The sequence below is a fragment of the Amphibalanus amphitrite genome, unplaced genomic scaffold, assembly GCF_019059575.1.
Source record: "Amphibalanus amphitrite isolate SeventyFive unplaced genomic scaffold, NRLGWU_Aamphi_draft 000314F_arrow, whole genome shotgun sequence".
Taxonomy (NCBI): Eukaryota; Metazoa; Arthropoda; class Thecostraca; order Balanomorpha; family Balanidae; genus Amphibalanus; species Amphibalanus amphitrite.
In genome coordinates, this window is record NW_024881809.1 from 4,621 (window position 1) to 76,709 (window position 72,089).

A 72,089-nucleotide genomic window follows, 5' to 3' on the forward strand; every position below is an offset into this window, starting at 1 on the left:
TTCCAGTGTTGCAAAAGTTGCCGCTGATTGGTGTCTCCAGACACCAAAGATTTTTGTACTCAGTACTCATCATAGAAAAAAATATAATTTTGTACTCACTTTTCAGGGAAACTGAAATCAATGGGTAAACCCCATAACGATAGCATGCCAGTCAAAAGTTAAGTGTCCACTGAGTTAGAAATAAATGTAATGTAACAAAAACAAGCATTACCCAGCCACAGCCCACAACAATCACAAAGTTTAATTCGCCGAAAGTAAAGTCTTTCAATCACTGGAAGAAATTACCCAATCTACAACCACAACCTACAACCTAAAACCTACAATCTACAGCATCACATATGGTAGCTCGTGCTATGTCTGCCCTACCAATGCCAAATTTATAAGCATATAGGGAGTGACCATGTGCTAATTTAGTAAAGGAGAAAATGTAAGCAATTAATTTGTGCAGTAGCATAAGTCACAACTAAGAAATTGGCCAAACATGTCAAAATAGCAATAACAGCAGTGTCCAAGAGCTAAGTGGATTTCTTAAAGGCAATTCCGAGCATTCCGAGCCATTGCTAGATTTTCATTTATCTTCTTTGATGGGGTAAGAAAATACAAATGACATTTTGTAAGCATGATTTCAGAACCTATCCATACAACTTAATGTAAATAATAAAATGATTACAGGCAGTAAAAACAAAATTGTTTAAGTTTTTTAACCATGCAGGTTATCTACGAAGGTAGTCGTAAAGCAGGCGTCACACTTCTTTTTGCAACCAAGGAAAGGCGCTCTACCCAAAGTTGCTTTCTTATCGAACCAAACCAAACCAAACTGAACCTAACCTTACCTACAACCTACAACCTAGAATCTACCACCTAAACCACCTAAAATCTACAACCTAACCTAGTACCTACAGCGCCTCTCCTTGGTTGCGAAAAGAAGTGTGACGCCTGCTCTACTACTACCCCTACGAAGCCCCGAAACATCAATACCCAATAGGTACCCATATCATGCAGATATTATTATCATGTAAAACATTGGACCCAGCCCAATACCATCAAAGGTAAAGTCATTCAATTGTTAACTAGCATACCTACTTAGTTTGAATTAAAATATTAAATTCAGTTGGTTTCTATGGAGCATTTAATCAGTAGGTATTTGATTGCATCTGGTTGCTTAGTTTGGTGGGTAAATTTGCAAAGGATGGCTGTCTGCATGGGGATATTGCATAAATTTATTAATATTTTCCGAAGTTGAATTGCGATTGAATCAACATTCAACAATGAAAACCCTAAAACTTACCTGCAACATCAACATAACCTCCACACTGACACCAACTCCACGTCCACACCCTCCGAAGTAATCGAAGTAACTTCACTTCAAAATGGGTGCAAAATGGCACAGTGTATATAAATACAAAATGGCAGATGCATGCTGCATTGCATAACAGGTTGTGCGCCACTTTGGCCTAAGCTGAAAGAGGCCATATAGGGAAATGCCCTGCGCAAATGTTCAAATAAACAGGATATTCAAATCGTGATTTTCAAATATGGTAGCTCTTCATATCAGAACAGCGACGTCTTTCCACTTTGTTCAAAATCTGTGCAAGTCGCGTGAGGTAATAACCCGATTTATTACAACGTTCTCAGATGTCGCTGTAAATTTTTTTCCCGACCTTTCACGTTAAATCCTGACATTTCAATTTATTGCATCATAAGATGATGTAATAACCTGAATGTTTTGAAATTCCGGTTTATCGCAACAAAATGATACAATAAATCGGGTTTTACAATGCATACAGTTATCGCGTAAACCTGTACCTCTAGTCTATATTATAAATCCTAAAAAATCCGCCCACGCCGTCGGGGTTACTCCCAAAAAGGCTTATTGCGGCGCCGTCGATTCATGCAGGAGGGTGAAATTTTCACGACTCGTGGGTCACGTCATTCAACAGGTCGTATTAAATTTTGGGCACGATGCGGCCGGGGGTGCGCCCGTGGCGCGTGCTCATGTGCGCCATAGGGTTAGCATTATAATCGGCATAAACACTTATTAAACAGGCTATTGCTCGGAAACGGTGAGGGCTACGGGGATGAAATTTTCACGCCAAGTCGAGCGCGTGCACTCATTTGTCGTATTAAATTTTCGAGGGTGTGGGTTCAGCGGTGTGCACATGGTGGGGCCGCGACCGGTGCCGAGCAGAGGGCACGTGCTTTAGGCTCAGTTGTTCGCTTGGAAAAACTGAGTGAAAAGCATCAGAGCCGGGAGGTCATTGACCTTTGACAACGAAGGCCGACACAAGGCACCGCTCGCCAAGGGGATTCGCCAGTAAATACAATTAATTTGTTTTTGCAATATCTCAGCCGTTTCTGGCCCGATTTAGCTGAAACTTGGACTGTCGGTGGTAGTGTAGTGTAGGGTAGGGTAGGGTAGGGTAGGGTAGGGTAGGGGTAGGGTAGGGTAGGGTAGGGTATGGTAGGGTAGGGGTAGGGTATGATAGGGTAGGGTAGGTTAGGGTAGTGTAGGGGTAGGGTAGGGTAGGGTAGGGTAGGGTAGGGTCGTGTAGGGTAGGGAAGGGTAGGGTAGGGTCGTGTAGGGTAGGGTAGGGTAGGGTAGGGTAGGGTAGGGGTAGGGTAGGGTAGGGTAGTGTAAGGGTAGGGGTAGGGGTAGGGTAGGGTAGTGTAGGGTAGGGTAGTGTAGGGGTAGGGTAGGGTAGGGTAGGGTAGGGTAAGGTAGGGTAGGGTAGGGTAGGGCAGGGTAGAGTAGGCTAGGTAGGGTAGTGAAAGGGTAGGGTAGGGTAGGGTAGTGTAAGGGTAGGGTAGGGTAGGGTAGGGTAGGGTAGGGTAGGGGTAGGGTAGGGTAGAGTAGAGTAGAGTAGGGTAGGGTAGAGTAGGGTAGGGTAGTAGGGTAGGGTAGGGTAGGGTAGGGTAGGGTAGGGCATGGTAGGGTAGTAGGGTAGGGTAGGGTAGGGGTAGGGTAGGATAGTGTAGGGTAGGGGTAGGGTAGGTGTAGGGTAGGGGTAGGGTTGAGTTCAAAAAGGGCCCAACATACAAAACACTTGAACACCCCGCAACTATCACCATCCCTTACAGTTCAAAACAGCTACCCAAATCTACCCAAATAATACAGCTAAAGTACAAGTCAATCACCAAAACTAATGCACCCGTAACATAACATAAATCAAAACATACAGTTATCGCGTAAACCTGTACCTCTAGTTTGTATAAAATAGGTTCCTGAATTTTTAATAAACCTCTACAAAGAAAAATATAGGATTATTCATGGCTCATTCGTTCAAGATCGGATATCTTTTCCTCGCGTGTTCCAGAAAAAACTCGCTCCTCGTCGCTCGGTTTTTCAGTAACCCTCTTGGAAAAGATATCCTTATCTTCCACTCGGAGCCATGAAGAATCTTCTATATCTCGTCATCTCCTTTGGAAATGTGTGTTTTTTTTTACATGATAGCACATGCCACCGTACCGACTGCTTTTTAAGTATATAAATATCAACGTAACTAACGTCCACATACAGATGAAAATGAAATGAAAGTACGACTAATTTTATTATCCAAGTGACATTAAAAACCCCCTCACCTTGCTTATACATGATCAAAATGAATGTGCTTTTGCCTGGCTACTACAACGATTATAATCCATCCATTTCATCGCTCCTACAAATTGAAGTTGACCGTTCAGGCAACACAAATGCTAACGTTAGAAGTGATGAGTATTGTCGTACCATTGTACATTGACCTCATTGGTTACAATTTTACCTGCGTGTTACTCATAGTGAAGGAATCGTTTATCTTCGGGAGTTCTGATGCGTTGATAAGTTAGGGACTCATAAACAGCATCTGAAAACAGCGTCACAGCCCCTTACTGTGGCCTCTGATAAACAAGATGAAGTTCTTATCCCACCATAACAACTTCATTCGGCCGTTTTTCAGTTTATAAATTTGTTATCGGCGCTTAAAGTTGTAACGGAGATAGGGCTGTCCACTTAAAAACGATTTATTTGGTCAGCTTTGATTCATGGTTCACGAGCACCAAATATACTGCCCTTTGTATAAGACTGATAGCCATTCCTGGGTCCTTTCATCGGCTATTTTTACGTAGCACTGCGAATTATGTTATGATTTTTCTATGATATTTTTAAAGGGGATCCATACCCAGCGCTATTTCTTGTAAAACCATTTATGCCGCCATTTATTGTACAACTTCCCTTACCACCGGCTGATAAAAGGTTAGTTCAATCAACATTCAGCAATGCTGGTGAGATATATCCCTAATCATGAAAACAATGATACCGACTTAACATACAGAAGCCCAAATTCTCTACACCATGTCCAGTGTCCACGTACTTATTGATCTCTGTTGATCATTGTAAAGTCGGTGGATTGATGTGCCCAATTCCATATTCAGCCATAGCAGCAGACTGGCGAATCGAGTTGCATGCCCCATAATAGACTCTAAGCTGATTCCGGGGCTGATCTGCCCAACCCAGTCTGGCCCACGAACTAAAACCGGACGCGTGTTCACCTCTGATCACCGCCCCGTGCCAAAATGGGCCGCTCAACGCACTTTGCCGCCGATGTGACCCGCAAGCGTGCCGATGTGGTGGATTCTGGGAAAGATCGGGCGACTCGGATAGGTGTGTGTGGGGGGGGGGGAGTGAGGGGGAACCTGCGGAAGGGGATGTATTATTGGTGCTTAGTGATCAGTGGACGCCTAACTCAGCTGCTGGGAGTGCGCTATGTGTGTGGGAACTGATTGTTGCCGAAGATAATAAGGCTTCTTTCAAAGAAAAAAAAAAAACAACAACAATAAATTAACGTACTTCTTAGGTGGATGATGGTATTTCACACTATTCAATTGACCTTTGTCAATGATCTAATGATCTTATATAAGTTACATACCAATATGTTGCCAGAACGTACGTCCGCACCAGCAGTTGACTATAAAGCCGTCGGAATGATTAATACCGAACAAGTGTCCTTATCATATCGTTCAACTGCAGCACATCGTTATCTTCATAACCTTCATTAAATATTTACCAGTGCCTATTATCGCGGCCGTAGTGGCAAGGAGGGTGTTGCATTGACGTAGGTACTGACGCTTTGAAGATGTTCTTTTCTTCTTTTATTTCGCTGCAATGTTTTCAGCTACAGTGGCCATTTTGGTCAAACGGTACATAAAACATCGGTGTTGGTGTGCTTCAATCAATACCACTCAGATATCTATTGTAAGCAGAACGTCTAACTGCTTCTAAAAGGATGTCATGACGTCGTTAGGCTAAATTAGGACATCGGGCTCTGTTAGGCGGTTTGGAATGGTATGTGCTGAAGGTGGAATAAGAAAATAATTTCATCTGTTTCAAGCTTGTACCAGCAGCTACGTATGAGTGCAATCGTAATAAACTGGGTTCAAAGCACGAGGGAAGCTTTTGCAAGTCTATGCATGTCAACTTTAATGTGCTCAAAACATACCATCACTGCGAAAGCTTCTACTAGGTGCAAAATTCAAAATGTATGCATTTGGTTGGATAGTTGTTGTGCATAAGTTGATAAAGCTACAAGTTAAATGAAATGCAGTGAAAATGTCACATCAAAGTGATTCTTTCAGATTATGAAATCACACGAGAGATAGTAAATTTTGATTTTTGACACATCCAATATGTAGGTACTTCATGAACTTTTAATGCTCCATTTTTGGTTTCTAATAATATGCTTTGCCGAAATTGAGCACGATGCTTTAGGTACTAGTCGGTTAGCAATGACCTCTCCGACTTGTGTATCATTTTTCTGCCAGCTGTTATTGAGATATAAGCACCTCAGTCCCACGCACAAGGGGGAAAAGCTCAAAAAATTGAGCGCTTAAAAAATTGAGCGGGCCCCATTATGAAGGAATAGGCGAAACGATGGTATTTCATAATGCCTTTAGTGTCACACTACGGCAAATATCGTATCCAAATAAGGTATCAATGGCAAGAGAGAGCAACAAGGTTTCTTCTCGAACACTCGCCGTGATAATTTATATCGGTGTTTTTGGAAAGAAAATGCCCTAAAGACGCTCAACTTATTGAGCGCCACTTGTCGTTCGGGACCGCGATACTCAATAAATTGAGCGCCACGACAGACGACAGTCAGCTGGCGCTCAAAAAATTGAGTGCCGGCCAGCATCTACACTCAATTTTTTGAGCGTTCTCCGTGACAGGTGAAGCCGGTATTGGCTGCCATTTTTGATGTTATGTTCGTTGAAATACGTTAAACTGAGTTGAAACAGAAATGCAGGAAGTTGAATGCTACGTGGTACCTAAACTTTTCACAAACCCATGGCATCATGTCACATTTTCCGCTAGTAGTTTTATCGGTCTTTCGGATTCGGCACACCTCAAATAATTATACAAGGCTTGAATAATCCGTATGAATACTGTAATTGATATTCTCTGACTGTACTGGGAGAAGGGAATACGTGAATGCAGAGATATCCACCCACGCTTGAATATTGGAGAATTATAGCAGGAAAAACTGTATTGCCACGGTTACAACTTACAAGGCCATCGGCCGCAAACAAACAAAAATACTATACAATGTGGGTTAGATTCACAAACATCATCAAGTGTGGAACACAGAGACGAGCAAAACAACATCACATTATCGCATGCCAGCCCGACCACATTGGAACCGGGTCCGGGTGACCTGCGACCGGAACCTGCGTCTTGCCAGCATACATCACAAAAGCAGGAGGCAGTGTCGTACTGCTTTGATCCAAAATATGCCATATAACAAATGATATAAACGACCTAAGCTCGGACTAAGCTTATCATTATCAAATCCTTAACATGTAAAAGACGAATGGAAACATCGAGTCTCAGACCAGCAGTAGCAACGATCACAGTAGCAACATCACAAAGAACACGCGGCATTATCAGACAGCCGTTTTGTTATCGGGCTACAGGCGGCGACGGCGTGGTTGCAGACCAGCTGCGAGGTAGCGGCGTGCGGGCAAAAGGCGCGGGCACACCTCCATGCAGGGGCGGATCCAGAAAATCTCCAAGGGAGGGGCCATTAGAAACCAGGAGGCCCCCCCCCCATAATCCCACCTGTTGGAGGCCCCATCTTCCCACTTGTTGGGCCCCCCCCCAAAAAAAAACTGCGTCTATTGAGCTTATCTAGCTGTTCAGGCAACATCTCAACATCTGTCCAGGCTTGGAGGCCCTCTGTGCAGGTTAGGAGGCCCTGTAAAAGTGGTCATCTCTGTGAGTATAAGAGACCTCCAAGTTATGAAAAGCTTTACCAATCTTCTAACAAAGAAGTCTTCTCAGCTAGTCTTCTAAGAAATAACTAAGTGGGTAGGTTAAAAAAAAACTCATCGGATTTCGGCCACTTTATTTTCAGGAGGCCCCCTTTTCAGCTTTTTAACTTTTTAACTTTTTATTTTATTTTTGAAAAAAAATCGGCCAAGGGGGGGGGGGGCCATGGCCCCCATGGCCCCCTCTTGTATCCGCGCCTGCCTCCATGTGGCCGTGCGGACAGTGCGCGGTCGGCGTCGCATAGTGGGCGGCATCGGGCTGTCCCGGGCCGTCGAAGCCGCACAGGTTGTCGGCGCATGTGGGCGCGCGCGGTCACCACGGCCAGCTGCTCACCACCAGCACAGACTGCGCAGCGTCGCCGCTCCGCCGGCCAGAACACGCAGACAACCCTTCTTGCAGTCGCACAACACGTCGCCAAACTCATTCACCTGCTCCACCATGTTGTTGATGTCACCGAGTCGTTCGAGTTGTGTCTCGTGCCGTCGAGCATGACCTGCCCGATCGGACACGGGTCAGCTGCTTCTGCTCCAGCGAAGTCTTCATCTTAGTGACGTCTTGCTGATCTCCACAAAGGCTGAGCAGATGACCTTACCCACAGAGACGGCCGACGTCCTCGCCAGCGACCGCTTGGTTGTGCAGACCTGCCAGAAAAAGAAAAGCTGTTTGGTGATCTCAAACGATTTTTTTCTTTATGCGGTGGAACAAAACGGAAAATATGTCATACAACAGGAACTAAAAAAAAAAAATGCAGCCTAGGTCGTCTAAGAAATGGGTGCAACATTGATAAAATTCTTCATTGAATGAATTCTGCAAATGCTTTTGATAAAATGTGTGGTGATTATAAGGAGATCACTTTACTATAAAATTGCTCAGGATTCCCTATCTGGACCTGTCAAAAAATCCTGACTGCACACCAACAATGAGCATTAAATCCAAAACCTCTACCAGGTACCTAGGGATAATTAAATTCTGATTCAGGAAAATATTTCACATCATACAAATAAAAACCTTTACTATATTGAAACTGAAAATGTGATGCTGATCCAGTGACCTAAGGGTCTCAAAGTATAATAATGAATTAACTGATTATAAATTTGGTGGGTGACTGCCGACTGGCGTCTGGCGGCCTAGACCTTGAGGCTTGAAAGTGGCCTTCCTTTTCCGTTGACTCCGATCCTCCAGATGGAAATGATATAAAGGATCATTTTTATCTTATTTCATATGAGCGAGCCAGTTAGCAAAGTGGCTATCCTGTTTCAGCATTCACCCACACAATAGTTGACTGTCAGTCTGTCATGCTGTCAGTGTTGTGAAGTAATGAAGGAGTTGAGTTTTGTTGATTATAAATTGTGATGTTATGTGATGTTATGTAAAGGACTGGAAAATGAATGTGAAAACTATGGAAACATATTGGCAGAGTATTGTCACTTACTATCAGGACATATGGATAGAGAATACATTCAAATTAATAAGAAATGCCAAATATCAAGGTACTCAATCACTGATAGCAGTGGACTATCATATGTTTTAATGTCATTTATATGAAAGTTAAGACTGAAACTACCTTTTACCTCATCATAACTAATGAAAAATTGTGTGAAGAAAACATTCACAGCCTCTTTGAAGCACTTAGACCACTAAAAAACAAAAATTTTCACGTAAATATGTTGTGTCTCCTTCCTTCAAAACATCATGTCGGATGGCGCCACTTTCGTCGACAGTTACTTATCTGCACGCAAATCGAGGAAAACGTGAATTGATTGACGTTTACGTGTTTCCAAATTTAAAATCACAGCATATTCAAACTTTTCAGTGTACCTTTTAACATCTAAGTACAACTAAAACGATAAAAACTTACCCTCAACACAAGGACGACGACAACCACGCGACCGGAGACGTCGCGACGAAATAAACAAACGGCGCCGCCAAATGAAAAATATTCTCCGATATGGGTAATGTGAAATTGAATCGCAATCATTTTGGGTAGTATGAAAATTGCTCTTTCCAACAGAACCCTAGTAAAAAACGTGAATGGACAAAAAATAACTTTTATTTCGACATAGATATTGGCCTGTTTTTAAGTCATCCTGGTATGCCGTAAGATTTCGACCTATAAATTGGTGTTCCCCCAATCATTGAAGCTTGAGCAGTGAAAAATATGAAAGCCTAATCTGTTTTGCATCATTAGTGATTCTCCTAGGGTGTTGCCATTTCTCCCTAGGTGTTGCGAGTTGCTTTTGCAAAACGTGTTCCTGAAACGGCTCAATTTTTTTAGCCCTCAGCATTACGCCTATGGGAGCCTCTGACGTCACACGCTCAATATTTTGAGCGCTCAATAATTTGAGCTTTTCCCCCTTGTGCGTGGGACTGACCTAGATAGAAGAAAAGACACGAATAAAAGTTTGTGTTATCAAATGCCGGGTTTTTTAGTTCAGTGGAGACGGTCAATTCGGAGTTTTAGCCCTAGAACGCCTAGGGGGGGGGGGGCGTTGTATCACCCCCCTCCTGAGGTTTTTTCGAAGTGCACGCTAAACGGCTTGTCGTAGCGAGCTGAAATTTTCAATACCCTCTGGGGCAACCTTTGCGCATCTTTTGCCGAAAAAATTGATCGGGTCATGTCAGGTCACGGAGTTATGACGTCATAAGAGGTACAGCCTCCGGCCGACAGTTACCAAACGTGTGCGCCGAATCCCTAGGTTTTCTGCCGGTGATACCCACATTGTTTGATGGATCATGATGAAACTTCCCATGCATGTTGGGGCAAGCATTGGCTATCGTGTGGTGCAAGAAAATTGACCGGGTCAGGTCAGGTCACGGAGCTATGACGTCACAAGAGGAACAGCGTCCGGTACTATTTTTGAAAAGCGCCCGAACCACTATTTTGCTAATTCTTGTCACCTCAATGGGAATATGCAGCAATATTAGCTTCTATAGGGAGCAAATAGACCTCCCAAATCCAAAAATACAATCAGATTTCAAAAATTTAAATTTTGATTTTTCGAATTTCTGCCGCCGACTGTGACCTTGCCGACTTCCGGCGCTCCCAACGCGCCATTTTTAGAGCTAGGGAAACGAAATACATACCAAACGATAGAGAATTAATCAAGGAACACGATAGTGAATGTTTCAAGTCGATATCTCCCACCGTTTTGCCGCAATCGCCGCGGAAAGTTGAAAAAGGTCTATTTTTCCGAAAATTTGACCTTTGACCGGTTAAAAGTAGGTCAAATGTTGACCTAGGACCAAAAAATATACCACCAATCGCGAGATCTCGTTGAGAGCAATCCGTTGGTTTTTTCCGCTAAGCTCTACGACCTTCCGTTTCGAAACGCCAGGGGGGGGGTCGTAACAACTCCCCCCCCCCTGGTCGTTCGTGTTATGAGAAATGGCCTGGTCGTGCGAGGGGCGCAATGCGCATACACCTGACGACCCGCTTCCACACGTGGGAAGATTAATTTTAAGCATTTTGCTTTATGTGGTCAGTAAATTCCTACTAAATTTGAAGGCCACTCGGTATATCTGTCACGGTGCCTTGCTGTGTGGCTTTGAAGACCAGCCGTAACCAATATCTCACTGTGCCTGCTTCCCTTTTACATAAACCGTGTCCCATCCGTATCCCATTCGTATCCGATCCTATGCCATCCGTATCCGATCCGTATCCAGCCCATAGTAACTGGAACACTGCCACATCATCTTTCTGCCGCCTCCCCCCATATATCCTGACACCACAGAGGCGGTCGCACGTTCCGCCGTCTCTGCCCTCACCTCTGGTGTCTGCGGAACTCCCCGAGCAATAACCGACCTTGCCCAGGCACAGGCCCCGCGGGCATCACTAGGGCTCTTCCCAGTACAGTGTTTTACAATGACCTCAAGATGAATTGGCGCTACTGACAGCCCGGTGGACACAATAATTTGGTGTCCGGTGCAGGGTTGTATACGACTCAATCAATAGCAATCAATTCAATCACGACAAATTTGGGAAACCAATCAAATCAATCAAGTCAGAGCAGTTTTCGGGAATTGATTCAATCGACTCAAACGCGACAATGAAAGGAATCAATCAACTCAATCAAACGACTCAAACCAAGATATACATTAGGTTTTTTGCCCCACCAACTTGGAAAAGTGTCCATAGCAGTCTGGTGTACCTACCTACCTACCTACCTACAGAAGAAACAAAAATATTGTCATTTAAAATTATAAATTGCCATGCCATTCAAAGTTTCTATGTAATAAGGAAGGATACCTAGTGATGGACAGGTGGATCATGATATTGAGGTTCAATTGGTAGAATTGGAGCAGAAGTTTCATTTAATGGGTGCAAAATAACCCAGCAGTTGACTTCAACAAAGGCCCCTTAACCCAAATCACCACCTTTCACCTAAAAGTTGTCAATTTAATTTTGGCCATATTCCAGCTAAGTCATCAGGCCATCTACCCCATGTAAAGCCCCCGTCTGTCTCTTATGTGAGTTATGCGGAGCTCTTCTGAATTGAACCCTGAACATAATGAACCTAGCTAGGTTACATGCCACACTGACACCATATTGATATGAAAGTGTTGAAAATGTGCTACAAATTTGACAACTTCATTAGGTATGCTTTATGAAGACAGCAGGAAAGTAGGTAGGTACCTACTTACCTGCCTAGATGTGTCACTGGCTACCAACAGTACCAACGAAGGTAGATAGGTTATATGTGAAGAATTCAAAACATTTAATTGCAATACAATTTGAAACTGTTAGGACTGGGGGATAGGGATGAGCATTAAAAATATATTTAAAAGGAAATGGAAAGGACAGGGACTCTGGAACCACAGGATAAGTTAAGGACAAAGGAAGAAGAACAAGGAAAATTAAATGCCGTTGGTGCGACTGCGAAAAAACAAAGAAAACGTTTTGCCAAGAAGTATGCTAAGCTTTTATAAATCCTTATTCTACGTCTTTTGATTTTTTGGTAAGATGACGTCATTGATTATCATGTAGTATGGTAGATCATCATAAAATAAATCGGTTATACAACACCAATTTCGTTTTAATTATTATTTCATTTGAAATAAAACCACTTAATAATATTCGGTAAAATATTTTAAGGAAAATGAAATATATTAAATATGTTATGCCTAGGCTCTCAGGAGAAAAGGATCAACAAACGTTCTGCTGCAAATTAACCCGCGCGGGGCTGGGGGGGGTAAATTTTACCCCCCCTCGCGAATTTTTGCGATATCTCAAAAACGGCGGCGCGCAGCGCCGCCAAACTCTCAGTACCTTTTCTTACATCAATTTCACACGTTCCCTGAAAATTTGAGCGAAATCCGTCGGAAAATTTTTGAGAAATTGACGTTTTAGTGACGTCATGTTCGCCATTTTCGCCTCAAAAACGGCAAAAGTTCAAACGCCGCTAACATCTTCATTTTTAAAGGAATCAAGACGTAACAAAAAAGGTTATACGTCATTTTACTTTGTCTATCAAATGGCTATCTCGGTTTTTGAAAATTTTGGATTTTGGCCTAAATTTTTTCAAAAAACTGACTTTTTTGGAAAAATCATTATAAAATCCAAAATTTTGAGTCTATCGAAAAAACCGGAATATATGTCAGAGAAGTGGTCTATGTGCACCTACATACCAAATTTTAGAAGAATCGGTTCAAAAATGTGGGAGTTATTCAAAATTTTATGACGTCACGACACACAAAATTTTTGAAAAATGACTTTTTTGGAAGTTCTAGACCTCGTACGGAAACAAAAATAGCACCATTCGATTCGCCGTGAAAAACTGCATCAGATAGACACCTTTTTAGGCCTTAACAACCAACTTCAAAATTTGACCTCACTTGACCTGACCTTGACCTGACCTCGACCTGAAATTCATCCAGAGGTGGTCCATATCACTTATTGAGTGTGCCTATTGAATTCTATGAGTAAAATGACCCATAAAACATGTGTCGCACATGCCCTTTTCTATATTTTGTTTTTTGGTGACCTGACCTGACCTGACCTGACCTTGACCTTGACCCCTGAATGATATTGTATGCAACGAATATTGTCTTGGTAGCCTAAGAACACGTTTTGGGCGATCAGTCTCAGTCCATGACTCCATTCTTCGGCAACTACGGTGCAAGGCCGATACTGTAGAAACTTGCAATTTGTACCCTTGACCTGACCTTGACCTTGACCTCAAACTTTAAATTAAGTACATGTTTTTAGTAGTTCGTGATGAGAGCTTTCGATTGGCGTTTGAATTTTCCAAATCGGACCATTAGTTCGGGAGATAACAGGGGGGGTAAAATTTACCCCCCCCCCCCAGCCCCGCGCGTTCGGCTGGAGACCCCAGCCCCGCGCGGGTTAAACAATGCAGCAAATTAGCTATTAATGTAAACGTAATTAGCGAGACGAAAACGGCGCTTTTGTTTCAGTTATTTTTGTAGGGGTTTTTATAGAGTTCAGTGGGTTGTTTCTGAGGAAATGTGGAGATGTGAATTAGTAATTAATCACACTTTATTAGTATATAGGGCCTTGCACTTAATCATCTGGATTAAAAAAAAAAGTTTCCTGCTGAGTGCAGAAAGGTAGGTAGGTGCATCGCCAGGTTCTATCACAGGATTGGAGCAGTTATTGCAGTTGAAAGTCAAAGTTGGCTGTTCATGTTTAGGCCCTGTTCTTTATTTGGCCATCTACCCCATATTGCAGTTGTGATGACAAGCAGTTTTCAGTGTAGTTTTGTGATCTTTGATGTCATCAATTAGTGTCATTATTTTTCGTCAACTAAAACTTATTTCAACTTTCCATTCAATCGACTCAATCATACGAGTCACTCTAATTTTCGGGAATCAAATCAGTCAACCAGTCGCTTAAGTCAAACGAGTCAGTCAACCAGTCATCTCGAAAAGTCAATCGACTCAATCCAATCAACTCAAAATACGCGTTGAATCAAATCAATCAATTCAATCGACTTGATTGGTATACAACCCTGGTCCGGTGGTGGATTAAACCTGCACCAACGTGGTACACGAAACGGTTAAGTTTAGCGTTCAACACGGACTTTCTATAATCTTCATGACATTTTGCAGACTGCAGTTCTGAGTCAATTTATATGATGCGATCTTAGCTACAGTCACATATTTCCAAGGGTGAGGCAAACCAGCTGTCAATTTTATTGGTGTATCGCAATGATCCAATCATCGTGACGTTACAAATAGATTCAGCTGATTCAATCACAGCTGATTGGTTTGTAACAATTTTAGATCTTGAGCCATTCAATTCGACCAGCCCACTCGTTGACCTTCCATCAACGATATGCCACCGCAGCCAGACGAAAGAGTCGCGGAGAGAGCACCTAGTTCCAGACGAGAGCAGAGCCACGACACGGTGAGATAACACCACCAGCCGACGAAAGGGAGCTCCTTTGGCAGACGAATAGCCCTCTTCTGTTCCACAAGCTCGCCATGCAGAAAGATAATGATCCCGCAGCGCAATGAACCTGAACTAGAAGAGCAACGAAATCCGCCTTTGGTGTGTCTTAGACCCAGAAACTGTTACCCAAGATTGTGGTCAGATTTCCCACTTCCGATCATTTTATTAGGCAGATGCACCTACCTGTCATTCACGATATACATACACAACACACATGGATGTTTTTTTTTCAAATTTCAGTCGAGCCCGTTACTTTATTTTTCATTGCTTCTCTGAGGCGTGTGAGGACTCAATGTCGCTGAGTAGTGAATCCATACATAGGTTCTCTCAAGCTTGTGTTTCGACGCTATGCAAAATATCTGCCGCTCCTGGAGCTGAGGTAGGAATGTCGGAGCATCGCGCCGTCGCCGGACCGACGACCTGTCGCCGTCGACACGCTCGTCGGCCGGGTCGGTTGCGTGCGTCGGCCGGACCGGGCGGAAGTGACTTACCGTGTCGGCGTCAGTCGGCGACCCATCAGCTGTTTGTCTGGTGTGAGCCGTCACAACATTGACTGACTCTGATGTTTGTGGGTGTGGGGGTGATGGGTGAATGGTTCCCAAGGAGCGTGATTAGATCGCCGGGAGTGTGGCATGCCCAAAGGTCTCACGCGCGTGTGAGAGCGATGGTGTGGGTTTGATGTGTGCCGGCGAAAAGATGCCAGTACCTTCACTGCGCCTAAATGAGTATGTCTCGCGTGCCAAAACAATAATGATCCTAACAAAAATCTGGTTCTTTTAGCTGTTTTAGATGTTATGAATGCCTATCTTCACCACATTACAGAATGGGTGGTGAGGATTGAATTGGCTGGGTACTGGCACTCTAGTCAACCTAGCTAAACGTAGACTCATGCGAAATTCAATGCATGGTCAATGGGATTCTGGACTCAAGAAACGCATGCAATAACCACAGACTTCTCTATATAGAGAAGTCTGTGAATTAACTATTCCAGCAATATCACTTACCAGCTGTTCGTGCTTTCTTGTTACTCCGGAGGACCAACACCAGAGATAGACTGAGGTGTATTTGCGACGTGGAAATATGGAGGTAAGACGAGAAGAATCGCTGCAAGGTGAGCGGCGGCCGCTGACGGGTCGGTGCGGCCGCTGTCGGTGCCCGCCTTGCAGGAGCGTTCGAACAACACTGCCGGCCCTGTCACTGGGCCGGGATTAAAAACACTGGGTCGACGTGAGCAAAAACGCATGGCTGGCGGCGGGCCGCCGCCTTTCACGTGACGCCACGCCGAGTGGGCGGTGGCCGACCGCAACAGCCGTCGTATAGAAAACAAGTTGACAGCGAAAGCACACGGAAAGAGAAGGGAGGTGAAAAACCCGATTTGATCGCTAACATAGCCGGCCCGATTTATACATTAGGTAGAAAGTACTGATAGAATAAATCAATCGCAGCGATCAAACGGCACTACATGATCAAGTGCACTACTGTGACAGGACACGAATCACTTGCCCTCCAATGGGCATAGGCGAACTACAGGGCGCGTGTATACGCCCGTTGCAGTTTTCACTTCTGCCACGCGCACCTTGCCGTCACGGCCGGGAAACGTTTGCATGACACGGGCCAGTGGCCAGCGTCCGCGCGGCAGATTGTCGTCGGTGACGAGCACCAGGTCTCCGATCTGAAGATTTTCCTGGCTTTCGGACCATCGGTTTCGGGTGCTGAGGGACGGCAGGTACTCCTTTTTCCAGCGCTGCCAGAAGTGGTCGACCAGTCGCTGTGCGTGTCGCCAGCGCCGGCGGCTGCTGAGGTCCCCGTCGGTGAATATTCCGGGAGGGAGCTGTGGGCAGGCCCGACCGATGAGGAAGTGATTTGGTGTCAGTGCTTCCAAATCGGCTGGATCGGTGCTGACGTGTGTGAGAGGACGGCCGTTCATGATGGCCTCCACCTCGGTGAGCACGGTCAGCAGCATCTCATCATCGACGGACCGATGTCCCAGGATGACCGCTAGCGTTCTTTTGCTTGAGCGGATGAGTCGTTCCCATGCCCCACCGAAGTGAGGTGAGCCGGGTGGGTTGAACGACCACTCGATGTCTTCCTGTGACAGGTCGTCAGCGATTTTCGCTTGGTTCCACTGCCGCAGGCATTGTTTCAGCTCTCGTTCGCCGCTTCGAAGATTTGTACCGTTATCTGAGTACATGTGCTTCGGTCGGCCTCGTCTCGCAATCATGCGTCGAACTGCCATGATAAATGAGTCGGTGTCGAGCGAATACGACACTTCAAAATGCACGGCGCGAGTAACCATGCAGGTGAAGATGCAGCCATATCGCTTTTCGGTTTTTCGGTGCTTTCGCACTGTGATCGGTCCGAAGTAATCTACTCCAACGTGCGAGAAGCAGGGAGTAGAAGCGTCTAGTCTGGCCTGAGGCAGATCTGCCATGAGCTGCGGTCTGGCTGCAGCGGCTCGCCTTCTGCAGACCATGCACGGGTGAGTGTAGCGTTTTACTGCAGCTCGACCTCGCAGGATCCAGTACCTCTGTCGAAGGTGGGCGAGAACGTGCTCAGGTCCTGCATGCGCTAGTCTTCTGTGCTTGTCGGTGACGATGAGACGAGTGACGTCGTGTTTGGCTGGCAGGATGAGCTGATGTTTTGCGGCGTACATCAGTTCAGAGCGGTCCAGGCGGCCCCCGACACGCAGCAGCCCGTTGCCATCGACGAACGGTGTCAGTGGCAACAGACGGCTACTTTTGGAGAGCTTCGAGCCTCGCTGTAGAGCTTCAATCTCCGCGCTGAACTCCTCTCTTTGAGCCTTCTTGATGATCACACGCTCAGCTTCTTGGAGCTCGGCCGCTGACAGCGGTCCACGACGTCTGGTGCCTGCGTCTTGCCGGCAGTTTGCGCCAAATCGTCGAATCCATGCGGTGATTCGCAGAGCTCGCAGCCATGCGGATTGTCTTTCGAGATAGTCGAGGTCGCTGTTGTCGTTCTCGACAGCACAGACCATCTGCTGGCTGTCTTCTTTGTCTTCTTCCGTGATTCTGGTCTGCGTTGATGCGTCCGCTGGCCATACATCTGGTGGCTGCAGGAGGAAGCTGGGTCCTTTGAGCCAGGCACCTTGACTCAGCTCCTTCATGTGGCAACCCCGACTGCAGATATCTGCAGGGTTCATTGGTCCAGGAACGTGTCGCCACTGCTCTGCATCCGAAGCGTCTTGGATTTCAGCGACTCTGTTGGCCACAAACGTGTGGTATCGCCTACTCTCACTTCGGAGCCACTGGAGAACTGTTGTCGAATCAGACCAGAGCACGGTTGAATCGATCTTGATATCGTGTTCTCGCTTGATTGTTTCGGCTATTCGCACGCCCATGACGGCGGCTTGTAGCTCGAGTCGAGGGATGCTCAGTTGTCGGAGAGGAGCTACTCTGGTTTTCGCGAACACGAATGAACAGCTGAAGCGGCCGTCCTTCGTCTCGATGCGAAAGTAAGCACAGGCTCCGTACGCCAGCTCGGAGGCATCGCAGAAGATGTGTAGCTGGCAGTCTACCACTTCTTCGGCGGCTGGACGGTAGCATCTCTTCAGTGTGAAGGTTGCGAGCTCTTTGAGCTTATCCAGCCAGGTCTCCCACGACTGCAGCACGTCTGAGTCCGTGATCAGCTCGTCCCACTCATAGCCGATGCTCCAGATCCTTTGCAGGATACATTTGGCGCGCACGGTGAAAGGCGCGAGCATGCCCAGCGGGTCGAAAATAGTTGAGGCGGTACTGAGGATGGCTCGTTTGGTGCGTTGACCATCCATGACAGAGGATTTGAAGCGGAATTCGTCAGCGTTGACGTCCCAGAACACTCCAAGTGCCTTGCTCCAGTCTGACTTGTCGAGATCGAGATCGCGTGACGTCTCACTGATGTCTTCTGGCGGGATCTTTCGAAGCACGTCACTTGACGAGCTGCTCCACTTCGTGAGTTTGAAGCCCCCGTCTCTCAATAGCGCTGTTAGCGACGTTCGCATGCTATCAGCTTCTTCTTCTGTCTCCAGCGAGTCGAGGTAATCGTCGACGTAGAAGCGAGTCTTCACTGCCATCGCCGCCTCGGGGTGCTTGACTTCGCCATCGGTTGCGCACCTTCTCAGCACGTACGTAGCCGCGCAAGGTGATGACCTTGCACCGAACACCAGCACCTGCATTTGATACGTGGTGGGTGGCTGAGTGAGGTCCATATCTTTCCAGAGAAATCGCAGGGCTGGCTGATCTTCTGCTCTCACTCGGATCTGATGAAACATCATCTTGACATCGGCTGCGATAGGAATGGGCCGCTGTCTGAATCGCATGATGATTCCCACCAGAGAGTTGAGGTTGTCAGGACCAACTAGCAGATTGTCGTTCAGCGATGTGCCGAACGAGGCAGCTGCTGCATCGAAGACCACACGGATCTTATCGGGTTTTCTTGGGTTTATCACAGCATGGTGTGGTAAGTACCACTCCCTGTCATGCGTTACCCGTAGCTCGTCGTCGCTGAGTTTTCGAGCGTGACCTTCTTCGACGTATTCGTTGATTGTTCTTCGGTAGGCTTGACAAAGCTTTGGATCTTTGCTGAGTTTGCTTTCCGTAGATCGTAGCCGGTTCTGAGCGGTTGTACGGCTATCTGGAAGCTGGATGTTATCGCTTTTCCATAGCAGTCCCGTTTCATATCGCTCGCCGGCCCGTTTCGTAGTTTTGCTCAGCAAGGAGAGAGCTCGTTCGTCGGCCTTCGATTTTCTTGGGGTCTCGGTGTATTTTGCGCCAAAAGACTCCGTCGACCATAGCTGCTTCACCTGGTCGTGCAAGTGACTGTCGGACGGGCTGATGATAACATTTACACCGAGCCCCTTAGCATCGTGGATTGAGCGCGGGACGTGGCTGGTTGCAGTCCAGCCGAGATTGGTGCGCACAGCGCAGGGCGTACCGGCTGGACCTTCCCTAATCTCTCGTGGGACAATCAGCGGGAACACATCAGCTCCCAGCAGAATGTCCACACGTTCGTTTGTCGCCGCTGTCAGCGGCAGATCGGCGAGATGGGGCCATGTCAGCTTCTCCGTTGGCCAGTTGATTTTATGGCCGCTGACATTTAGCGAGGGCGTCGTACGAGCTCCGGAGACGGCGTGCTTACTGTCTGATGTTGTCGACTGTAGTTGGAAGTCAACACGTCGCGACTGCACATTCTTCGTTCCGCTCACGGTGCTCACACACAGACTCTCGGCTGGGCCTGATAATCCGACGCTTTTCGCGATCTGTTCGGTGACAAGCGATACCTGGCTGCCGAGATCTAGCAGCGCATGGGTCCGCTTGCTGCCCGCCGGCCCGTGGACGATCACCGGTAAAACCTGTAGCAGCACACTGGTCTTTTGCTTGGCAGTAGCTGTCCCGATGTGTGCGCCACCGTCTCGTCCGGCTGATGGTTCCTCGGTGGGCCGTCGGTAGAAGATACGACCGGCGTTGTGCAGAAGAGTGTGGTGTTTCCTTTTGCAGTTGTTCGAAGAACATTGTCCCGGTAACTCACACTCTCTACTTCGGTGATTCGGAGTTAGACAGTTGAAACAAAGACCGTGTCTAACTGCTAGCTTCGCTCGTTCTTGTACCGGAAGATCTGTAAATTTCGAGCAGAGGGACACACTATGGGGCTGCTCACAGAACACACAGGTAGTGGAGTTTGAAGTCGACTCACTACACCTTTGTCCGGCAGTCAGTACGCTGTGTCGCGTTCTTCGAGGTGGTTTCTGCTCTGTTGGTCGAATCGCTTCTGCTGTCGCAAGCAGATCGGTGGTGTGCTGACAGGCTCGCCCAGCGTCGACGTAGTCACGTAGCCACGAATCTAGGTCGGGAAGTGTCGGCACGGTTGGTCTCATTCGCACTGTGTGTTCACCCCACCGCCAGGCTACAGATTTTGGCAGCTTTGCAACAACGTTGGACAAGTTGCTGCTTGCCGCCAGGTCTGCGGTGTAATCGGAGCAGTGAAGCACGCTCACAGCACAGTGTAGAGCACCTGACAATTTGGCTAAGCCATTTATGTCGTTTTCCCTGACGGCTGGGGTGTTAAACACAGCCGCCAGAGTCGCCTGCGTGACGTGACGAGGGTCTCCAAACAGCCTCTCCAGCTCGCGGATCGCTTCACCGTACAGCCGTCCGTCACAGAGCATGCCACGCAGAGCCTGCTTGGCTGCGCCGGTCAGACTCGACTGCAGGTGGGCGAGACGTTCGACGTCAGTTAGGTCAGGTCGGTCGTGAATGAGCGCTTTGAACAGCGCTATCCATCGTGGCCACTCAGTCGGTGAGCCATCGTACCTGTCGAGCCGAAGTTTCGGAGGAGAGCTGAGCGGCCGGTGCTGAGGAGCACTGATGTCGTAATCGTGAGGCTGGCACACCGGAAGCGAAGCAATCCAGTTCCGTGTTCTGTCACTGGCACGGGACGGGGCCGCCTGGGCTGGCGGTGCGGTCGGCGTCGGTCGATTCTGATGATTGAACTCTGACCTCTTTGCGTGCTCAGATTCCTTTCTGTTCTGTGTGCTTTTCTGTGTGCTCAGTTCTTCCTCTTTCTCCAGCTCCTCCAGCTCCGCTTCTAGCTCCAGAAGCTCTTCCTCGTCCACCGCGGCTTGGAGTTCGAGCTCAGCTTGCTGGATAGCGAGCTGAGCTTGGGCTTCTGCAGCTCTCTTTGCCTGAGCTGCACGGAGCTTAGCAAGCTCCGTCTTCTTTCGGGCTTCGCTCAGTTTTGTCACGCCTGAGCTTGCCGCCGCCTCACTCCTCGTGACGAGAGAGTTGTGGCGGCCACGCTGATCGTCTTCTCTCTTGTCCGCCATATTGCCACTGTTAGTCACTGACGTCACTTTTAGGGCTTCCACCAGTTTCTTCATATCCGGCCCGGAGGACCAGTTTGTTCGTGCTTTCTTGTTACTCCGGAGGACCAACACCAGAGATAGACTGAGGTGTATTTGCGACGTGGAAATATGGAGGTAAGACGAGAAGAATCGCTGCAAGGTGAGCGGCGGCCGCTGACGGGTCGGTGCGGCCGCTGTCGGTGCCCGCCTTGCAGGAGCGTTCGAACAACACTGCCGGCCCTGTCACTGGGCCGGGATTAAAAACACTGGGTCGACGTGAGCAAAAACGCATGGCTGGCGGCGGGCCGCCGCCTTTCACGTGACGCCACGCCGAGTGGGCGGTGGCCGACCGCAACAGCCGTCGTATAGAAAACAAGTTGACAGCGAAAGCACACGGAAAGAGAAGGGAGGTGAAAAACCCGATTTGATCGCTAACACCAGCACTTCAATTTGCTGCTACAAATCCCAACTGAGTTTCAGAAAGTTATTTCATGACATAGTGTCGAAGTCGTTGTGGACGTCAAAAGTGTTAAATTATGGCTGCCTGTTACCAACTCCATCGTGATCAATGGATGTTGCACATTTGTCCGCCCAGCACTTCCCGAAAACCACCTGCTACCTAGGTCGAATAGAGGCCATTCAGCTCTCTAACCCCATACTTAGTTGATGCGCTGCGCTGCCGTCGTCGGACTTGTAATGCTCCGTCCGGCTTCCAAGGGTCTGATTAAATTGCTGAAAAGCATGACGTTCGGTGGGCCCAATTAGGCCGGAGCCGGGCCGGTATCATAGTGCGAGACGTTAGCGCCCATCGGGCCCGAATGAGTGCCATTCTCTGGAGTGAACGTGTCTCTGACGGGCTCGCCAGCCGCCACATGCCTCCGGCACCTGACAGCGAACATTCTATATCGGGGCCCGACCACTTACTACATACAAGAGAGGAGCATATGTGTGGTTGAACCTGGTTTCATTTCACTTGTGTTTGCTGGTAGCGTTTTACTGGATCGTATTTTTACGAATACGGAAACATGTTCATTTTATTTCCCTGCTTGATTTTATACAGTCGGACTCAGTTGAGTAAATACCCTTGCAAGATTAATTTAATAGCCAAATATAACTGGGCGGAATGCTAATATCTTATATAGCACCCAAGAAGAAAGCAACAGCCCAGAAATAGACCTTAATACAACGGTTTTAGGAAAACGGCTGTACATAGACTGCAGAAATGCTTCCTCCAGAGTTTTGTTCTAGTTCCAGATGATCTAATTTTGAACGCATTTGTCAAAGGTATTGCTGTAAATGGAGAGCAGGTACACGACTTGAACTAGCAATTAACAATATTGATACGGGGAACCTTGCAGCAGAGGCAAATATAACTTCGCCTCAAAATAGATGAAGCTCATCTTCCTCAAGTTCCTTGCTCTGGTCACTAGGCTAAGTGAGCTAAGGTCGTATACCCTAGGCCACTTTTATACAGCTTCGGGGTAATTATAGAAAATGGTCATGGGTGAAACTAATCGCTGCTTTACAAATATCGACACTATTATTGCGCAACACATAATATCCATGCATATCGCACAACCACCAATCCTCCCTCAAAACTATAATCGGGAGAATCTCCAAACCCCAACGTGAGTGAAAGAACAAACCTCACATCCACGTGCGCTCTCCTGGGAGAGCAGCATCGACAACACCCACGCCCCTCCTCGACCACACTATATCCACCAGTCGCCCTGCTACGTCAGGTCACACGAGCCTCGCGAGATCGCGTGCCGGCGGGAGGGTCATTTTCTGCGCTGATGCACTGGCAGCCCACCTTTATTGGCCCCGCGGCGGCGGCCGCTGGCTGCCGTCGCTGGCCGCGGCGGTCCGACCTCCGTCCGTCGCCGCCGACGGGAACGGCGGTCCGAAGGTCGGGGTCACGCCGGCGGCTTGGCGGGGCTCGACCAAGACAATGCAGGGAGCGATGTCGGGCCTAATTAATTGCGCTCGTGTCGATGGGACTTCACTGTTGGGCTGTCATCAGCCCGGCTAATTTGGAGGTCGGCTTGGCAGGATTGAAGGATTTCGTTGGACCGTGCTGGAGCCTGGAGTCCAATGTATTGTACCATATCGGCAACAAAGATCGCCAAGAAAAATGCGCTCGATATGTTCTGTTGTCACGCACGCCAGACAGTTTCCGAAATATACCTATTCCTATTCACAAGGCATAGATAACATGAATCTATGTCACATGAAAATATGATGTTTGTCAATTCTCTATTCCAGTCACATCAACATTTCTTTGCACAGGTTCAATAAGCTCTAATGGATAACAGCATCAAGATAGCTGAAAAGATCCGACGCATGTTTAGTAGACTTGTATGTTTGATGAAGCCATCTGCAGTTCTGTGAAAACACAAACGATAGAAGCACTGACATCTCTATAGGCTACTGCAATCTGTTCTGTTTTTTTTTTCTCTCGAGGGGAAAAATCATCGCAAAACAGAGGCATCCATCACTCGCTTATCAGAGTGTCTACAAAAGCCGGCCGGCTAGTCATCCAGAGATCCTCAGAGTGCCCCGCCCAGCCAATCCACTCTGGATCAAAGGCTGCCCAACAGCGCCGAGTATGGCCTCTCAGCTATTCGCCGTCCCTTTCAGCCCTCAAACAGCTCTGCAACATTATATGTACTCACTTTTTAGTAATTCCTTTTATCAAGCCTTCAAGCAGTTTCGAAATATTACACGTTCCATCATTTCCTAGCATCGTACCTCCCAGCAGCTGCACACTACCGTGCTTCCAGAATTCTGTAACAACACGTTTTCCAGCACCTTTAAAGCATGACGCCTTCGAGCAATTCATCTGGTCCTGTAGCAGTTCTGGTATTTCGTTCTCGCACCTCTCGCGGCCTCCAAAGAATCATTTTCACAGCGCTATAAACTTCTAACGCTACCTCCAGTCGTGTATGGTGGGTTTCATCCCATCACTTGCAGGCCCCTCTCGCAGTGTCGCACAGTGCTTTCGTGGAAGCGACCGGCTACTACCAAGTGATGCAAATATCGCCATAATTCACCAGCTTAGACGCACTTTGGTCCAGCCGATATGAATCTGAACTGAACTCAACACTTGACAGAACTAGTACGATATGAACGCGAACGAATTGAAAGTGACACGAATGCATCCGGGACGAGCTACGATGCCATTGGAATGTTGGAGAACCTTATTGGTTTGATAATACAAAATGTGTCAACAGTCGTATTGGCTCGATACTATTTTTGTGGAAAATTTCATGACTCTGTCATTCAGTTTTGATTATGTCTACCGGTATACCTACGATGAAAAATGGACTGCACTTAGAAAACCTCTATCAATCAAACTGCCTCTGAATCATAGTTTGCCACTGATGAGCGTGAGCGTTCGAGCGCGGAAGACAAATGCCTCCTGGCATTGAAGTGCACACGAGTTTTATGACCAGTCGCGTGATTTACTTCGCAATCGAGCCCTCATCAGTCTCACACTTCGTCTCTCGCTGTCCAAACCTGTCAATCGCCTGGCGCTACAACCCAGTGTTCCTCTGTCAACGCCGCCACATTTATCACCATCCACGTCTGCCAGACCGTGGTTATCACATGGGTGCTGTATTTTTGATGACCTCTGCATTTCTGACACTGTTCTGTCGTTTCAGACCGTGTCATAGCCGAGGTGGGGTCGCCGTCTGAACTGAGGCCCGAGTTCCTCTCTCAGCCCGGTGTGTTCAGTGTGAGGGAAGGAGATGCTGTGGTGTTACCCTGCAGCGTTCGGCACGTAGGTGAGTGACGATACGGAGGGGGGGGGGGGGGGAGTGTGGTGGCACCAGCCAGTCGGTGATACGACGTGATGGAAGAGGCGATTTCGGAATCAGTTCTCGTGGTGCAATGCTTTGCGAGATTTCGATATGTTCGAACAGAAAACAAGACATACTAGTCATAGCAGTCATGCATAACAATGCAAAAGTAACCGAAGGAGCTATGCCACAATACTATTATTACTGAAGACTTTTCCTCTCTCCTAAGCATTTTGAAGCCTTTGAAGCCTCTTTAACCTTTACTTATCCCCAGAGCAACTTCTCGCTAGCCTGGACTACTGTGTATTCTCAGCACAGTGATGACGATATCAATGTGTGCGAGCCGTCGCAGCTCCGGCGTCAAACGAGGAGGCTCTCTCATCACGGGCCTCCCGCAGGGCCGATCTAGCTTCGCTCACAATGATTATCCCGACGTTCAACGACGCATTTTTTTGTTGTTTCTCGTCCCAACTACTGTTTCCCAGGAGAAGCATCGATACTGTCGCGGCATGTCGTTATTTATGATTGGCTTTGTTAGCGTGACATAGAAGTATCAGGGAAAATTATGCGAATTAGCTTAGTAAGACAGCCAAAGTGATACACAAGTCTGCTGGGTTTTCAGATGCGATTTACTCGGTTAATTATTCTTTTTCGACTTCATCGGAACTGCTAAGTTATTATCTTATCCCGGCAGGCGGTGGGCCTCGCGGCCACCTTCCGCGCGGTGGGTGGGGGGGGGGGGGATTTTTTATTGCCCCTCCCCCCGTATATTCGAAACTACTGGACGGATCCGGAAAATTCAAACGGCGTTCAATAGCTCTGTCAAATTTGTTGAAGGAAACCAAATTTCATTGACCTCGGGGCCACCGATGACGTCACAGGTCAGGTCAAAGATAAAATGTTTCACCGTTCACGGGTCATCTAGGGAAAGCGCTATAACACCGAGTAAAATGCATTTTGTCGAAAATCAGCGATAGGGTGTCAGTTGTCTAGTACATATGTTGCTATTAGAGGTGACTGGTCATACCAGGTCAGGTCACAGGTCAGGTCAATAAGGGTCACCAAGGGTCAACACATGAACCCAACTTTACTAATGTTGTGCGATGCATGTTTTATGGCCAATTTTTCATTTCCAACTCAATGGTGTTGGTTATAACTCATAAGACCATCAGGTACGGTTTAGGTCACTTTCTGGTGGAGGTCAAGTCATGGTCAGGTCAAAAAAGGTCAAATTTTAAAGTTGTTAGTTTTGCATAAAATGGTTATTGATTCGATGCAGCTCGTCACGGTGAGTCTAATGGTGGTCTTTTTTGCGCTACGAGGTCTAGAATTGCTAAGAATTGAGTTTGAAAATTTGACGTCATAAATTTTAAACAGTTTTTTCGCTATAACTTGGCCAAAAAAAGGTATCGATCTCAAATTTGTTATGTACATAGAACGCGATTGGGACTATCACATATGTTCCGGATTTTCGAAATTCATTTTTTTTTTGATTTTTCGGCTATTGTATTTAAAAAACAATAATTTTTATTTTTGGGGGTCAAAATCTAAACATTTCAAAAATCCGAGATAGCAGTTTTGTATCCCTCTTAATTCTACACCTCTTATGTCTAAAACATTTTTTCTGTATCTCTAAAGCTGTAGGCCTGACAGCTCTTCCCGCGAAACCTTTTTTTGGGTCGAAAATGGCAAAAATGACGTCACTCTGACGTCATTAGCGGCCAACCTATCATAGCCTTTGGAAAACAATTGGTCACAATGTGCAATAGCTATTCACGGGAGGGTACTGAAAGTTTGGTGACGATCGGCGCAGCGGTTCTGGAGATATATCGAAAAAACTAGGGGGGGGGGGCAAAAAAAAATTCCCCTCCCCCCACCGCCTGGTTAAGTTTTCCCGCAGCAATTAACGGCATCTTCTCATATCTAGTTTTTGGCTCACACTTCAATTGATGAATTTTTGCCAAGTTTTCAATATTGATTGTGAGCTGCCCTTATACATATAGGCAAAGGCATAGCTCATTCCTTATTGCCAGAAATGTCATCAGCTTACATAGGTAGAACCAAGGCCGTATATAGGGTAGAACGATCGGGTACCGCATCTGATTCACCTTCTCCACATCTTAGTGGAAAATGAGGTGCGCGCTCCAACCCATGCCTTTGGCATCTCAGGCACCCAGCCATGCCAAAGGCATGGGGGCATGCCATTGCATGCCATGGCACCCAGCCATGGCCATGCCATGGCACCCAGCTCATTTTCGTTCATTCTCCATACTCATTCTCTCCTTCTATTCATTCTCTCCACAGGGAAGTACCCGGTGGTGTGGCAGCAGGGGAAGCGGGTACTGGCGGCCCGCAGCATCATCATAGAGAGCGACCAGCGGCTCAGTTTGGTGGACGGTCACAATCTGAGGATAGACGGCGTCACCCTGGCAGACGCCGCCCAGTACTCGTGTTTGGTGTCGTCCAAACCGCTCATCGAGCTGACACATACGGTGGATGTGCTGTGTAAGTATACCGGATGCTGAGATAACCATCTTGATGTCGCCCCTGATACAGTGCTTCAGTTTGCAGTAATGCTAAAAAAAACGAGAATAACTTTTACTGGCTGATTGTCACAAAGTTATGTAATGTCATGTATTTTCTTCCAATTTTTTTGTTATTTATTTCCTGGTGCATTTGTGTCGTGTCGTCATGGTGCTGTTCAATATTGTCCAATGTTAAAAGTCGAATGCTTTATTGGTATGCCCACATGTTGTCAGCATAATAAGCCCATCTAGACATGACTGAACTGTCCAACGCATTGCTCGTGTCCATGTCGAAAAATGTAGACATATTCTTTATATTTTCATTCTGCATCACTTATGTTCATCATCATACGAACATCACTGATATGTTTGTGAGTAGGACGGGACTTACCAACTTCCAACGTGCTGCGTGCGAAGTTTCCAGACAGTGCGCCTGCCTTCTTGCTAGAGCTAAATTGAATATTTGATAATTCAATTTTGCTCTCGAAAACGCCACGAAATGTGTATGAAAATCAATGCAGTGAAACTTGTTTGTGATGCAAGATGCTGATAAAACTACAAGCTTTATCAAAGCAATTGTTGACTCTGGCTCATCACATAGCTGTCTAATGTCTTGTAATCCAAAACACATCCAAGCAGCCCCAGTCCCAGTGTTCCGACCTTTGCCGTTTGTAACTCGAATCCACCCTCCTTTCCGCAGACTCACCAAAGGTGACCACCGTACCCGAATCGGGTCAGCTGATCACCGACCAGGGGAGCAACGTTACCCTTGAGTGTACTGCAGAGGGAAACCCTCAGCCAGCGATCACGTGGAGGAAACAGGTCAGTCCACTCCTGAAAACGCCCCCTTCCCCTCCAGCCCTCACACATCGGCACGTGGTATGCAAATGGAAAAGATGTACGAAATGCAAACTCAGTCATTTCCGCTGATGAAATGTGCAAGGTGCGTTGCCGCGGAAACAAAGGTTATTGTGATCTCTTTTATAATGTTGAAGTACCATGTCGTAAGAATACCAAAAAGACATTCTTCTTATTGTGTAACGATCTTAATATAATGTAAAAAGGCATTCTTTTTATTAAAACGTTCATTAATCATCTAAGTATATGTGCTGTGTATATCATTAATGTAAATGCTGCCTAGCTTCTTTGTCTTCTAATACGAAACACACTGCATGGCTTAACTGATTTTACGCACGCTTATCCAATTTTCCAAAGTTAAGTGATTTACATGCGGTGTTCTTCTGCTTTTATGACATTGAACAGCAAAATAGACTCATTTAGGTTGTGAAATGGTGCAAGTTGCTGAAAACAACGGCCATAGCTTGTTTCTGTGGTGTTATTGAAAACTTGGGTAATTGCTACGTAGGTTTTTATTACAAGAGGCTTATTAATTGATAGCGTTTTGATTGCAAGAGCTAACTGTGAAGGCATATGAGTAAACACCACATAATTTGGCGTTTACCTATTGCCTTCGTACTCACGTACCTGAAAGTGGCACTGCACTGTCCAGAACGTTTGTGGAATTTTCCATGTGCGTGTCGTCCCCGTGAGATCCATTCACCATCACCCAACATTCAACTCCCATGACTTTCTCCGTTATTCTTCATCCTTATCGTTCCCTTTTAGCACTCCATACTGGCCCTCCAGCATTGAATTGAATCCTTACCATCCATGGACACTTCTTCCCAGTCTTGCGCCTCCCTGATCTCTCCCATCCTCACCCCATGATAGCCTCTACCGCTCCCTCCCGCAGCTACCGGGCCGAGGTCACGTTCTTTGGGCACAAACGACCACCGTGGGCGTCTGGTGAGGGACGGAAAGGGGCGTGCACCGCCGTGACACAGCCCTGATAAATGAGCGGGACGCAACGAGTCGGAACGAACAGCGAGCGGCGACTGTGGAAGCTCTGTGGACGTTCTGTGGAAGCTCTGTGGATTATGTGAGGTAGCTCCGTGGATGCTGGGGATTCTGTGTGGTGTAGAAGGTGTGGAAGCCATGTGGGTAGGACGAGGAGGACATGTGGACGCTGTTCTATTTGAAAATTTACTGTTGTCTCTAGTCTATTCCGCCACGCGACCACCGGACTATACGTTGCGGGTGCATGTAAAAGGATCCGTATGGGTCGCATGCAGTGCGTTTATAGATTTATACCTATCTATGTAGTTACATAACATGCAGTCAATCAATATCTTTCAAGCCGGAATTTGAATAACCAAGCTGCAATTTACCTAAAGCATACATACATGCCCCACACACTTACGTCATATTGTATGTGTTGTATTAGAATGCGTTCCACTCGCGACTAACATACGTCATTCATGTGCGATTGCCGGCACACACATACACACACACTATGTAAACATACCATTGGTGACATAAGCCCACGCATAACCACTCTGTCTGGTCTGTCTGATCTGTCTGGCGACCGTCAGCGACTATGACAGGATCAGCTGTCACTCTCTACCCACGGAGGGGGTGGGGTGGTCGTTTCAGCAGGTGAGCGCGACACCATGAAGAATTCATAGGCGAAGGAGAGATCGAGTCTGCTGGAAGAGCCGGCCTGCCGACTTTGCGGAATGTCGGCGGCGGTTCCCAGCTGTTTCGGAAGCTATTGCAGTTTGAGTGTCGCCGCTGTTCCGGTCGGGCGGAAATGTTGCAGCCGACCTCAGTTTGATGGTCGGCTAGTGGCGCACAGACTACTGGAGCGGCTATCGAGCCAGCCTGGACGATTTCGCATCCATGGGAGTCAAACAGGCGGACGGCATGTCAAAAGGGCTGCGGTTGGTGTTGTTAATTTTGCAGAAATGGGAAATATGCGCCTTCAACTCCCAGTAAATGCCAATAAACGTAGGTTCTGCACTAGAACCAAGCATAATTGTAGTTGGATATTGCTATCAACCGATTGTTTGGCGAATCGATAAATTTGTCGTATAAACTAATTACTTATGCACCCAGCGCCAAAAAAAAACTTGTTCGCCATTCATGAAAAGTTCGTAGCTCTTGCGCTGATGAAAAAGCTTCACCCAATTGATAAGCAGAAATGAAAGCGGTCTCAAAAGTCATTGTACAACAACCCAATACCCTGCAAATATTTTTACACAACACGAAAACATCAAATATGAGATGCATCAAATAGCTGAGATACCTTTCATCCAGATGTGTTCGCCGATCCAATATTTATAAACCCATAGAAGCGGAGATTACCCCTTTCGTCGGCACCGTCAATATTCTAGATATGCGCCGCATCGAATTTACAGCCTGCTCTGAGGCCAGACCGCGTAGATTCGCTCCGTTTTATTATTAACTTCCTTGGTCAGTCGCCGGATCGTCTTGCTGGTGCTCCTTCGGTGTGGTGGTCTGCAGAGAGGTGGGGGGGGGGGGGGGGGGCATCTGCAGTTGCTTGCTGTTGCTGGATTATTGAGACTGCTTTTCAGGCTATCGAATCAAGAGTGCGAGTGCAAACCACCGGTGATTATAAATAGCTGGTCAGTGAGTTTCGGTTCCTGCTTGCTGGTCATGAAACCAAAGATACTAGAACTTGAGATATTCTTGTGAAGTTACAGTAACTTTTCTGACTAAAGCTGGCGAAACGCCTTCATCAATTTGCAAGGAAATGGCCGGAAATCCTTAACCATAATGACCATCAATCGATATAGGCTATTTTAAAAACCAAACCGTATTTCATTCTCCGGATCCACTAACGACTTTGGTTGACAAGGGCACATCCATGACCGGTTTACATAGAACCGACAAGTAAACTGACGCGAGACCAGTACACTAAACTAAAAAGCCGACGACACCACCAGCGCTTATCTCATGCAAACGAGCCACAGAGTCGTTGCTCTAGCCAGAGATGTTGATCGCAAATTCTCGTCAGTGCCGGCTGTGAATCTATGAAGGCGGTGTCGCAGCCTTGCCGTGGCTGTTCCCGTGACGAACGGCGACGCGGACCGGAGAGCTCCGCTATATCGGTCCTTATTGAATCGAATGGCCGGCTGGGGCAGGACTGGCAGGCCGCCGCCGCGTCCCGCAGGGGGAGTGGCCGAGACCGTCGGCCCCATGACCACGGTTTTAGCTGGCGAGGTTCTCCAAGTCATGCGAGCAGGCCGAAACTACTGCCGAGCATAGGCTGCCTACACGAGCAGCTCGATCCTCATGAACACATTGGTAGGCCAGCACAGTTTTGGCGAGTTGTGTCCGACACGGTATCGTTTCGTGCTGTGGAGATTTGAGAGATTGATGTGACATATTAGATGGGGTTGTCTGGTAAGACATGACGTGCCCGACATGTGAAAGCTGCCAGGCCAGTCCAGAGCCGGAGAATAATGTTATGACGCTGACCAGCAGTATCGGATATGTTTCGCAGTGACATTAAATGTTCCTCTTAAATACGAGGACATATATAAATTGTTATTGCAAAGCTACACTTCTTGATTATATTTTATCAGGCAAAATGATATAGTGATCTGACAGGCTTGACTGTCAACGATGAAACGGGAAAAAATGGATTTTCTTATAAACATAATGCCATAGCAATCTGTCAGGCGTGGTTGTCAAGTGTCAACGACAAACAAGTGTAAATTGAAGGAAACAAATAGAACCCCCTAAATGCGCAATGATGTGGTCCCGATTTGTTATTTTTGTTTCAAATATAAAACAGCTGGAACTTGACGGCCTTACTGGTTTTATGCTTCATTGTATGTACATTTGACATTCATGGTCATGATCATTCATTGGTTTAACACGTCTTTTAGAAGATCTCGCAGCTTCTGCTCAAGTACAGGTAGATAAGCGTGTTTGCGAAAATAATAAGGAAACAATGACACGATTTCCTTCTCCAGCACCCATCGGATCATCTTGCCGATTTCAGTATCATGCAAGAGCATATGTTGTGATATATAGGCATTGATGTTTTTTCCAGTTTGACTTTGTTTTCTTAAATAAGCATTGATTCGTTAACTTAAACTTATTGAACTGTAAGTGCCATTTGTCTTCAGTGATTATCGGGAATGTACGCTAGCATAACGAGCGTGACTCACGCTGGTTTGCTTTATGAGTATAAAACATATATTTTAGTTTATTTTATGGGCTTCCATATGTTCTAAAAATATATCAGGGCGACCAATTTTTCAAAATGCAGATCTTTCTAACTTCACGTCTCAAACACCTCCCAAAGATTTTCCGATGGAGCAGCTGGTGACATAAACATTAAACAGTTTATATTGGTCACTACACGGCCCAAGGTCCTCGAAGCTAGTGATTCATGGAATGACGACAAGGCCCTGAGAGGACCCTCATGCTCCAGCAGTAAATTTTCACAATCGCACATTGCTCAAGGAGATGGCAGAAATTTCACTGCTCGCACAGCCTTGCCAGATTGGTGTTATAAATCACTTTCCGATAACGCCGTGTGCTATTTCCTCGCACGGATAGCGGATGACCTTGAAAATGTCCCAGCAAAGGGGATATATTCTACTTTATCTAAATTGAATTTTATTTCATAGAATCATGGAAGTGCACTTGACCAATCACCAGCATCACACTGAAAAAAATTGTAACACCAAGACTCATTTAATTAAGTTTTTGCCTCACGGAAAATCATTTTTGTTTACATGCATTCGTTTATTCCTACTCTGATTCCAAAATTGTCTCACCATCCCTGTCGTTCTCTAGTTCAGTGCTATTGACTTTCTGCGCAAGTTTTCACCTGTTCTGAAATCCAGTGAACAAATCCGTACACGAAAGCTTTTTGCACTCTGAGTCGTGCTGCTTTGTGTCTTTGCTCGAGCGGCGCTGGCGCAAAAGAGCTGTTTGCAGCTGGCGCTGTTCAGTTCCGCGCTTGCTGCAGCAGCCTGCAGGGGCCCAGCCCCGTCGTCTGAGGCCGGTCGATCGTTGTTGTCAGCTCGTAGATGAGTACTACTTCCTGTAAAGCTGCGCTCATCAGCCAAATCCCCGGCTGTATTCGTAGATAGGATGCAATGCGTTCCGTCAACTACAAATAAAGTCTGATCAGATTTACAGATTTGCGCTTGCAACGTATTTTAAGGTGTTTTTTTTATGAAAGGATGCGTTTCTGGAAAAACAACAGCAACATGCGGCACGCGCAGCGAGCATTGAACCTTATCACATTCTGCAATTTCCATTGCAAATTCAATTTTACCGTACGCGTTTAAAAAAATGCAACACCAAAGCATGTCATCACATTGTGTGAATGCAAACTTATACAAGGTGCCAGCAACTTCACAAATCCAATTTACAGGACCACAACTTCGTATATCGCGGACGTTGATGCTGACAACAAAGCATCGCCAATTTACATATCGACTTCTGCTTAAACTTTCTCGTCAAATGTAATTTTACTGGACAATCAGAAACTATAAATAACTAACACAAATCGTAAAAAGCATCATCTGCGCCTATACATTCAAGTTTATTATTATGCATTTATTAGTTAAGTCATTTTCAGGTGTTCTCAAAACAAATAAATGGATCGAGATTAACCCACGAGCCGCTGGGGGGGGGGGGGGGCATGAAGTTGCGCCCCCCTCTACGTTTTGTGGAATATCTCCAAAACTTGATGAACTACGAACGTGAAACTTGGCATAACTCCAAGTGAATACCTAGGCAATGTTTGAGAAAAGTTTGGTGGTTGTAGCTCTTAACCCGGCAGGCGGTGGGCCTACCAGCCACCTTCCGCGCGGTGGGGGGGGGGGCAATTTTTTGCCCCCCCCCCCGTATCTCCGAAACTACTGGACGGATCCGGAAAATTCAAACGGCGTTCGATAGTCCTGTCAAATTTGTCGAGGGAAACCAAATTTTATTGACCTCGGGGTCGCCGATGACGTCACAGGTCAGGTCAAAGATAAAATGTTTCACCGTTCACGGGGCTTCTAGGGAAAGCGCTATAACACCGAGTAAAACGCATTTTGTCGAAAATCAGCGATAAGGCGTCATTTGTCTAGTACATATGTTGCTATTAGAGGTCACTGGTCATACCAGGTCAGGTCACAGGTCAGGTCACCAAAGGTCACCAAGGGTCACCACATGAGCCCAACTTTACTAGGGTTATGCGATGCATGTTTTATGGCCAGTTTTTCATTTCCAACTCAATGGTGTTGGTTATAAGACCATCAGATACGGTTTAGGTCACTTTCTGGTGGAGGTTAGGTCAAGGTCAGGTCAAAAAAGGTCAAATTTCAAAGTTGATATTTTTGCATAAAATGGGTATCGATTCGATGCAGCTCGTCACGGGGAGTCTAATGGTGGTCTTTGTTTTGCGCTACGAGGTCTAGAATTGCTAAAAATTGAGTTTGAAAATTTGACGTCATCAATTTTGAACAGTTTTTTCGCTATAACTTGGCCAAAAAAAGAGGTATCGATCTCAAATTTGGTATGTAGATAGAAGGTGGTAGGGGCTATCACATATATTCCGGGTTTTTCGAAATTCAAAAAACTTTTTGGATTTTTTGGCTATTATATTCAAAAAATCTATTTTTTTGATTTTTTGGGGTCAAAATCCAAAAAATTCGAAAAACCGAAATAGCAGTTTTGTAGCCCTTTGAATTCCACACCTTTTATGTCTGAAACATTTTTCTGTATCTCTAAAGCTGTAGGCCTGACAGCTCTTCCCGCGAAACCTTTTTTGGGTCGAAAACGGCAAAAATGACGTCACTCTGACGTCATTAGCGGCCAACCTATCATAGCCTTTGGAAAAATTTTTGGTCACCATGTGCGCTAGCTGCTCCCGGGAGGGTACTGAAAGTTTGGTGACGATCGGCGCAGCGGTTCTCGAGATATATCGAAAAAACTAAAGGGGGGGGGCAAAAAATTGCCCCCCCCCCCACCGCCTGGAAGGTTAATATGACGTTTCAGTGACATACAGTTTTGTCGTTTTCCGATATGGACCGTTTCTGATGTCACTGAGCATGAAGCTCAACTGTATGTAAATGAACTAAACAGCACCTGCTGTCATCTAAAACATCTAATTACACTTCCTACTATTTCCTGACCAATAATCGGTCCTTTATTATTCGGTCTTATATATCGGATATATCGTGAGGAAACTGAGAGTCGCAAATCTACAAAATTTGTATAATTTGACATCTGACGTCACGGTCACTATGATGTCATTTCAAAGGGGATCAACTCCAAAGTTGGACACAACTTTGGCTAGGTATTCAGGAAGATGTGTGTTCGCTTCTCTATCTCTCCGCGTTGCGGCGACATCGTCGCAGAAGTAAAGGGGAGGGCAACTATATGCCCCCCCCCCCCAGCGGCCGGCGGGTGGCGCGGAGGCCCAGTGGCCGCCGGGTCAATGAATTTGCAAGTGAAAGCAGTGCCCTTTAATTAAAACAGCATTGAGTAATGTTTAGCATGAATTGATTCATGTTCCACAGGAATATGACGCAGTTTAGTTGTGAATTGACAAACGTGGATACTAAATGTGTTATTGACACCGATGCCGTCACTGTCTCCTGTTATGCATCGGATGCCGCCGAAGCTAAGGGCTATAGTTCGCTATTTCCTATTACTCATGACCATCAAATTTCAGCATGAAAATGGTTTATCTTCTCCGGCGTTGAATAATAGCTCGACCTTATGACCGCTGGTGAAAAATAACCTGTCTTCATGTGACAATCTATTATGATTTCGCACTAGATGAGCCATAAATCTTGTTTCGTGCACCGAATAACGCACTTATCGAAGGTGTCACGGAATGTTAACGATATTGCTTTTATATTTCATGCTAGAATTAGAGCACGATAGAATGATTGTGACATCGGGTACCTATTGAGGCTTTTTCTAGGCTCTGATTTTATGATCATTTTCTCATTTTTTTTTTTTTTACAACGGTAGTACGTCGATTTAAGCTCACGATGCCTCGCGTTTTACATTTCTCATACAACTAGATTTTAATTCAAAGAATGTCGTTAAAACTATAATTACTGCCACACACCTTAGCATTGTAAGTGACCATTGTATGACTGTGAGCATTATCATACAAACACAAGGGTGAATCAGACATAAAAGCCCCTTCTTGTCAAACGCAACATAACTTTATGTGATTTTTTGTCTCCAAAACCTTTCTGCATAAATTTTTGTCGATGACACAAATGCTTTTTCATTTAGCTATTTCTCGTTCATCGAGCTCTATGATCAATTCGGCTTCCAGACGCGATCGCCAATCTCGGCCTCATTCGAGCTGAATATCTCCACAAAAATAACCCGGCTCCGTTCCCGGAAGTGCCTTTGCCGCTGCCTTTGTTCTCGCTTACGTCAAGAGTCGCGCTGTCCGCCGAAAGCCACTCAATCTCTGCGCCTTTCGGCCGGTCTCGGTCCTCTGGCGTGCTCACCGGCCGTCAAAAGGGCCTGCCTGTCTCGGGGAGGCTCTCGCGCCGCGGCGCTGCGGCTCTCCCCCGCGCTCGCCGGCTACTGGAGTGTCGCAGACGTCAAAAGCCGAAGCCTCTCCGCGGGGCGGACAGCGCAGCGATGGGCGGCGCAGCCACGGGGAGCAGCGTCGAATTCAAAAGCCTCAATAGAATAAGATTGGATGAGCCAGATTGCGACGCCACGGAGGATTCTAAAAGGCAGTATCGCTGCCGGAAACTAACCACGGAAGCCGAAAAGCAATTTATGCCGTTTACCGGTAACCAAATCGAGCAAAGGACTGCGTGGTGTAAGCGTGATAATCTTATGATTAAAGGTGTTCATTTAATGTGGTAGGTAAATAGATGCGGAAACACTTCGTTTCTCAGCTTTTCATTCTTTTCATTGACGCGCTAATGCAGAAACCACAAAAAACATTCTCCTTTACATTCCAGGCTCCGATACCCTGTGCTCGCCTTACCTCCAACTTCACTTTTACAAAACATCCGTTACCCAATGTTCAATTCTGGCCAGGCGGTCCAGGCCACAATTCAGTATCTAATTGTAAGAAACCCGGACCGCTGCAGCCGGCCGCTGGGCCGGCTCCGGTCGGCTCGGGCCCCGTCTCACGTGTGGCTGTCAGACAGATTTGCTGCCACGGTGGCCAATGTGGCGCAGATTGGCCTGTCGAGCGGCCAATGCGGCGCGGCCAGACGGGACAATTATTGCCAGCCGCGCCGCCGCGCCAGGCGTGTTGTGCCGACCGCCACGGCTGCGACGTTGCAAGTGCTCACCGTGGAGCTTTGATATCGTTTTTCCAGCCGGCGAGAGTGCGGTGTGTGCCGCTAAATTGTGCCGCCTGTCGGTGTCGACAGGAAGGCGACAGTGGCACGACGACTGAGACGGTCACCACAGTGTCACCTTGGAGACTGAGTGACTACGCGACAGGTCTGCGCAACTTTTCCAACAGCCGACAAGACGATGACAGGATATATTGTCTGATTATTCGGCGGCAGTCACAAGCTATGACAGCTCCCACATTTCACAGCGCACACATTGTGGAAAGTCTGCTATGCAGCGAGTTGGCTAGAATTTCCCAGAGTTTGGGTGGAAAATGACGTTGGGAAGAATCGCGCTTTATGCGAAAGTTGGTTGGCGTCAATCACGTGCGAGCGGTTCTTTGGTGCCTCGCATCCGGCAGCTTTTCAGAAAACATGACGTGATGCTGGCGAGCCGTTTGAGGCACCATCGGTCATCCGAAATGAAATGGCAAATAGAAACAGGGATCATTCGTTCTGGTTGACCCATGACCGCCGCGGCAGCTGATGGTTTTCGCACCGGAGCGCCGCCGCCCTCCCGGAGGCGTCGTCAGCTCTGATGGCTGTCGGCCGGGCGGACAGACGCCGGACAGAGTTGGCCAGAGAGTTCCCGGCCGCCCGCGCTCGGCGGCCGCGCCGTCACTGGCGCGTCTGATGTGTGTTCTGACGTCAGCTAACACGGCGAGGGACGTCACTCAGCGCCACTGACGCACGGCGGATCGTCTGTGGAATTATAGCCGTCGCGCTATCGACTTGGGATTATGCCGGACTTTCGGCTCAATGCCGCCACACAATGAGACACTTATTTACAGGCGAAAAGTAATAAATCCATAAAATAAATATGTGAATGTGAATATATGATTCGCAGAGATTTCACCCCTCCGAGATTGTTAAGCAGCATTGTGAAGCTTTTTGCTGAAGAGCGGGCCTAAAAAAGCTAAATTATAAGGTATTTGTTGCGATCGCGACTTAGATGAAAATAAAGTTCCCATACACTATTTTATTAAATCCCCAAAATTAGTCTACTCGATGCTCATGCAAAACTAGAAGTTTAACCCGCGCACCGACGGGGGGGTGGATATCCGCCCCCTGAGGTTTTTAGCAAATAGCGGGAAAACCGCGGCGCGTAGCGCCGCGAAATTTGGTATGACTATAACCTCATCAATTTTACACATGGTGTGCAAGTTTGAACCTCCTACCTTTTAAGGTCAGGTCACCAGGTCACTTTGAATGACCCAGCCTCAAGTCACTTTTTTGCAACTTTGTCACCGTGCCAGAGCTACAGTAGATGTCGGAGGCCTTTAAAAGTCGCAGGAGATTATTAGGTCATTAGTAGCTACAATTTGTATATCTCGGAATTTTGATATCGGTGAACTAAGGTCAGGTCAATTTCGCGACCTCCCCATTATAAGTCAATGGGGGAAAAATCAACTCCCTGTTTTTACCACTAAAACGGGTCGGAATGGCCCCATATACCATACATGACTTCATATACGATCAACCTTCACTACCTTGAGGTCTGTTTTGCTGTTGGGCAGCTGTGAGGTCATGTGACGTCATCAAAGGTCACCAAAGGTTTTTGGCCAATAACTCCGTACAGGAACAAGATGCAGACGCGTGGATGGTCTCATTGTGTTCAGCTCGTCAAGACGCATCGAATGATATACATGATGACCTCGAGGTCACGTGACCTGAGGTCAACCTTTGACCTTGACCTTTCGAGGTCAACATATATATCATTCGATGCGGATTGACGAGAGGATCACGATGATGCCCTTAGTTTGTTCCTATCTTGACTAATTCGAAAGTTATTCGAGAAAGCACTCTCCATATCTAGCGCCGCCATTTTGACTTTTTCGACCCCTGTGACGTCATCTTTGACCTGACCTGAAAATGACCTTAGTAAAAATTGTAGATCTTGACCGTGCGTATCCGATGCCGTTTACCGCTTGTCGCTATATTGCTTCGTTCTCGAGATCTCAGGGGGGGGGCGGTCATCTGCCCCCCCCCCGTCGGTGCGAAGTTGGCGCAGACCCCCGTCGGTGCGCGGGTTAAACGGTGGATGTCGGGTCATACAGCCGAGTCACCATTTTACGTACTCGTAGGCATGACCTTCTGACCTTGATGAACACCACGCAAACACCTCCTGACGTCGACCCTGACCCCTCTAACCTCAATGACCCTTTCAAACGCCAAAGCCCCTAACCCTCGACCTTGACCTTGACCTCGGTTGACCGGCAGCACGGCACACTGCCCTCTGGCGACCTGGAGCGACCCGGCCGGAAGTTACACATCTCACGCATCGTCCGGGAGATGGCCGGAGTCTACGAATGTGTAGCCGACAACGGCCTCGGCTCGCCCGGGGTCGGCTCTGTCAGTCTGCAAGTGCAATGTGAGTAAACCGTGCGTTCCGTGTCGGTACGTATGTAGACAATGTGCACAGTGTGAGTAAACTAAGCTTGCAGCGTTGATAAATTACACGTTTCTAAGATAAGCCTGCGCAAGGCATTGTGGGTTTAGTGCAAGGGCCTATGGTTTAGTGAGTGAGCTGGGAGTCGAACGCCTAAGCCTGACGGCTACGCACCTCACCCACCAAGAAGAACAAGAGTGAGCTGCGAGTTGCGATAGATGGGTTAATTGTATGGGTAAACAAGGTGTGTGCTTTGATTTACTTTGAATAGAGGGACTGTTGCAATTTGCATACATGTTTACTGACTGCAAAGTTGGTGTCTGCGCCGGTAGGGCATTGTGGGCATTGTGGGTAGTTGTCAGCTCCAGCTGAACAGACTGCGTCTAAAGTAAACACAGCTGGGGGCGGCTGGGGCAAACAGAAGCCATATCCAAGCTGGCCTCCTTGTGATCATAACCACCAGTAAAAAGCCTAGGTGTGCGATGCATTTGTTGGGTCGCCGGAGAGGCCGTGCAAAATATTTCTTTCGTAATTTGTGAGCATACAAAAATTAAACCTTGAATCAAACAAGCTACAGTTTCAAACGAAATGTTGAACAGCAGCTCAGTTCGTTTGAAGTTATGTAATGAGATACTTTGTGTAAATGACAAAGATGTTATAGTAATGTAATATTTTATATACCAGTTTTAACATTATTACGGAGCGAGCGAAGCGAGCGGAGTCTTTCCTTAGATTAACAAAAATTTCTGAGTATGAGCGGCCGGCCGGCCGGCCGGCCGGCCGTGCGGACGCTTTTGCGAGGCTTATATCTCAGCAACCACTTGACCGATTTACACGCGGTAATTTTTGTAGGGTAGCTTCATTCCTTCTACCAAGTATTGGACTATTCCCGATGCTTGTGGGTGACCCCTTATGCACGTGCCACGTGCAAAACGAAGAGGTGTCAGTTTTGTAATTGTTGCAATATCTCGGTAACTACTTGGCCGATTGCGCTGAAAGTTGGCATGTAGGTAGGCACCCACTAGGCACTGCATATCCATGTGCCAGAGTTGGGGCGCTGCTGCACGCGCGCACGTGCAGGGGTCGTTTCCAGATCTCGAGAACGGCTGGACCGATGGCGCTCAAATTTGGTACACGGTTAGGGACCAGTTAGTAGGGTGCCGTGCACAAGTCAGTCGGGACCCATTTTGCACGTGCGCACGTGCAGGGTGCCGCTTCCAGATCTCGAGAACGGCTGGGCCGATTGTGCTCAAATTTGGCACATCGCTAGAGACCGGTTAGTAGGGTGCCGTGCACAAGTCAGTTGGAGGTATCCCCTCGAAATTTCGCACGTGCAAGGCTCACCCTCTCGCTCGCTCCGTTACTCGCCCCAAAAGGCGCTATACTGGTATATTATATTTCGGGAGGGACGTCACTCCGCCCCCTAATGACGTCACGCGGGTGTCCCACAGACCCACCGGAGATCGAGGTGGAAAGGAGCACCATCTACACCGGCGAGGGGATGGAGGTGAAGCTGGTCTGTACCGTCATCGCTATCCCTCCGGCCACGGTAAGTGGGAGTCGGACCGCAGCCCGCCGTCTCTAAATTTAGAGCCGTCTTGGTAGGAAACCATTTACATAGAGCTGTGATTGGCAAGACGACAGTCTCCGCAGGGCGTTTTGTCTAGTTAACTTGATTTAATTGTATTTCCTTTATTGGTGATTTGTATTCATTTATTGCGGATTTGTTGTTTGCATTTGCTGTGGAGATACATCGCGTTGTATAATGGGCCATCATAACAGCCCACCATTCGAGACAATGACAAGCAATTTTCACAGGTATAGTGAAGGATTGTAGCATTATATAATGCATACAATTTCAATCATTGGAAGTTCCAGCGAACTGATGCCATGCCACGCTGCTTATCATGCAGAAGTCTATTTTCACTAGCTATGGACACAGTCACGCTAGACGCAATGTCAAACAAAATCAATTCGTCGATAACTTATGGCAGCTTTTAGTCAGTCCTTCCGCTTGCGCACTTTTGGTGTTTACGAAAGGAAGCGACTGACTCAACCACTCGAGGGACGAGGATTGACAACTGCCGTGTTTGACAGGTGTCTTGGGAGCGTCAGGGCTCGCCATTTGACCCCGATCGCCACTTTACACCGGGGAACGACGTCGGTGGTACGCGGCACACCCTCACCATTCAGAATGTACGCTCCGAGGACTTTGGAAAATACTCGTGTCACGCCAAAAATCTACTGGGGGCTGCCCACGGCAACATGGACGTGACAGGTATGAAGGTGAATGAGATGGCTGCAAATGAGTATGAGATAAAACTTTACTGAAATAGCTCCCGAGTACCCGAGGCGTTGTTTGACATATATTCGAAGTTTTAATATCAACCAATTTTTACGAAGATGTTAGGGGAGAGATTTCTTAGAACTATAACCGCTTGCGATAGTTGGATGGCTTTGATCTAATCACATTCCCCTATGTAGTTTGCTGCCGGTTTTTAAAGTTTATAATGAATATTTTATAGAATTTGATGGAGCGTGTTTATCTATGCATTGGGTGCAGAGTTTAAAGAGGTCTGACCGCAGCTCCTTAAAATTAATTTGTCGGTTGATTGCTTGCATACATTTACGTTCTAATTTAAGCTTCTCAGATTAACGGAACTTCAAAGTCATTTTCCTCGTCGGCAAGCTTAATGGCTTCGGTGAATCTTTGGCAGAGCCCATGTGCACATTCAGACAGTAACACATGTAGGCTGGCATTGATTAACAAACCGCAGGCAAGTTCAATAGCTCTTGCATCCCATCATTACACTTAAACGAAATGACTACTGAGAATTCAGAACATTCGGCTCCATCACTGCGCTCTAGCACGGTGCCTGCAGAGACTGGAGATGCTGTGCCGCATTGCGCTGAGGTGTTGTGGCACAGCCTACCCAGTCAGTGTACGGCCGGGAGTGAGCGGCCCGCCCCGAACAGCACGGAGCTCCGAATGTTTCCACATGCAATAGGCCGCAATGCCGGGTAGATACATGAGTGACGAACGCAATGAAGGCAACGGGCATTAGGCAACAGAGCTCCGTGTCCCGTGAAATTGTAGCTTGCAACTCGTATGAATGCATTATAATAGCTGCCAAGAACGAAAAACCGAAGAACGAAAAGCCTTCGCTCTTGTCCATATTTTTTGCGGATTAGGTACGTAATGAAATATAGATATAAGCTGTTACATAATTAACAAATACAAGATGAAACAACATATCATTCAATGTACCTACCTATGTTTTTGAGGATCCGAGGAGATCCGATAAAGCTGGTACTAAACACGAACTCTAACCGTCAAAGCTAAGCTCAATTTATGTTAGTTGATTTCTCAGAGGCAAAGTTACTGGACTTCACTGCCTGATTTAATTACTTCGTTCTTGTTTGTCTTGTTTACTTGGATTGTTTTCTGTCACCTTGTAGTTCGCGAAATATACCTACATAGAGGCAGCGTTGAGCAGCTTCCTTTGAACAGATCGAATCCAAACATTAATGTTGGTTTAATTTAGATGTTTTTTTTTTCCGAAAATAGCAAGGCAAAAGACGTATGCAAGATTCATGATGCATCAAAAGAAATAGAATAATAGCATGGCTGATGCCCTATGTGACACTGAGTCGTGCCGATGGCGAGGTATCCCTTCTATCCTAATGGCTGGTCAAAGTATTTGCTTCATTTTTTTGTGGGTGACATTCATTAATGAACACCATCTCAAAACTCGGTGATAGGGCTGGTCAGCTAAAAATGCACCTCAAGTCTTATTTGGATATAATGCTTACTTTCCACTTTTCCACTGAAACCACTCAGCCGGAATGCCTAAAACTTTAACACCGCTCGAGATCATGTATGGATTCCTACTTTATTTCCCCGATAATGAACTTTGATAACTGCAGCCCACACCAGCGGCCTCTCCGTCAGATTTACCAGAGCCTGTGACCTTACGATGACCCCGGATGCCCGCAGGCGTGGCCGACCGGGCTGTTATCACCAGTGGACCCATCAGTACGGCTCCCGAACAGTACGAGCTCAGCTGGAAGGTGGAGAGTTTCAGTCCCGTGCTGGAGTATAAGGTGGCCTACAGACCCGTGCGGGTAAGTCCCACAGACGAGTGGGGATAGGGACGCCCCCCAGATACGTGAGGGTGAGTCTCTCATGAATCTGTGCGGGAATGTTCCACAGACTTCCGTGGGTAAGTCCCATGCAGCTCGTTGATTATTTACAGCTGCCTCGAAGTCGCCGGGACAGATGCTGCAGCCAATTCAATTCGGCTGGCGCCGGACATTGGCGGTCATTTGGTAAATGTATCGGGTCATTTAGGGAATTTTGAAGGCTTTGAAGGCGCTGTCTCACTCGGACGCTCCCAAATCTGTGATCGCTCAGTGTGTATCTAAAAGAGATCAATTCAGAGGAGATCCCAGCGCGCCTCCAAATGAAGTTTGCGCCAGGATTACATTTCATGAATTGTTTCGAACAAGTATTTTAACAATCAGCAATTGTGTGTTCACCGACAGCTATATAAGTACTTTTGACAGTTTCTAGCACATTGCATGGAGTAACGCCTAAATAATTGTTGTCCAAGAGTGACTTTCTATGTATAAGATATAACCCGCGCCCAGCTGGGGGGGGGGGGGTGTTTGAACACCCCCCCCCCTTGTGGTTTTTTCGCGAATATCTCAAAAACGGCGGTTTTTGGTACACCTTATCATACATCAATTCTACACATGTTGTGAAAATTTCAGACCAAGGTCATTCAAGGTCAGGTCACCAGGTCACTTGAAGTGACCTCACCTCATAAAAAGTTTCAATGTCTGTCATAGCTACACCGAGTGACCGATCGCTTTGAAACTTTCAGCGATTGCTAAGAGCAATAGCATGTACAAAATGTATATCTCAGAATTTTGATATCGATGACCTAAGGTCAGGTCAATTTTGCGACCTCCCCATTATAAGTCAATGGGAGAAAATTGAAATGCGCCTCTTTTGGACGAAAGACATTATAAACACTCCTAAACACCGAATTACAAGTGGTTTAGACACACTGAACATGAAAATGGCGTCCGTGACCCTTGTTTATGCCCTGAGGTCATCTTAGGTCACGAATGGTATCTAACAGTTTTTCGCAAATAACTTTTGATAGAGGCATGCTAGAGCGATGAAAACGCCTTAGATGTGTTCAGCTCGACGATACGGATCGACTGATAAGCAACATGAACCTTTCCGGTCAGGTCATGACCTTGACCTGAGGTCAAATTTTCAAGTTGACCTTTCAAGGTCAAGTTATAGTTCATTCGATGCGTCTTGACGAGAGGAACACGATGACGGTAAAAGTAAGCTCGTACAGGGCTTGGGTCAAAAGTTATTGCAGAAAAACTGTTTCCGAAAAAATCGGCTATTTTTGCAGTTTTTGCCCCCTGCAGGCAAAACCGTTGAAGTTAGGTCAAATCTGAGAGAATTACTCAGAAAGGGCGTTAATAGGGCTATCGAATGCGCTTTTCCGCGGCGCTGTAGCTCTATTGGTTCCCGAGTTATGCGTTGGCTTCTTGGAAATTTTCGACATTCGACCTGGAAATCGGCGAAATTTTGCCTTCCATGACCTCTGGTGCCTGACCTTTGACCTGACCAAAAAATTGACCGAAGTGATTTCGTCATTATTTTTTACGCTCTTTCGAACGCCGCCTTCCGCGTATCGCTACGTGGCCCAGGAGCCGAGGTACAAGGGGGGGTGTTCAAACACCCCCCCCCCCCCAGCAGGGCGTGGAAATCCAGGACCCCCAGCCGGGCGCGGGTTAACGTGTGGTGTGTGTGCAGATATAAATTGCTATAACACACAGAACAGCGGAGCAGGGAAAAACACAAATAAAATAAAAAGAGAGTGAGAGAGAGAACAACAGAGAGACAGACAGAGAGATAGAGAGAGAGAGAGAGAGAGAGAGAGAGAGAGAGAGAGAGAAGAGAGAGAGAGAGAGAGAGAGAGAGAGAGAGAGAGAGAGAGAGAGAGAGAGAGAGAGAGAGAGAGAGAGGAGAGAGAGAGGAGAGAGAGAGAGAGAGAGAGAGAGAGAGAGGAGAGAGAGAGAGAGAGAGAGAGAGAGAGAGAGAGAGAGAGAGAGATGCAGAGAAAGAGAAATAGGAAGGTTACTAAAACATCTCATATCCGTGACACCAAATGAAACACCCACGTGCTCATATCGTTTCTTTACCAACCAGACGCCGAGAGCCGGGATTTCCTCGGCCGAAAATCCAATATCCCTCCGTCCTGACAAGGCGGCGTCTGCACACTCGCCCGAGCGTCTAAATCCGCCTCTGGTCAGACTGGCTCTGAAGTCTGGCGGCTCGGCGGCTGGTCGGCTGGTCGGTCGGTCAGTCGGTTGGTCGGCTGGTTGGTCGGTCGGTCGCGGCTGTACCGGTCCGGTGCGGGTGGTGACGTGCGAGCCAATTTCGCCGCGGCCGGCAGCCCGCCGGCAGACCGGTGGTGCTGATGAGTTTATGACGCCGCAATCCGGCCGACCCCGGCACTGGTCTGATAATGCGGCTATCGCCGCCGCCAGCCCTCCGTCTGGGATGTCTGACGGCCGCAGACAGGGGTGGGCTTCAGCACCCCTCATAGGACTGACACACGTCATCAGGCCCCAGTCAACCCGACTGACACACGTCATCAGACCTCAGTCCCCCCTCCGAGGCAATTAACATTCTGATACACAGGCCAGCCAAACTCCACGTCATCCCTCAAGGGACCCACACACGCCGTGAGATTCAATCACCCTCATACATCGAACTCTTATACCCTACTAAGTGCCGTCATCACTCGCTAACAACGAAATATTCAGGCCCTGTTCAGTACTCATCCGTTCCAGGTCTTATATAAAATAACAATGTCACTTACATTCACCAGTAAGTGCGAAGTCACTCATAATTGATCATTTATTTATTTATCATTCATGTCTATCACACTTTTGACATTTCAACATTGTTCAGTTTATAGGTCTAGGCCCATCCCACATTGACCCATTGCAGGTCTAACAGACCACAGTTTCAGCTTGCAGACCTCCCACATACCAGCCGACACAGGCCGTGGATTGCAGGCCCAGAAGGCCACACCCAGCCCACACTGTAGGCACCGCGGTCCGTCCACCCCAGGAGAGGAGGACGGTGGGGTGGGGGGGGGGGGGGCTGCCGGAGGTCTGGTCGAATCTGCCGACATCTGACGCTCGCCAGACCTCCGGCAGGGCCCAGGCCATGTTGTCTGCCCGGCGACCGCCTTCACAGTAAGCTGAGTGACCACGACAGCTTCTCACAGCAGCCAGTCTCATGTCCACAGCTGCGTGCCTTATCTCAAATAGCCACCTTTCTGGTAAAATTAGCATTTCTTAGATGCGAGACCAAGGCCTGAAACATTCCACCCCACCGAGTGAGCCGCCACTGACTAGATAAGAATCCTGAGAGGGTGCTTACGCTCCGTTAGTTGTTTCTCGCGTCAGACAGCGCTCTCAGGCCGCTCCGATCCTCTGAATCCTCTCATCTCCGCGATATCTCCATGTCTCGTCAGCGCCCCGCCGTTCCCGTTTACCCCTGCCACGCCATCCAGTTTAATATCGTCACCATTACCATCACCATAACCATCACCATCACCATCAGGCGAACGGCAGCGGCCTGGAGCTGGTGTCGCGCCGCTGGAGAGAGGTCAAGGTGCCGTCGACCGGCAGCCGCACCGGTACCGGGGTGCTCTACCGACAGCAGATCCCGCTCTCCAAACTGCAGCCGGCCACCGCCTACGAGCTCTACGTGCAGGCCAAGAACAAGCACGGCTGGAACGCCGTGTCTGATACGCTGCATTTTTCCACAATCGCCAGAGGCGAGGGTGAGTTATATAAGCGATAACGATGTACTATTTTCGCACTTCAAAGGATCGCATTCTGGTGTCAATAAGCAGATAACATGCATCGCTTTAAAGTTGTGACATGTTAGATGTCGGACTTGCGAAATGTTATAGTGCACAGAAATGATGAGCTACATGTGTTGTAAATTATTTCCGACAAATGGAAAATGACGTTGACTGTTACAAATGTAATGCGATTAAGAAGTTGCAGCGGGAGCTAAATCCGTTTGTCAGTTCTCGAGGCCAACAACAGCACATAATTACGTATTCAAGCGGCCTAAATGTTGCGTTGAACCTCTCAAACACCGTCCGAGAAGTTTTTGCATCAGCATATATGAGGAGATTAACGCACCCAAGCGCGGTGACTCGCTTAACTTGTTGAAAACTCAAGAAGCGGAGTCCAGGGTGGACTCCTTAACTCCTGCTAACACTCTTAAGCTGTTACTCTTGGCAACTGTTTCCGTTGGTTCTGGTGACTAATGCAGCGACGCATTTCTCATTCGGCGTTTGTTGTCCTTTCAGCTCTGGAGTCGCGAAGTTTGTCGTCGTCAGCGGCGGGCGGCTGGAGGTCCGAGGCCGTATTGGCTGCCCTCCTGGCCTCTGTGCTCACACTCTGCTAGTGACACGACCTCCCTGTGGCGTGCTGCGCCGCCTGTGCGCCGCCGGACGCGCTAGACATAGCCAGGACTACGGCTGGGATCGTTAGCCCGCGCCGGAAGGACGGACAGTCGGCTGCGGCCATCAAACGCTGCACATTCCGCGGCCCGCCGGACAGGCCGGATCTCAGTGGGGGCGCGGGCCGGCCGGCCGGTGCTCGTAAAGACAGGTCGCCATGTCGTCGGGACTCGCCGATGCCGGCGAGCGACTGTTATGTGGCGCCGATGGCTCGACGGTCGACGAGTGGCGAGCGCGAGCTCAAGTGGTTGTGGAGGGAACGCTCAATATCGGCGTCCTGCGCCGCCGCGTCTCGGTGAGTGGTGTCGAAGGCGCAACTGTCCGTGTTAAATCAAGTGTCGGTCGTGATGACCCTGTTCTCTTTTCACAGCTCGTGAACTTCAACTTGATGGTGCCTTGTTCGTGCGGTGGTGACGTGAATGACATGGGCTCGTGTGACCGTGATGATCGATGATCGTTCAAAGTGTGGTATTTTTAATTGTCGCACCATGGCTCCGGTCCCTGGCGTGGCGGGGCGGCAGCGGTCGTGCTGTCAGCATCGGTGTCATGTCATCGGCGCTCTGTGTTGCGCCGTCACGATCTGGATGCTGTGAGACAATGTCGCGGCTTTTGTCAGCTGTTCTTATCTGCATGGATGGATCGTTGTGTCGCTGTGCGAGCCGGTCGTCGCTCACGAGTTGGCAGCCGGCTCCGTTCTCCGCAGTATTTATCTGTATGAGGAGGTCTGAGAGCCTCCGTCTGAACGGAGGGGATTGTCGTTTCCAATAAACCGGGTGCACATGAACTGGAGCCGACGTCCTCCCAATGAGCTTGCCAGAACGTCGGGATGAAATACATAAATACTGTATGGATTGTGGCAGGTGGGGGCTATCGAACCGACGTCATTCCATGAGAATGGGATATTCATTGGAGTTTGGCTCTGTTCGCCTGGGCGGTGGAATCACGTATTCACATTGGACCTTCTACGAACAGCAGAACGAAAGGCTGAGATTGGGCAAGGGAAAAATGCCCCAGAAAATTCGCTATTTTTTCATTGAAATGGAGGTAACGTTGCTTAGGGCGGTTTCTTGGACGAAACGAAAATACAGGAAGAAAAGAAAGTGGAGCATGTCTTTCGGAAATATCCAGGCTAATTGAGTTTTAGATTTTGTTGAAGTTGAACATTGAATATAACTATGTAGTTACAATACCGCAACACATTAAACTACAAAAACTTACTTGGCCTTTTTAAAGCACAGCTGTAGTGTATGTGAAGCTTCCGCCAAATATTTTTTCTAAACATATCCATGGATTTGAAAGAATAATGATAGCCGTTTTCACGACGGGCTATCCGGCGAGTGCACCTAATTTGACCAAATCTGCACCTAATCTCTTTTACAGCAAATATCTTTATTTTATGAATTTATTTCAGTGTTTTAATCGATGATACTCTCTGGTAATATGACAAAGCAGGCGTATAAGCAATTAGTGCAACCCTAGCTGATAGCTACTAGGAGACACACTGAACCTAATTTGACCAAATCTGCACCAAATGTGCACCAGATGGCCGTCGTGAAAACGGCTAATATATAGTTTTGTCAAATCAGTAAAAATCAATGCGGGAGCGTACATACAGTTGAAAGCATACGCATCAAAGCCAACACAAATATTGCATTGCCAGAGGACAATCCCGGCTCCCGGCTGAAGTTTTTCAGCTCCCAATACATGCTGCTTCTTCATATTTCTTGTTATATTAAGCAACATCGTTGAATATGCGTCGCGAGCATTTTATTCCGACTGAGCATTTTTATGCATAAATTATAATGCTTTTTCAAAATGATGTCATGGCAAATATCCATACGCGGCTGGCTTATCCTCAACAGAATGGAAAGTGCTTGTCAGCTACTCAGATTAGCAGAGCTTTATGAGTCTACATAGTTGATAGACCAGGCTTTCAACGACTACGCAAACGATAGGACCTTGTGGTAAACACTAAACAATCGGAAAGATGACTGCAATGGTAGGTCTCACATTCACATATCTGGCACGGCAAAACATAGAAATGCCATTGTCTAACGTTATTTCGTTGGTCTAAATCTCAATCTGTTACCTCAAAGAAGACGTTGATAATGTTCTGATGAACTTTCACAAGAGACAATGGATTTCAAAGCCTCAAAAGGATTAGACCGTCTAAGTTAAGCCTATTCCATCCAATGTATCAAAGCGAGGTGATATACAAGATGCATGGTCCGTACAATTCATTCAAGGTCCGAAACTTTCACCGTCATGCTCAGAGAACACTGAGCTCTCCACGGCCTTGGAGCTAAATCTGACCCGGCTATCTTCCAACTCCCCAAAGACCGCTTGCGCTCTTCGCAGAACAGTTTCCATTCAGATCTTAGTGTCTCGACCGCGCCAATTTCGGCTCGTGGAGCACCGCGGCGCGATTCGCAGAACAGGCCGGCCATGTGAGGACGCCGGCGGCGTTTGGTGATCGGTAATGGCTCGGAACGCAGTGCGCCACCGCTCGCCGCGGGTGCGCCATTTTCCAACGCTCCAGTGCGTGACACGTGACGTCCCATGCATTGTGGGGTCATGATGGGCCTGTGGTTGGACGATACGGCAAAGATATGAGGCTATGTGTTACATGGAACACTGCTTGGTCACACAACACCGCTGAACTATTGGACAACTCCGATCGAGTCTTTATGTAATTCATATTTCATGATAGGCGCAATGACATCACTTGTGATCAATTTCCAAACTCAGGATTGAGAGGATTTGTCAAAATTTTGACTTTTGCGCTATTTCGGCATGACTCCAAAAGCGGCTGCACTCAGCTATCTTCCACTGATTGGAGCCCATCTGCTGAGTGTCCTGGACCGCATCGTCCGCTGCCCACTGGCTAAGTTTTCCCGACAGCGTCTGGCGGCCGCTATTTTCGGCGCTGACCGAGGCCTATTGCCACTCTGAGGGCTCTGCGTCGGCCGACCGCGGGCCCATTACAGCTGTTTGCCTTGGTCGTCGATCGCAGGCAGCTGCACAGAGACATGGGACGGAGACGGCCCGGGGGTGACGACATGCGCCGGGGTGCGTGGACATCTGGTGTTCAACAGATGCCTAGCACTTTGACGGTATCCTCCGGGCAGGCTTCTGCTCGCTACACCTCTGACAAGTGTCTCTCCGAAGCATGGATTGAACACAAAACACTCGACATCCTTCTGTGTCGGCGTTCTTAGGTCGATCTGTCCACCGTAGATAATGGAATCTCCATTATCCCAATATGTGTGTTGACTATGTATGCGCATTTATATCCTGTCCGTTGGTCTTCACAGTACCTAACTATAATCCTTTTAGTCATTGCTTGCATTTCTACGACATCGAAAAATGGAAACAATGACCTGCAAACTTAATGCCACTTCTAGCTATACCCATTGCCGTCTGCTGTTGTTCTCTCTCTCTCTCTCTCTCTCTCTCTCTCTCCTCTCTCTCTCTCTCTCTCTCTCTCTCTCTCTCTCTCTCTCTCTCTCTCTCTCTCTCTCTCTCTCTCTCTCTCTCTCTCTCTCTCTCTCTCTCTCTCTCTCTCTCTCCCCCCATCCCTTCGTCCCTCTGAGCCTCCAGAGTTTCAGACGAGTGATAGCTTAGGCGGAGTTCGCGCTTCGGCCTTTGCCGTTCCATGCGATCGATGCAGCATACCCGCGCTGAAAGACAGGAGCGATTCTGACCCTTCTTGCTAAAAGGCTGCCTATGCAGTATGAAATTTATGATAAACATGAATTGTTTTGTGGTAATTTGTAATAAAGCATGTACTTTTGATGGACTAGAATTGTACGATTCAAAATGATAGTTTGACTGATAGGTCCTGATATATTTCGTTTTCAGGCTACCAACAATCTGTATAATCAGTATCCGTTTCATTTTTCAGCAGTATTTGATGTGAGGCATGTCAAAAGTATTCTTCTTCGAGTCGCCACGAGGATGGCTGATAAAACGTGAAAATGGCCCCATGGCCTGGCAAATTACGCCCCTGGAAAAGAGACTATAGCTCCGGAAGTTATATAATGACGAGGAACACGTTACGTGACAAGAAACATCACTGAAAATGATGCTATAATTAATTTCAGATAAAGGCTTGGAAATTATGATGAACAATCTAACATCAAAGCCTACACAACTGAAAACCTTGGTAAGGATTCATGAAAAAAATGCACTAATCTACAAAGGAAAATATAACGATCCAATGATCCGTCCGCCGAGTGTTTCCAGAATCACAATGCTGGGAACCGTTAGCATTCGGCGTAGACACCCAATTTCCGGCTCACAGGAAATATACTTTAGATACAAATGAAGCGGTAAATGACCTTTTCTCTGGCATCGCATGCATGCAATCAGCCACAGCGATGTTGGCTCCCAGTCTCGCGAATTAGCTCGGTCCGCTTGGAATCGTTCTTTGTGCGCTAGACTCATACAGACAATCCGAGTGGAAGCAAAACCCACCAAAAATGGACACCCAAAGTCCTCTCCGCGTTCCGAGCCGCGATCTGACCCACGCGGACAACACGCGCGTCGGGTCCGACGCTGTTCCACGCCGCCCGACGGGACCGCCCGCGGGGCTGCGTCGATACCGATGGCGCGGCGGCTATCCCGCGCCTGGGCCCCCGCGGAGCGCCGTCGTGATGGCCACATGGATGACTGTGGCCTCGGAGGGCCGGACGAGGCCACTCCATGCCCCTCCTCTGCTCTTTCGGACCTCCTCTGTCCCCGCCGGGGGGGGGGGGGGGGGGGGGGTGCGGCGGCGGGGCGGTACCACCGACGGCTGCAGCCGAGACCACCGTCACTCGCATGGCTCGGTGGGCGGCTCTGGCAGCCGGCTGGCGGCCAAATGTCCGGACCTCATGCACGGCTCGCGCCTGTGAGCAACAGCCCGGCCCGCCGCGACGGCCAGCTCGCTAATGAGGACGGATCATCTCCCGCCCCGAAAGCCGGCGCTGCCGTAAGACGTGACGCTTTTTCGGCTATCACGAAAAACTCGGCGTCGGCCGGCGGCCGGTCAGTCGGTTGGCCGTCGGTTCCGACGGCCCGCCGTGGTCCGCCAGAGAGGAAATCGTTCGCCTCCGCTCGGCCAGAAGCCCGGTCGGACGGTTCCGCTGCCGCCGGTCGCCGGTTCCGACGCTGCCTGTTGTTTTCGAGCGCCGGTCTCTAGCTGCCGGAGGAGGGACGGCACCCAGGGGCAGGGGCGGGTGGCAATTTGGCCCGCTCTGTCGTCTGCGCACAATCAAAGAGCCATTCATCAGGCAGCCGAGCTGATAAGATAAACACGCCATTGCTGCCGGCCGGCTCGCATATAGAGCTGTCGATTGCTCGCCTCTCGACAGACGCCAGAGTGAGGCCGTCGACAAATGAATTGAACAAATAAAACGTGCCGAGCGTTGGCGCAGCCGCGCGGAAGGCCGCTTACGCACTGTTGCTTGAATCAACCGGCGCTCTCCTTTGCCATTTTCCTCACTGCTCACAGCGCTAGGTCCCGCAAAAGCACCAACGACAGAGAACGGGGACATGTTTTCATCGGTTTAACACAGCCTCGGCTGGATTTCGCAGGACAATATCGCCCGTGCCGCTGGGCTCATATCGCACGGGCTTTTTAATTGCGCCGTTTTCGGCACAATGGGAGACAGTTGGGAGCAGCCGCTTGTTTCCAGACAATGCCAGCAGCAAATTAGAGCGGGAGAACCCACTTCCGGCCTGGGAGCACAGCGCTTGTGAGTCTTGTCGCGTTCTCGGTACGGGCTCTCGGGAGGCCTCGTCCATTTAGGAGTCGCTGCATGTTTTAATGGGCCAGTAACTGTGAGCGATGGCTTTATTAACAAACCGCAAGGCTAATGTACGATCCTCGCTATACGGGAGGATGGCTCACGGTGTCTACCACGTATGTCTGGTACGTGATGAGGCATAACGGAATGCAACAGTGATGGGCAAATAAATGTGGCTCGTCTTCAGCTGATGCAAGTACCACTGTGGGCTCACATCAAACTAAGAAAAATTATATAATACAACTCTGCTTCATCAACACTGTCTGAGAAAAGACAAAAGGCCGCCGGTGGTTTTTGTTATAGCCGAAAGCCAACCATTACCATATCATACCGACCTGACCAAGAACTTGTATTTATCCGATTCAGCTTCTAACTCACCAATTATCTGCATCGCTGCGCTAACTACTCACACGCAGAGAAACTCACGCCGAAACTCTGCAGCTGTTAGTTGGTAGCTGCCCAGGCGGCGTAATTGCCTCAGGGACTGCCTCATCGACGGCACTCCCGGCATCCGCTCAGCGATCCCGCGCAAAGCTCTTTTCAAAACACCGCCTTCATAACGAATGGATGCAAATAAGCTCAGAGAATGCGCAACGCCTCTGCAGCGATTCGCAACACTGGAACTGTGACGAGCATTCTGACGAGAAAAGAGTCTCCAGAGTACAGTCTGTCTTAAAAGTACCGCACAAAGTGACGGTGGATCCATCAAGCCTGACCGAGGAAGGGTCTGCCGAATTTGAGTCACCGAAGCAATTGACATCCTCGTCCATTCCCCAGGTCAATTGCTTCGGTGACTTTCAAATTCAGCAGGGCCTTCCTCGGTCAGGCTTGATGGATCCACCGTCACTTTGCGCGGTACTTTTAAGACAGACTGTACAGTCCCGTTTCACTCGGGGGGGGGGGGGAGGAGAGAGGAGAGGAGGAACACCAGTCGGCACGGCAGACCAGCTCTGAAATGTGCCGGAGCCTCTGTGATTTATCTGCGAGCTGCTAAACCGCCGGCGGCGGCGCCGGTTCAGACGCCGTGCATCGTTCATAGTCCTGGCTGAATGCGGGCCCGACCGGCCGTCGGGCGGAGCATCGAAAACTGTCGCCGAACGGAGAGAGGGAGGGATGGAAGAAGGACGGGAGGGTGGAAAGGAGAGGGAGAATGGAAAGCAATAAGGGAAGAACCGAGCGCGATGGACGAGAATGTTCTGAAAGTAGACGGAACGGGAAGAATAGAAGACAACCAAAAGCGTATGAGTTGAAACGGACAGAATGGACACGGAACGGACACGGAAAGGACACGGAACGGACACGGAACGGACATGGAACGGGCACGGAACGGACATGGAGTGGACACGGAACGCTTATCGCTGCTGTGTCCAGCTCACCAGACACTGTCTGGCAGAGATCGACCGCTGTCCCAGTCGGCGGCCGTCCTTTAGATATCACTTTTTGCCGCGTCTCCACCCGCGTGTCTCGGGGGCCCCTCCCCAATGGTTCCTATCTGGTCCCCCTCCGTGGGCGGCTCTCCGGGCCCTGAGAGCGCTGCCGACAGCTAACGTTTCCAGCCGCTTTGTTTCCGTAAAGGACCCAGTCATGCGTACTGCAGACCGAGATTAAATCGTCGGCATACAGGCCAATTTTGTGAGCTAGCTCTGCGCTGAAACCAGTGACTCTGGATTGAGCACTGAGCAGCATGCATTCGCTGATGGTGGAGCGGTACGAAAGTATTTTGAGTTACAATTTTCTGAGCTTGAACTAAAAATTTAGGCAGAAAAAAATTGGCGATGTCCTGTATACGATGTCACTATTGCCAGCATGATTGATAGGCATTCACAACGACGATAAAGTTACTTAGAAGCGAGTTTTATAAACTCTTGGTATAAGTGTCACAGGACAATATCGTGGTGCGATCCTCTGCTATCTGTCTGTTTGGAGCCGCACGCGTCGTGCAGATCGTCCCACCGCGCCGGCCGGCTTTCATCTCTGGCTCGCTCCCATTACCTGGTGTGGCCGCGGGCTGCGGTCGACGTCTCTCTCATCTGGAGACAGTCAGCGCTGGCTGTGACGCGGCTCTCATTATCTCGTGCGCGGCTGAGGGGAGACGGCTGCCGCGGATAGGCGGCCAACAGACTTCAGTGGAGGTTCGCTTAGTGGTGGTCGGTCGCCCTCAAAGGCACGCTGCGTAAGGTCACGCATTGCTGGCTGGGAACAAGCTGGTGGAAATGATTGCCGGTAAGATATGTGATACGCGGCGCCAGACTACAGGATGGTTCTAGAGTAAGAGGATTTCGGCAATAATGACGCAGCAAACTTTGTGCCAATTTATCGAAAGACGTGTTATTAGTTGGCTTGGTTTCGTTAGGATCAAACATTTTTCAGGGGCGCACTGTTGGCAACGATCCTTACATATTCTCATTTCAGTTTGAAATGAGTAAGTAACTACTTCTCATAGGAATGTTTGGCCTCACAATTTGATAAGCCTGGTTATGTGACAGTAGACCTTGAACATCTCATAACATATTGAATAATCATAGAACACTGTAAGAAGAACACTGTAAACTACCACCGATAAAATGAAACGAAAATATACCCCAAACAGTTACGATTCATTCTTGACCAGAAAACAAGAAAATAAAACCTCGGCAACACATCAGTATTCCAAGCTTGCATTGACGATGATGGTCTTCGTCTGTTGTGCAACTCATAAAACAGTTTTCGTCTACAACTCAGGCGGCGGCTCGTATCGCTCCCAACTCCGACGTCCAACCAGCCATCAATGGCCCCCGGCCGCCGCCGGGCCGTCGCTCCGCACGACTAGAATGCGCGCTCGGCGGCCGAACGGGGTCCGTTCCTCTTCAGCCGCCCGTGGGAGGCCAAACGAGCCCGTCGGGAGTGCGATCGACCGCGCGCAGTGACCGCCGCTCGACGTGCGGCCGGCGTCGGTGTCGATGCTCCCGGCTCGGGAGGCGCGACTGAGCGTTGGACGAGGGGAGTCGCCGGCGGTACCAGCACCGCACGGCCGCACTGGGATACCTACCTCCGATCGGTCTTATTTAACCACGATCCCTCTCCATCGGCCGCCGCGATGCGAGCACCCGCCGAGGGCCGCTCCCCTTTCTGCGGCGTCACTCGGGGCCAGGTCGTGTCGCTCCCCGCGGCCGTCCACAGCCAGCCAGTCCCCTAATGGCTGGATATCCCCCCGGACGGTCAATTTGCGCTGAACGATGGGGCGGTGGCGGCTGCGGCGGCGGCGGGGGCGGCACGCGCTCTTCGGCCGTGCCGCAGACAACACTGGTCCGCCGAATCATTGACGCAGTCAGTGAGCCTATCACGCTTACCTCCTGGGACGGAAGAAGGAACAACAACTCAGTAGCGGTATCCTCAAAATGGCATCGATTGCCACCTGTCGGGCTAACAGCGCGTTGTTTTGAAGGGCGCAATAAGCTGATATTGAATTGTGACGGTAAGAGGACGGCGTATTTGTTCAGACTCGGTGATCTATTGTGAGCAAATCTCAACAAAAAGGTTGGTGAGAGTGGTGACATGGTGTGGATTCCACAATGATCGCAGCATACGATTGATGTGAAAAGGATGTTTTGCAAATCGCAGAACGCGCTGCCACTAGAGTTCCTGGCGTTGGCTTTTCTTCCTGACATAAACTTTGTAGACAGACTCTGTCAGATGCCCTGTGCATGATAAGAAAGACTACTGCGTTCATTTCAACCTTCATTGTGAGCATTGCAATTTCTTATAGGAACATACCTATCATGACACAAATATGTACCTTTAACCCTCGCCCGCACACATGGGGGGGGGGGCATTGCTACCCCCCTTCCCCAGGTAGTTCTTCTGCTCTGCACTCAACATTTCTAAAGCTAGAAGCCTGATTTTCGTATAGTTGCTCCTCTACCCTTTCTCAGCGTCCACTGAAAATTTGAAATTTCTGTGGTCTCTGATTTCGGAGATAGGTATGACCTTGTTTTTATCCCGCGCCGGGCCGGGGGGTTTGAACACCCCCCCCCCGCGGTTTTTCGCAGATATCTCAAAAACGGCCGCCGTTTTTGGCACAACTGTTTATGCATCTTTTCCACACATGTTGTGAAAATTCCAGACCCAGGGCTCTCAAGGTCAGGTCACCAGGTCAGGTCATGCGACCTCACCTCAGAAAAAGTTTCAATCCTCGTCATAGCTACACCGACTGAACAATCGCCTTGAAACTTTCAGCAATTGATAAGAGTAACAGTATGTACAAAATGGGTATCTCGGAATTTTGATATCGGTGACCTAAGCTTAGGTCAATTTTGCGACCTCCCCATTATTATAAGTCAATGGGAGAAAACTGAAATGCGCCTGTTTCGGACAAATGATGTTTAACACCCTCTCAAACATCGGTTCATAGGTAAACATGACACACTGAATCGGAAAAATGCACTTGCGACCCCTCTCTGTGCCCTGAGGTCATCTCAGGTCATGAACGGCCACCAGCAGTTTTTTGGCTATAACTTTTGATAAAGACGTGCTAGAGCGATGAAAACACGTCCGATGTATTCAGCTCGACGATACAGATCGACTGATATGCAACATGACCCTTTCCGGTCAGGTCATGACCTTGACCTGAGGTCAAATTTGCAAGTTGACCTTCCAAGGTTAAATTATAGTTCATTCGACGCGTCTCGACGAGAGGAACACGATGCTGGCAAAAGTAATGTCATGGCTCTTTTAACCCTCGCACGACCAGGTCATTTCTCATAACACGAACGACCAGGGGGGGGGGGGGTTGTTACGACCCCCCCCCTGGCGTTTCGAAACGGAAGGTCGTAGAGCTTAGCGGAAAAAGCCAACGGATTGCTCTCAACGAGATCTCGCGATTGGTGGTATATTTTTTGGTCCTAGGTCAACATTTGACCTACTTTTGACCGGTCAAAGGTCAAATTTTCGGAAAAATAGACTTTTTTCAACTTTCGGCGGCGATTGCGGCAGAACGGTGGGAGATATCGACTTGAAACCTTCACTATCGTGTTCCTTGATCAATTCTCTATCGTTTGGTATGTATTTCGTTTCCCTAGCTCTAAAAATGGCGCATTGGGAGCGCCGGAAGTCGGCAAGGTCACAGTCGGCGGCAGAAATTCGAAAAATCAAAATTTAAATTTTTGAAATCTGATTGTATTTTTGGATTTGGGAGGTCCATTTGCTCCCTATAGAAGCTAATATTGCTGCATATTCCCATTGAGGTGACAAGAATTAGCAGAATAGTGGTTCGGGCGCTTTTCAAAAATAGTACCGGACGCTGTTCCTCTTGTGACGTCATAGCTCCGTGACCTGACCTGACCCGGTCAAGTTTCTTATACCATATGATAGCCAATACTTGCCCCAACATGCATGGGAAGTTTCATCACGATCCATCAACCGATGTCCGTACCACCGGCAGGAAACCTCGGGCGTTGGCACTCAGTTTGTGAAAATCCGGCCGGAGGCTGTACCTCTTATGACGTCATAACTCCGTGACCTGACATGACCCGATCAATTTTTTTTTCGGCAAAAGATGCGCAAAGGTTGCCCCAGAGGGTATTGAAAATTTCAGCCCGCTACGACAAGCCGTTTAGCGTGCACTTAGAAAAAACCTCAGGGGGGGGGGTTGATACAACCCCCCCTAGGCGTTCTAGGGTTAAGTCAAAAGTTGTTGTCGAAAAAAAGCACTTTTCGTAAAAACGGTTATTTTTGGAGTTTTTGCCCTCTGGAGGCTAAACCGTTGACCTGAGGTCAAATCTGAGAACATTAACCAGAAAGGTCTGTAAAAGGGCTATCGAATGCGTTTTCCTGGCGCTGTAGCGCTATCGTTTCCCGAGATAGCCGTCGGCAGTTTCTAAAATATTGAAATAGTCAACATTTTACCTTTGGTGACCTCTGGTGACCTGACCTTTGACCTGAACCAAAAAATTACCGAGTGTTTTCGTCCTTATTTTGGACGTTCTTTTGAATGCCGCTTACCGCGTGTCGCTACGTGGCCCAGGAGCCGAGTTAGAAGTGTCTAAACACCCCCCCCCCCCCTCGGCCCGGCGCCGAATCTCGGAGCACCGGCCCGGCGCGGGTTAATTTATCATGATGAAATATGACCTTTTTACTAGTATGTTCACATCTGCAAGTACCATAGCGCCGGTAATAATCAATAAATTAATTGCGAACAGTGAAAGAGCACTCGAACCACGCGGCATGGATCGTTCTCAAACCGTCCTTTATACCGCCGCCCAAGTGGCATATCCTGGTGTTGGCTGTGACAAGCACGGCTGTTCCAGACGGTTTTATTCGTCATCAATTCCCACAAGGCTGTCGTCAAGGGTCGTTTCAGTCGACGATCAGGAGGTCGACTTTGGACGGTGCAGGGATGTCTCCGTGCCCCGCCAGGTGCTTTTGGCAGAGATTGTGAATCAAACAGACGCTTGCACGACTGGCTAATGACGATTATGAATAAGTAAGAGGCGCTGGAGTGAAGTTGTGTGAGTGGACCCCGTTTCCGTGGTTTCAGGGATGCGGAGGATCCACCAAGGCTGATTGCAACCTTTCCATAGCCTAGAATCGGGTCCTAATAGGTATACCGAGCCCATCCCCTTACATTTTCGAAGACTGGTGGCTGGGAATGCGATGTACAGTGTCTGTAAATCACCAGCTTAGTATGCAGGACTCGTCAACTCGGCAGAAATTCATCGAGCCTATGAGATTGAGTTTGCGATGTGATCCCACTTGACTGGCAAGTCGGCATATAATTTTGAACTTATACTTCCATGCTCATTGCTCATGATACGAAGCATCCGATGAAACGCTCCATGGACACGATGACGAGAGTGCTGCATTGCCAACATTTGTGGTAATTGATATTAGAGTCAGAATGTTTTGAACATAGAAAATGCTACAAAAATTTGGTGCTTTTATGCATGGGCGAGGCAGCATGCCGGCTATGTTTCAGCTGGGTAAAGCTGAAACATAGCCGGCATGCATGTATTGCATTCCGCTATAAAGTATTCTCTGACACATCAGCATTATTTTAGATTTGTTGGCCGAAGTGCAGCGGCAATTTTATCCGACGATGACAGTTGCGTTTCAGTTTACTCGCCATTGTGAAATTACTTGTAAAATAGGACACTTTGTGCGATACTACATATAGGCGTGGGTAACAGCCTTTTTGATCAGTCATTGGGGCCTCAAATGGCACGAGCGACCATCGGCCATATGACATTCAAAGGACGCAGTGAAAAATGAAAAAGCTCCAAAGGAAAAATACCATGAAAGACCCATCTTGTCTATACTTAGTATCACAAGTCCTTGTTTATTTTCAAATATCATAGAGGCAAGCAATTCAGCCTATCATAGGATAATTATACCTAAAGCTCTGAAAATGAAAATTGGCTGGGCGTGGGCGATTCACCCTTGAAAAATAAACCATACGCCACTCGAAAACGATTCGAATCGTGAAACGCATCACATGCGTTGAATGATCTCATTTATCGCTCGCTCCCGTACGGTGAGCCGTTCGTTTATAAACTCGATGGTTCTACCGGGTGTTCCGCTGTAGCGGCATTTCGACTTACAATGGCGCTTCGCCGGGTGCTCACATTCAATTCCAGCGGCCTTTTCCGGGCAATGTGTTAATTACATATGTTGTGCAGAGTGCGAGTAAATTACCCTGGCACGCTACGAACCTGTCCAGGGCACCACCAGGCGAGCGGAGCTCACGGAACGGAACGGCCATGGATCATTGCAAGGCCAACTTGGCGCGGGCTTAGGTTGTGTGGTAAAGCAAAGCACACAGTGCAAAGTAAGGCCAGGGCTGAAAGAAGTTGCCATTTTCCCATTGTAAATGTTGACGAAGTCAGATGCAGAGGAGACAAATATACTACTGACTGAACATTTGCATGTTTTTGAGGATGGAGATGCTAGTACTGAGCATTGTGTTACATATGATGATGAAGATGATTAGCCAGATGCTCATTATTTAGGATCAAAATTGATAGAATAGTTGTATTACGTTTCACCCACGGGGCTTCTTCGGATACATATAGGTAAATTCAACAAATAGAACACAGAGATGCAGGCCAAGCTCAGACACAAATCATGCGCATGCAATAAATATCGTGAAAGGATTAACAGATATCTTGAGATTTAGACGAATAATAATTTTAAGATCGACCCCTAAGTGCGTACTGCGCGCTATTATTTGTCTTTGTTAATAAATACGTATACCTATTTAGCAGTCGACAACACAATACGTACTAAGCGAATTACGCTATCATTCCATCTCAAATGTTGACGAAGTCAGATGCAGAGGAGACAAATATACTACTGATGCAGATCTTAAAATTATTATTCGTCTAAATCTCAAGATATCTGTTAATCCTTTCACGATATTTATTGCATGCGCATGATTTGTGTCTGAGCTTGGCCTGCATCTCTGTGTTCTATTTGTTGAATTTACCTATATGTATCCGAAGAAGCCCCGTGGGTGAAACGTAATACAACTATTCTATCAATTTTGATCCTAAATAATGAGCATCTGGCTAATCATCTTCATCATCATATCAAACATTTGCATGTCCGTCGCAAATTGACCATGCGTCATGTACGCTATTGCTTAGGTCAATGGCGGATAAAAATTACAAGGTATTCGGACGTTGAAACAATTTTACGTTAAAGCATAATATACTGTGTAGCACTCCTAATGGGGGATGATACTCGTATACCGTATAATCTAGTGGGATGAATGTGTAATCATTTCCCATGTGAAGTCACAAACGTGTGGATTTTGCAATGGTTGTGAAAAATCGTAGCTGTAATAGATGGTGATATTGAATGATTGTCGCAGTCCCTCGGTCGAGCTGAAATTGAAATTTGATGCCGTGCGTCTATCTTATATCCTGTCAGCACTCATGGTCGTCACTGTTAGTCAAACATGTCTGTGTCCACATGGCCTTGTTTAATCTGCAGAAGCACGGCTCGTGTTCATGCACGACGGCCTGATCCTGATAATAAAGCAGAAACTGCTTGTACTAACATGAACATTGAATTAGATCTCCCAAGCACGAGCTATCAGTCAACGAGTGGATGCGGGGTCTTATCGATCACACACCGAACACGAAAGTCTGAATCACCGCATAATTGTGCAATATATCTACCAGAATTTCTCAGTTTGCCTGCTGCCAGGTCGACAGTCAGCCGTGCCTATTGATACAAGCGCGTCAAAAAACATGTGGCAAATGCAGTCAGTATAGCAAATAGTAGGCAGGCTTCACACCACGCTATCATTCGTCAAGCGTCGCATGTTGAAAGTTGTCCCCAGTCCGTTAGCGGTATGGCCTGGTAAACATTCGCTAGGCAAACAATTTAATGGCAGGCGCTATCTACATACATCTGCAAAGGCGGCGTTCCAAGAAACATTCGTTTTCTTTGTATGACAAGGCTGCTGTCAGGTGAATGAAGAGCGCCAGGGGATCCTGGATTCTTTATATGGTAGTTTCTTTACCTGCTGTTAAAGGGATTTTTCAGCGTATGCAGATTAGGTAAAATGAAACATGTGAAGTGTTTTTAGAAGCGCTGCTCGCTGTCGACATCTGACTCTTATTACAGTAATTCATCGGAACACTGTCTCCTCAACACCCAAAGCGTCTAGATAATATTCCGGACCTTGCTCTCCATTTTTCTCCCAGCTGCCATATCAATAACAGAGCTACCAAATGGCCCACAGCTGCGCGGGGATACATTTCAGCCACATGCATAAAAGAAGTGCCGATCTCTTTCAGTAATGTTCTCTCTCCCTCCAGCAAAGGGGAGCGGCAGGGTTGAACGAGGCCCGGCTCGAATTTCCCCAGGGAGGGGAGTGGAGGGGACCGGGTCCGGGGGAGGGGCGGGGAGTCCCGTCGGCCAGCTGGGTACCGGTGTGTCACCAGGGAGCCCGCCCAGCCGGAGCAGGTGCGCTCCGCTTCATCTCGGTCCCGCTCGCCATTGTCGATTATGAGAGTTTGATTAATGTTTAATTATTTTCTCGCTACGAATGAATGGTCGCGATTAATTTGGCGGCGTACAATAGCAACGCAAAATTACATATGACGTTATGAATATCTTTCCCATTCATAGCCATCTCATTCACTGTTCGATGTATGACCACTAAATAAAATGACCAAAATGACGAAGTTGAAGTTCGCATTTGCTAGGAAGGTACTGGGTCACGTGACTCCAGTTCGTCGGTGTCACGGGCCGGAAATCACTTTGGTGAGTGCCTTCCCCTCCCCTCCCGGTATCCCACTGTTCCGGCTTCGCAACAACCGGCGGTCGTTACGAAGTCACAGTGCGAGCGACAGCGTCCACTTTCATTCATCATTGCCGGTCGGACGCAAACAACTCGGGTCAGGGCAGACAGCGGCCAGTCGGAGGGATATGAATGGCATTCAATACTCTAAGCTGCCCTCGTCTGGCCAGTGCAGCGCTCCAGCCCCGCTGGTGAAGCATATGTGGGGCGCCCCCCCCCCCCCCCGCCCTGTCACCGACTCCCCGTATCAAAGGGATTGTAATCGCTGGTCGAGGGAGCCGGGGTAGCGAAGCGATGTTTTCGGAGCAAATACGGCGTGTGAGTGGGTGCTGCAGCGTGAGTTATAGGCGAATGACAGCAATGACAACAGCGCTGGATACTGCACGGGCTACAACTGCGCGACTGATATCCAATAATCCCGTTATAGGTACAGTGTATTATTGTATTGAAAATTGTGCATTTTCTTTATTGAATTGTCTAGCCAATTCAAGCATAAATAGTCAAGGTCTCTTGATACATTTCTGGGGAATTCCATTGAAATTCATAAGGTAAGAACTGTTACATAGTGAATGAGTACAGTATTCTATTCTAAGTGAATGAGCGACAGAGTTATTGTCCCTTGCTGAGTTCACTTTATCTCTTGCTGAACAAACTGCCTTTTAGCAGCAGCACGGGGATATTCTCGCTACCATGCATACGGAATACTCTTCACTCTTCAGTGTCGTACCCAGTGCCCCGAGTACACTGTCTCGCTATATATCCGGTGTCGGCAGGCACAGTTTCATCTGTGCTAAGCCTTTGACATGCAGACTGTCACCCAATGATCTCCATTCAGCCCGTTAACGAAGATTGATGACGGACGAACAGTCTCAAACGGCCGTTAGTTGGACGAACGGCGTTCCACCGGGCTGGCTGTAACGATTTCAGACTGTGGTCGAGTAGATGAGGGGGGGGGGGGCAGACAGACCGTCCCTCCCCTCCCGGACAGTCGGGGGGGGGGGGCGGTCTCAGGGGGTGAGCATGTGCCACCGGACCGCCGCCAGCTCGGCGTTTGTCACGGGCTGGCAGCGTAATGCACATACACCGGATTAGTGCCGTCAGACAAATGGAAATTGAGTGACTGTCATAACTCGTCCGAATCGCCCAGCACAGGCGTTAGTATACAGCAGGCGTGGCAATGTGGGCCGGATGATCGCATCGCAACGGATAATCAATCCTGGAAGCTGGACGGGAGGTTTTCATACTACAAGTAAGAAAGGACTTCTCGTAAACAGAGCTTCAAGTGGATGAGAGTATGCTATAATACTGACAATATTACGGCAAATACCTTGGTTGGTAATATAACCCGCGCCCTGCTGGGGGGGGGGGTGTTTGAACACCCCCCCTTGTGGTTTTTCGCGAATATCTCAAAAACGGCGGCGCGGAGCGCCGCCGTTTTTGATACACCTTATCATACTTCAATTCTACATATGTTGTGAAAATTTCAGACCAAAGTCATTCAAGGTCAGGTCACCAGGTCACTTGAAGTGACCTCACCTCATAAAAAGTTTCAATGCCTGTCATAGCTACACCGAGTGACCGATCGCTTTGAAACTTTCAGCGATTGCTAAAAGCAATAGCATGTACAAAATGTATATCTCAGAATTTTGATATCGATGACCTAAGGTCAGGTCAATTTTGCGACCTCCCCATTATAAGTCAATGGGAGAAAATTGAAATGCGCCTCTTTTGGACGAAAGACATTATAAACACTCCCAAACACTGAATTACAAGTGGTTTAGACACACTGAACATGAAAATGGTGTCCGAGACCCCTGTTTATGCCCTGAGGTCATCTTAGGTCACGAATGGTATCTAACAGTTTTTCGCAAGTAACTTTTGATAGAGGCATGCTAGAGCGATGAAAATGCCTTAGATGTGTTCAGCTCGACGATACGGATCGACTGATATGCAACATGACCCTTTCCGGTCAGGTCATGACCTTGACCTGAGGTCAAATTTTCAAGTTGACCTTTCAAGGTCAAGGTATAGTTTATTCGATGCGTCTTGACGAGAGAAACACGATGCCGGTAAAAGTAAGCTCGTACAAGGCTTGGGTCAAAAGTTATTGCAGAAAAACTGTTTCCGAAAAAATCGGCTATTTTTGCAGTTTTTGCCCCCTGCAGGCAAAACCGTTGACGTTAGGTCAAATCTGAGAAAGTTACTTAGAAACGGCGTTAATAGGGCTATCGAATGCGCTTTTCCTCGGCGCTGTAACTCTATTGGTTCCCGAGTTATGCGTTGGCTTCTTGGAAATTGTCGACATTCGACCTGGAAATCGGCGAAATTTTGCCTTCAATGACCTCTGGTGACCTGACCTTTGACCTGACCAAAAAATTGACCGAGGTGATTTCCTCATTATTTTTTACGCTCTTTCGAACGCCGCCTTCCGCGTATCGCTACGTGGCCCAGGAGCCGAGTTAGAAGGGGGTGTTCAAACACCCCCCCCCCCCCCCCCAGCAGGTAGTGGAAATCCAGGACCCCCAGCCGGGCGCGGGATAATATACTTCATCACTTCATTCATAATCTGGTACATAAATATGAATGCATTCGTGCATTTTCCAAATAAGGAAAACGTCGGTTTATTACAAAAAATCACTTTCACAGACCTAAGCCGTCTAGAACAACATCTCTCGCCAGCATCCGATACAATGTTTCTAACATGTTCACTCATTACCACACATCACGTCCTCTTTGCATGTCGGCACCGTGAGTGCCGTGACCGTGATTGCCGCCGTGCCGTGAACGTCCAAGTACCGCCAAAGACCGGTAATGACGCAACGCGTGTGCGTTATTGGCGCACTAATCGTGCCCAAGGAGTGGTGGTCACCGTTACCGTCACACTCCGTCACGTCACGGAGCCATTATCACAGTGTGTCGTGACGCTGCCTCGTACCCGGCGCATGGAGCCGCCACCTGAGGGTCAGCACCAGCCCGTGAGTTGTGTGCCGAGGGCGGCTGCGGTGTAATTATGATATAATTCATTCATTCCGAGTTCGGTTTCTCTGAGATTGGATGAGGTTGCCCTGGTTATGTGAAAATGGAAAAATAGCATTGGTATTCAAGACGAGTGATGGAACACTCTATGCATGCTCTTTGACTTTTTGCTGCTACAATAGTTATCCACCAGGCACCATATAACTCTGAAAGAAAGATTATTTTCAGAAATGATTTACTAATGCACTGATAAACCAATCCACAAGAGAAAACATGTATTGAAAAGGTTATGAACAAAACAGTACACTGCCCAAATATGTAATATTGCTAGAAATCATAGGACGCCAAGAGGCTCACCAATGGAAAACGCGTATACAAGTGACAGTTTGGGGGGGGGGGAGGGGGAGAAACTTCACAACTGAAAATTGTATGAAAAATGCGACAAAAGCAATATAAGATTATAAACAAGCCGAAATAGCTGCATGACACAATATGACACTATGACAGTATTGATACAAAAACATCCCTGCATTTGTAAAAGCTGGATATGTTTAAAACCATTGCGCAGAGTGGATCAATGCTGACTTCCCAGGCATGACGTCATCAATATGACATGACGGGCGCCTCAGAGCTGAGAATAAATGACGTGTTTCACACTCAATGTCCTCTATGTTCTTGGCGAACTCATGACGCCAGCATTCAATGGAAATGTGCTATAAACGCTTTTCACTTCTAGGATGGCCTTCTTCAATAAATATTTAATGAAATCGCTGGTAAATAAATCGAACTTAGCATACCTTCGCATTCCAAGACTAACATTATTTATATGATCTATCGTTATGAGCGCATATATGTCATTCGAATGTCTGAAGTCATGAAAGAGCATCGCTAAATGTCTCTTTCCAGGTCCCTAAGGTTACCTAATCCCTATGAATTTCTCAAGAAGGCTTCAAATGAGTAATACAAGTCAGACTATCGCGTCACCTATATGTACAGCGACACAAACCATAAAGCTAGCCGCCGGCAAGAGAAGATATGGCCGGCCCACTACCTTCCATCCCACAGCAGTCTCATTTTCTCCGACGGCTTGCAGCGCGACTTCCAGCCGGGATTTCGGAGCCGCCCGCGCTGATCCCTGCCGCCACAGCCACCGCCGCCGCCGCCACCGCCACCACCGTCGTCGCACGACGATCACTGATACTGTGTGTCAATCTGGCGGCGAGAAACGGCGCGCGAGACGGGAAACGGCAGCAGAGCGGCGCGAAATGAGCGGCCCAACTCTTGGAATTGCCACAGCCGCGGCCCGCGGGTGTCGACCAGTCAATACGGTCAACCGTATTGTTGCTTTGGACCAGGGGGTTGGTCAGAGATGATGGTTGGTTGTGATGCCTGACGGAACTGGGGGATGAGGACGGGGTGAGTCAAACAATGCAATCAATGGATGGTGCCGATATCGATTTGAAGGAGAGAGATACCACCAGAGCCTGTGTAGGATTGAGACAGGGACGTGAAAGGAAGAGAGAGAGGGAGAGGTAGGGAGAGAGAGAAAATAGAGAGAGAAAGGGAGAGACAGACAGACAGACAGAGACAGAGAGAGACAGACAGACAGAGACAGAGACAGAGAGACAGAGAGACAGAGAGACAGAGAGACAGAGAGACAGAGAGACAGAGAGACAGAGAGACAGAAAGACAGAGAGACAGAGAGACAGAGAGACAGAGACAGAGAGACAGAGACAGAGAGACTGAGAGACAGAGAGACAGATGGTAGGATTAGGGGAGGCAGATATAAAAAAAAGAAATAAAAGAGGAAATGATTGTGAATAAAATTCTTATGAAAAGGCACTTGGGCAAATCGACATAGAAATAGACTAACTTCTACCATGCATGCTTGAAAAGTCTCCAAATACACAAGCGGCATGACAAATTGTGGGCATAAATAGTAAAATCCAATCTTTTATTGTGACTGGTCCTAAGCCTTACAGGAAGTGGTCAAATGGAAGAGACTGGCGTCCTCGTGTTCTCCGCCGGTAATGGCATTGTCTGCCGTGCAGGAGACACCTGGATCCGCTGTCCGCCTCGGCCGTCAAATGACCAAAGTGGTCCGTAAATCATCCGGCTCCAAAAGCGACCCAAAATGAATTCGGACGAGTCAGCATATTGTGTTGTGCATGGATGTCGGTGAATTGTGGCGAGCACTAGCCACCTGAGGAACTCGAATGTTTATGGGCACAACGAAACTATCCTCCTACTTTGGGCCTAGCCAGAGGCAGTTTTTAAAAACATCAAGCTCTTTTTGCAGTAACGTTTTTGACAGTCATTCTAGTGTCAATTTGAGTGAATTGAGAAAAGGCCTGTCATTGTTTTTATTGAAGAAAGCGTCGATATGATTTTATGTTCCTAGAAAATGAGAAAAGCCTATACTTCAGTCAGTTACGGATCATTTGCACAAGCCACACCTTGCTCTGTCAATAATCTCTCTATGATGATCAATCCGACTGCCTACAAAAATAAACAAACTTATAAACTTGACTAAACCCACTCCTTCTCTCACATGGTCGTGACATTTCCAAACGTGCTGCACTCTCTGGTGATCAGTCAGCCGGCACAATCGGCGTCCGAGGCGCTCCTGTCTGAGTGACAGGTCAGCCGGCGATGGTGCCGCTCTGCAGAGTGATCGACAGCCAGGTGATCCGCCGCCTCTGCCCTGCCCAGCCGGGCGGAAACCCCCGCGATACGATACGCAACGCCGCCTCCTCAATAATGGATGGCGTCGGATTGACTCAAGGCGGCCCGTCCAACGGGCCACGGAGGGGCGATCGTGACCTGGTGACCGCGCGCGCCGCGCGACCCCTGCGCCCGGCAACCGGGCCCCAGACTGGCCGGCTCTCTGGGCCCGATTGGAGTGGAATCCTTTATGAAATTGTTTCCATACATGAGGCAGAAGCCTGGCCAGGAGGAAGTTTATGCGTTGAGATCACTGAGACGGAGAGCATCGGTTACCGGCCGGGCCCAGTGAACCCAGCCAGATGACTTGCCTGAGTTGCATTTAAATGTGCGGGTCTCCGTCGTCTTTACTGATCAGGCGCCATGGCACCTGATCAACATGCATGTTGATCAAATTCGAATTTGTGGCTGTGTATATGACGCCATTATATGACGCTGTGATTTTATTGGAATAACATAAAAACATGGTGCTGAAAATTATTATTACAATTCAAATTTTGAAGAAAAAAAACTTGTAATTCCGATAGGTTCCAATCTGTCGCTGTTGTGGTTTCAACAATGGAAAATTACAGTCATTTTAATGCCGAAATATCCATATTCAATATCATAACCATAAGCCTCTATAAGACAGCCTTCTATCATTTCCCACTATATCAAAATATCTTCTGTTAGCTATATGCCATCGGCCGCTCAGCGGCTCCTTCGTGGCTGCTCATCACCAGACACTGTTCTCGGAGTCCCCAGGCTTAGGTCGATGACGCTGCAGCCATCTCATCGAAAGTGGTCTCGCCTTGAGTGCTGATATGCATGTGGTGTGGCGGGACTAACCCAATCCGGTCTGGCGCGAGTGTTCGGGTTCATTGGGGTCAGCTACCAGGGGAGCTCTTGATAGTGTGATCCGTTTTAGAAGTGATAATATATGAGCAAGTTTGCTATTTTCGTTTCTTCTACGGTGATCAGAATCGAGCAAATGGGGCCCAAATAAAGATAAAATGTTGCCTTGCTATAGCTACAAAAGAATGAGAGCGAGCTTCTATCCGATCGAAAATTCAGCTCGTATAATTATAAAGGAATATCAAACGATAAGTGCATCCTAACATCGGAATGAATACGATGTAATCCTACTTCAGGAAACACCTGTTTCCCCCTGTCTGGATTAGTTCACTAAGTATACACTTGACCTACCATTCACAGTATATGTCCGCTGCTGCCAAAGTTCTCCGCTCTATGGTATGAGTCGAGTGGGCCGTATTACCGACCGTGTGCGC

The 72,089-nt window shown here is 47.9% G+C and overlaps 2 protein-coding genes across 2 annotated transcripts; one reads left to right on the top strand and one right to left on the bottom strand.

Annotated features, from left to right (window-relative positions):
• Positions 1 to 16,284: 16,284 nt before the first annotated feature.
• Positions 16,285 to 18,777, bottom strand: LOC122388228 (the record flags this gene model as incomplete). The annotated part of the gene is made up of 1 exon (XM_043379112.1): positions 16,285 to 18,777. A coding segment is annotated over exon 1 (2,493 nt), but the record flags the coding sequence as incomplete, so codon positions are not given.
• A 2,895-nt stretch (positions 18,778 to 21,672) lies between these two features.
• LOC122388232 (protein amalgam-like) lies at positions 21,673 to 49,896 on the top strand. Its single transcript, XM_043379118.1, has 10 exons — positions 21,673 to 21,703; positions 25,209 to 25,331; positions 27,651 to 27,851; positions 28,572 to 28,693; positions 40,297 to 40,447; positions 41,917 to 42,014; positions 42,563 to 42,743; positions 44,463 to 44,590; positions 48,132 to 48,354; positions 48,895 to 49,896. The coding sequence occupies exons 1-10, from the start codon at positions 21,673 to 21,675 to the stop codon at positions 48,990 to 48,992; spliced, it is 1,356 nt and encodes a 451-aa protein (XP_043235053.1). The 3' UTR covers positions 48,993 to 49,896.
• Positions 49,897 to 72,089: the final 22,193 nt, after the last annotated feature.

Coding starts and splice junctions, on each gene's coding strand:
- LOC122388232 (XM_043379118.1), top strand. CDS start 21,673: ATGGAGGTAAGACGAGAAGAATCGCTGCAAG. Junction 42,015..42,562: donor TCGCTATCCCTCCGGCCACG/GTAAGTGGGAGT, acceptor CGTGTTTGACAG/GTGTCTTGGGAGCGTCAGGG. Junction 44,591..48,131: donor TGGCCTACAGACCCGTGCGG/GTAAGTCCCACA, acceptor CATCACCATCAG/GCGAACGGCAGCGGCCTGGA.